This window comes from Geotrypetes seraphini, chromosome 2 (genome assembly GCF_902459505.1).
Source record: "Geotrypetes seraphini chromosome 2, aGeoSer1.1, whole genome shotgun sequence".
Classification (NCBI taxonomy): Eukaryota; Metazoa; Chordata; class Amphibia; order Gymnophiona; family Dermophiidae; genus Geotrypetes; species Geotrypetes seraphini.
In genome coordinates, this window is record NC_047085.1 from 510,021,720 (window position 1) to 510,081,406 (window position 59,687).

General features: G+C 45.2%; 2 protein-coding genes across 5 annotated transcripts; one reads left to right on the plus strand and one right to left on the minus strand.

Moving 5' to 3' along the window:
• Positions 1–4,553: 4,553 nt before the first annotated feature.
• On the minus strand, positions 4,554–25,470 carry LOC117354618 (gastrula zinc finger protein XlCGF57.1-like). 2 transcript variants are annotated; one of them, XM_033932419.1, is made up of 4 exons: positions 25,328–25,470; positions 24,866–24,992; positions 15,090–15,203; positions 4,554–6,306 (listed from the first exon to the last, which is right to left on the minus strand). In XM_033932419.1, the coding sequence occupies exons 1-4, from the start codon at positions 25,349–25,351 to the stop codon at positions 4,730–4,732; spliced, it is 1,842 nt and encodes a 613-aa protein (XP_033788310.1). In that variant the 5' UTR covers positions 25,352–25,470; the 3' UTR covers positions 4,554–4,729. The 2 variants fall into 2 exon arrangements, with proteins under 2 accessions (XP_033788310.1, XP_033788309.1); XM_033932418.1 differs by having other exon boundaries at positions 15,090–15,209.
• Positions 25,471–26,578: 1,108 nt separating this feature from the next.
• On the plus strand, positions 26,579–56,369 carry LOC117354622 (gastrula zinc finger protein XlCGF28.1-like). 3 transcript variants are annotated; one of them, XM_033932429.1, is made up of 4 exons: positions 26,579–27,153; positions 28,670–29,115; positions 30,242–30,368; positions 54,607–56,369. In XM_033932429.1, the coding sequence occupies exons 3-4, from the start codon at positions 30,242–30,244 to the stop codon at positions 55,953–55,955; spliced, it is 1,476 nt and encodes a 491-aa protein (XP_033788320.1). In that variant the 5' UTR covers positions 26,579–27,153; positions 28,670–29,115; the 3' UTR covers positions 55,956–56,369. The 3 variants fall into 3 exon arrangements, with proteins under 3 accessions (XP_033788320.1, XP_033788318.1, XP_033788319.1); XM_033932427.1 differs by lacking the exon at positions 28,670–29,115 and having other exon boundaries at positions 26,580–27,153; XM_033932428.1 differs by lacking the exon at positions 26,579–27,153 and having other exon boundaries at positions 28,092–29,115.
• Positions 56,370–59,687: the final 3,318 nt, after the last annotated feature.

Below are 59,687 nucleotides of genomic sequence, written 5' to 3' on the forward strand. Positions count from 1 at the left end.
GGTGATCGTATTGAAATGGTGGAGACCAGAGTGGATGAGATGGGGGTCGGTGTTCGGCACTTCAGTCGACAGCACAGGGGAATCTTAAAGCTCGTATGGAGAACCTTGATGCCATTGAGGATCTCAAAAACAGATCCCGAAGACACAACTTACGATTTAAGGGGATCCCGGAGTTGGAGCAATATTGGGATTGTGACTTGGTGGTGTGACAATTATGTCAATTTTTGCTTTCTTCGGAGGATACCAGCACTATCGGAGATTCTCTGCCTACTATCCAATTTGATAAGTACATCGGAGTTTGGGTCCCCGTGTGGATTCTAACCCAAGGGACAATATTGCCTGCTTTTCAGACTTTTGGCTCAAAGAAGCAGTCTTGCAAAAGGCTTGGGCCGTGCATGATTTTGCCTGGGAAAACTGTAAAATTTCTATTTCCCTTTTCTTTTAATGGTTAATCGCCGCATGAGTTTTGTACCGCATGAGTTTTGTGGTAGAAAACTGGAACGCTCTTCTGGAGTCTGTTGAAACCCTCAGCTCATTGTGCGGCAGCTGCTTCAGGAAGTAGGTGAAAGCTTGGTTCTTCAACCAGGCTTAGAATGGAATAAGTAACTAACTTGCTAGTCACACAAACAAGGAGTGACACTTGGCTCCACTTACTTAGGCAGGACATGTTTATCCACTCCTACCCTAGATGAAATCATTTTCAAGCACCAGTCTGAGCTCCTGTGCAACTTAATTCAAATTAGTCTCTTACTCTGTCTTTTCTATCTGTATACTCCTTTGCTTACACCCTATGCTGTCTATTGAAATGTTTTATCGCGCATTATATTGATATTGTAATGTAACGTATGCCATACTTTGTATTGTAATCAGAATGGATTTTTTTTTTTTACTGTTGTAATTGTCTATTCCTTTTGTTTGACTTACTGTTTTCTTGAACTCTGTCAAAAAGGCAATAAATAAATCCTAGACCTATATGAAAAATGAGTTGATCTTACATTTTTGATCTGTGCAGAGCCTTCTTTACACTGAAGCTGGGCCAGAGGTGGTGATGAAAAAAAAACAGACTTCTGTGACTCTATCTTGATAGAGAGATAAAGTGATCATGATTTTTAAAAGAGTTGCTGAACTTTGGAAAAATTCCTCAGCGCTGTAGCACTGTCCAAATAAGGTCTGACCTGGAGCAGATTTTGGTTCCTCCTCAGTTTACCCCTGATTCATCCGATTGCTAGTGATCAGGGCTGACATCAATCTTCAATGGGCAGACGATCTGGACAGAAGGAGAAAGGCATGGAGATGAAGGAGAGCCACTGAGCACACATTCAGCCACTGACAATGTGTTCTGCTGGAAGAGAGATGAAGACAAGGCGGCAGACTGTACAGATGATGAAACATAGTCCTGGCTGGCTCGTGCTATAGCTCTGGAGGCAAAGCTGGTCAGGCTGTTCCAGTTCCTGTGCTGGATGGTCGTGGGAGGCTCTTCTGTCTCTGATACAGCCCAGCTGCCTTGGACTCAGGTGCTGAACTTGACCAGGGATCATTTCCAGCTCCTGCCTGTACATCAGCGATTTCAGAAAAGTTTCGAGACCTCTATCACTTTTGGGAGTTCCCCTTGCTCCTTTCTCTAACCAAATGAAGGTCAGACATGAGAGAGACACTTTCTTCTGCTCTCATAAAGTCCCATTATGACATCAGCACCTCCCCTTCTCCTATTGGTTACCTGGGGATTCTCTGCAGGTTGAGGATAAAATGTAGCCAGAGAGAATTCTGCCCATGAGCTCTGGAGATCACTGCAAACCTCCTTCAGATTCCACTTCCACAGAAGGAAAACTTCCTTAAACTCATCGGACACTGTCACCTGTATTAACTAATCTAAATCTAGGTTCAAACAATTTTTATTGATGCAAACACCAACAAATACAACACCAGGGCACCCCTAAGGTGCACAATATAAACAATGATGCATCATATACAATAACACAACAAGCATGGACAAAGAAGTATAACATCAACCAAACTCCCCCCCCATCCTACTCCACTCAGGGCGTGCGAGATCAATGAGGGCGGAAAGGCTCTCCAAGGCCCTGGACTCATGAGCCCCGAAGATGCTGCACCACCCCCTCCCCCCACCCAAGTCCACTTACCCTATCCATGATTGAGTGTCAGAACCTTCCAATACCCCCACCTCCCCTCCCCCCATGGTACTCTCCATCCCGCCCCACCAGTACTCCTCATTATTCTCCCAGCCCGACTAACTGAGCGCCCAGATTAGGACACCCATCTTAAGACCGCTCCCTGCAAGTAGCACCTGCAGCGCCTCGACACACCTCTAATTCTATAAAAATCCCTAAAAACTGCGCAGAAAACCAGCCCTCTGCCCAAGATCTTGCCAAATATTTCATTCATAAAATAAATAAAATTAGATCACAGCTGCCCTCTCACGTATCTTCCAATATCAGTCCTACTTACAATGAGCAGAATTATATACCATTTTCCAAATTTGTTATACTGCTTATCGTACTTCTAAGTGGTGTATGAGATAAAAATAGAGAAAGGGGGGAAAAAAAAGGAATTACAAACTAATAATATCTAAATTATGCATGCAATTTAACTGAATAATAAACTAATTAGCACCGGTAATTGGCATTTTAACAATTATTGGTGTTAATTAGAATCAATTAAGGGTTAGGCATGCATATTTACATGCAAGTCACAAAAGGGGTGTAGAAATAGGCAGGTCATGGGCAGTGTTCCCGCTAAGCTGCGTTGACGTGCGCACGCGCACAAAATATTACCTCGCAGCGCACAAGTTTCTCGTCGCAGCGCACACAGTGTAGAGCACAGTTCTTCAACCGCCGGTCCGCAAACAAAATCTTGCCGGTCCACGAAGGATTCGGTCCCCGCCGCAACGAAAGGCCGGCGTCAGCTGACATGCAACTTCCTGTTGCAGTCGCTGTGCCGGGACTCCTGCCTTCGCCGGGACTCCTGCCTTCCACCGCGTTTGCCTCCTGCCTTGTCTCCGCACCTCCAGACCAGCAGCGGCAGCTGTGTATGCTTTTAACTTCGGCACAGAGCTGCCCCTAATCAATAGTTTAGCGCGGTTTCATAAGGCAGCCTCGGGGCCTTTGCTAGGCCGGCCCACATCGCATCATCGAAGCGGGCCGGCTATCAAAGGCCCCGAGGCTGCCTCATGAAACCGCGCTAAACTATTGATTAGGGGCAGCTCTGTGCCGAAGTTAAAAGCATACAGAGCTGCCGCTGCTGGTCTGAACTCTTGGGCCGCTGAAGGAGGGCAAAAAGCAGCTGTCCTGGAGGTTTCCCTTCCTCTCGCCTTTACAGGTTCCTTTTTTCCACCTTTTTTTTTTCCTTCAAACGGCAACGGGCCCCAGCATCGACATCAATCAAGTAAGTTCCACTGTCAATCAAGCGGTTCTGCTCGGCCAAAGCTTCCCCTGTGACATGAGCCACCCTCAGGGGAAAGAAAGTGACCCACAAAGGTGAGGGGAAGGGGGGCAGATGATGGAAGTTGGGGGGGGGGAGAGAGAGAGAGAAGGGGCAGATGATGGAATGGAGGAGATGAGAGAGAGAGAGAAGGGGACAGATGATGGAAGTGAGAAGAAGGGAGAGAGAGCAGAAGGCAGATGGATGTCAGTTGAGAAGGGAGAGCAGATGCTGAATGGAAGTGGGGAAAGAACACATACTGGATGGAAGGAGGAGATAAATAAAGGGGGAAGAAAATAGTAAGATAATGGAGGGGTGAGGGAAAGGGGTGACAAGCTGTGTGTAGACACAGTGAAAAGAGGGAAACGGGACTAAATAGTAAGAAAGAATCTAATTTAGATGGAGGCAGAAAATAGAGAAGGAAGACCAGAGAAGAAAAGGGAAGAGAGAGCAGAGAATGATCAGATCTGAGTGGAGGAAATGAGAAGAGAGATATGCTAAAAACCACAGGGGGGAGGGAAGGATAGAGATGCCAGACCATGAGGGGAACAGAAGGAAGATGATGGATGCTAGACCAAATTGGGGGGTGGGGGGGGGCAGGAGGAGAGATGGCAGGGAAAGACAGACAGTGAATGGAAGGGGCAGATGCTGGACTGAAGAGACAGAGAAGGTTATCATGCTGCTGTACCGGGCCATGGTACGCCCTCACCTGGAGTACTGCGTCCAGCACTGGTACTTTAAGAAGGACACGGTACTACTCGAAAGGATCCAGAGAAGAGCAACTAAAATGGTTAAGGGGCTGGAGGAGTTGCCGTACAGCGAAAGATTAGAGAAACTGGGCTTCTTCTCCCTTGAGCAGAGGAGATTGAGAGGGGACATGATAGAAACATTCAAGGTACTGAAGGGAATAGACTTAGTAGCTAAGGCAGGGAGAACGAGAGGGCACTCTCTAAAGTTGAAAGGGGATAGATTCCATACAAACGTAAGGAAGTTCTGTGGTAGAAAGCAACATATTTATTTGGCTCATAACTTGCTGGCGCCCGATATTTTTAGCTCACAGTGAAAAAAGTTTGCTCACAACACCCGCCCGCTTAGAGGGAACACTGGTCATGGGTAACATCCACCCATAATTACAGAATTAGGGCCTCTACGCCTACATTTGGGCATTTGCTCCATGTTTTTGTCATGCTCCCAGATGCGAATGCGATTTTATAAACCATGCCTGACTTTAAGCTCTTTCCAATTTTGAGGGTGCTGTATATAGAATTTAGCCCACAGCGAATGTATATGGTTAATCTCTCATGTGGATCCTCTGATGACATTTTAGATTTGAAAGTCGAGCAAATCTTTTATTACACTCAGTACATGAAAATGGTTTGTACCCTGTGTGGATCACTTGGTGGCTTTTCAGATGTGAAACACGAGTGAAGCTTTTATTACACTCAGTACATGAAAATGGTTTGTACCCTGTGTGGATCACTTGGTGGCTTTTCAGATGTGAAACACGAGTGAAGCTTTTATTACACTCAGTACATGAAAATGGTTTGTACCCCGTGTGGTTCATTTGGTGGCTTTTTAGATATGAAAGCCGAGTGAAACTTTTATTACACTCAGCACATATAAATGGTTTATCTCCTGTGTGGATCCTCTGGTGAATTTTTAGATGTGAAAGCTGAGTGAAGCTTTTATTACACTCAGCACATGTAAATGGCTTGTGTCCTGTGTGTATCCTTTGGTGAACGTTTAGATGTGAAAGCACAGTGAAGTTTTTCTTACACTCGGTGCATGTAAATGGTTTGTCTCCCGTGTGGATCCTCTGGTGAATTTTTAGATCTGAAATCCGAGCGAAGCTTTGATTACACTCAGTACATGTAAATGGTTTGTCTCCCGTATGGATCCTTTGGTGAATTTTTAGATGTGAAAATTGAGTGAACTTTTTATTACACTCAGTACATGTAAACGGTTTGTCTCCTGTATGGATCCTTTGGTGAATTTTTAGATTTGAAACCTGAGTGAAGCTTTTATTACATTCAGTACATGTATATGGTTTGTCTCCAGTATGGATCCTCTGGTGAATTTTTAGATACGACACCTGAGTGAAGTTTTTATTACACTCAGTACATGCAAATGGTTTGTCTCCTGTATGGATCCTCTGATGAATTTTTAGATCGGAAATCCGAGCATAGCTTTGATTACACTCAGCACATGTAAATGGTTTGTCTCCCGTATGGATCCTTTGGTGAATTTTTAGATGTGAATGCTGAGTGAAGCTTTTATTACACTCAGTACATGTATATGGTTTGTCTCCTGTGTGGATCCTCTGGTGAATTTTTAGATAGGACATCTGAGTGAAGCTTTTCTTACACTCAGGACATGTAAATGGTTTGACTGCTGTGTGAGCCTGTTGATGAATTTTTAGAGTAGGAAGTTGAGTGTAACTTTTATTACACTCAGTGGATGTAACTGGTTTCTCACTTTTATGATTGCTTTTATGCATTTGGAGTTCTGAAAACAAGGAGAACCTCGTATTACGTTTAGGGCAAGTAAAGTTGAAGTTTCTCTTATATACAATACAAGTAAATTCTTTTTGGGATGTTTTTCCTTTTCTCTTACCATAGTGGCCTTCAGAAGTCACTGTATCACTATTATTAATTTGGAAGGGTCTCCCTGTTAGGTCTCCATCCCTTGAGTCTCCTGTAGGGTCTTCATGCTCCTTTGATTCCTGCTTACAATTCTTTGTGTTAATCCTCTCAATTCCCTGGGAAATATTCTCACAGACGTTTCCTGATTGTCTTTGGACTTGTTTTATTTCTACAGGATCTTCTCCTTGCTTCTTTTCTCTCTTCCTTTCTTGTGTGATCTGATGATCTGTTGGATAAGAACAGAAGGTATTAATCATGTGGCAAAAGACAGCGGTGGGTTCTAAGATATTCCCTATGTATAATAAGAACGACTGTTTATCTTACACTGGGATTTTCTACGTGTGGCTTAAGAAGTAGTCTGTTTCTTATTTGCAAACCATTTGTTGAAGTTTTTTTTCCTACACACACTGCAGATTTTCCTTGGGTTAGAGCAGCTACCTTGACACCCTGAGGTTGGCAAGTTCATTCCCACAGCATCTCCTTCTGACTCTCGGCAAGTCACTTTAACACTTCATCGCCCCGGGTACAAAATATGCTTTGATCAAGTTTCAAGTTTACTTGGTACTTGATATATGGCTTTTAAATGCAAAGCAGTTTACAATTATACAGAGAATGAAAAAAATAATACTAAAAAAGTGGGATACAGATTTACATAAACAATACGGACGAAACATGCTACATGAGGGTAAATGGGAAGGATACATTATATGAAACTAATATTGTGTTTCCCCGAAAATAAGACAATGTTTTATATTAATTTGGAGTCCAAAAAAACGCACTAGGGCTTATTTTCAGGTATGTATTATTTTTTTCATGTACAACAATCATCTCTCCCTTCCTCTCCTCTACCCCAATTCTTTCTCTTTCCTTTCTCCCCACCCTCCATATGCACCATCATTCCTCCCCTCTCACTCACCCCCTGGTGCAGCAGAACCCAACCGACCCTCCCACCGTGAGACTGACATACCTCCGCTCCGAGGCCTCCTAAAGCAGCAGGGGTGGGGGTTGTTGAACTGACGAGTCTGATATTTTCAGCTAATTGGGCAGCACTAGTGTCAGGGAGTGTCGGGGACATTTGGGAGGGGGAGGGCTTATATTAGGAGCATCTTTAAAAATCATGCTAGGGCTTATTTTCGAGATAGGTCTTATTTTCGGGGAAACAGGGTAGAAAGGGGAAGGAAAGAATGGAAAGGGTAAAGGAAGTCTTTAATGTTAAGCCAATAGTCTGAGTTTCGTAGGTGGTAAGTCCTAGGAATGGATCTCATAAGCATCTTTGAAAAGAAATGTTTTAAGACCAGATTTGAAGTTATTGAGTTTAGTTTCTTGTCTAAGGGTCAGGGGTAGGGCATTTCACAATGTAGGGGCGGTTACTGAAAAGATTGTTTTATGTATTGTATCGTAAAACAACTGACGGACGGAAGGAAATGCAAGAAGATTTTGTTGAGAAAAGTATAATGACCGATGGGATTCATAGGGGATCAGCAATCTGTCTATGAATGCGGGAATATGATTGGATTGAACTTTGAAAGCAAGAAGGGTTTTGAAGGTAATCCTGTGGGAAATAGGTAACGAGAAAAAGTGGTCCCATCCCCTTTACCTTCCTTGAAAATTGCATGAGTAGAAGCTGACCATTGCCCCTGGTACCTTAGATAGATTGTGAGCCCACTGGACAGACAGGGAAAATTGTTTGAGTACCTAAATAATTTCATGTAAACCGTTCTGAGCTCCCCTGGGAGAACGGTATAGAAAATTCAATAAAGTACAAAGTTTCAGCCTCTGATAACCAGAGCTGGTATTGTGATGTCATAATGCCTTATTCCACCAATAAGAGTCAACCTCATCAGTGATGTCACAATGACTTGTCCCATACTTGGCTCACTTTTACTTCATTTTGATTTCTGCAGTGGTTAAAGTTACAGACTCAGCACCCTGAGGTTGTGGGTTCAAACCCATGCTGCTCCTTGTGACCCTGGGCAAGTCACTTAGTAACATAGTAACATAGTAGATGACGGCAGATAAAGACCCGAATGGTCCATCCAGTCTGCCCAACCTGATTCAATTTAAATTTTTTTTTTTTTTTTTTTTTTCCTTCTTAGCTATTTCTGGGCGAGATTCCAAAGCTTTACCCGGTACTGTGCTTGGGTTCCAACTGCCGAAATCTCTGTTAAGACTTACTCCAGCCCATCTACACCCTCCCAGCCATTGAAGCCCTCCCCTGCCCATCCTCCTCCAAACGGCCATGCACAGACACAGACCGTACAAGTCTGCCCAGTAACTGGCCTAGTTCAATCTTTAATATTATTTTCTGATTCTAAATCTTCTGTGTTCATCCCACGCTTCTTTGAACTCAGTCACAGTTTTACTCTCCACCACCTCTCTCGGGAGCGCATTCCAGGCATCCACCACCCTCACCACCCACCACTTAATCCCCCCATTGCCCCAGCTACATTAGACAGATTGTGAACCCACTGGGACAGACAGGGGAAAATGCTTGAGTACCTGAATAAATTCATGTAAACTGTTCCGAGCTCTCCTGGGAAAACGGTATAGAAAAATGAATAAATGACCAAATTTTCTGTCCAATTTTGGTCTCAGCCAAAATGCTTTGGCCATTGTTTCAGTTTTGTCCAAGACTGACCATGCTTCTCCCCCACTCAGCTGTAGATGTCCCCTCCGGGCCTAATCTTACAATCCCCGATGGCCTAGGGGTGTAGGTGAGGCAGGAGAGATCCCTAGTCACTGCTCTCAAAATGGCTGCCATGACCTCTTGTAGCAAGTTCATGAAACTGCCGCAAAGGGGGTGTGTGTTTGTTTCCAAGCAATGTATTCTCCAAGTAAATGCTTTTGATACAAAGAGTGATGTTTTCGATAGTGTGTGACATTTCCCAAAAGACGTTCAAAAGTTGGGAAACATCCTTTTTCAAAAACGCTAGACATCCAAGTTTCTTTTTGAAAATTACCTATTTTGATGTCTTAGTCACATACAAAAACTTTCATGTTCAAAACGTCCAAATCAAGCCCATTTGGATGTGGGAGGGACATCTTAATGGACCAGTCACGCAAACCCTTAGGGTGCACTGCTGTGAACTTTACTTAAAGACTGCCAGGTACATATTTCCCCAGAACCCCCTTTTAGGTTATGGGGAGCCCTCCAAAATTCCCCCCTAAACCTACAGTATCTACCTGTCTACCACCCCAATAGCCTTATGGCTGCAGGTGGTACCTGTAAGGCAGTACAGTAGGTTTTGGATGAGTTTTGGCGGGCTCACACTTTCCACCGTAAATGTAGCGGTTAGAGTGGCTTATGGAACTTGCTACTTCTCTCTATGGTTCACTAGCCCACCCACCAGGCTACTTAAGACACCTGTGTGCAGCTCTACTAGGCTGCTGTTCTGAAGACAGGTATATACATCTGTATTCTGATCTTTATGGGATGTAAGGGGGTTAGTGAGCACTGAAGAAGCGTAAGGGGAGGGTCTTTACTTTAATCTCTGCAGTAGTTATCTGGTCACCTTTTTAAAACACCCTTCTGAAACAGGTTTAACACAAAACGTATAAGTTCCATCCAGGACATCTGCCAAAACATTCAGTTATCCCGGAAGAACATCTAAGTCCAAGCCTGCTGTGAACGGGCTGAGCAGTCACCTCCCATCACTTCATCATTCCCAGGCTGCCTACTTGACAAATCAAATTGGGAGGGAATAAATTTATGTATTTACTAGTCTTTAAGCCCGTTACATTAACGGGTACTAGAATAGATGTGTCTGTCTGTCTGTGTTTCTTTATCTCTCTCTCCTTGGCCGCTGTCTATATCCCTCCCCACGAGCAAAGCTGTCTGCCCCCAGCATCCACGTCCCCCCTAAATGTCTCTCCATGGCCCTCTTCTGTCTTCCCCCCAGAGCAAAGCTGTCTGTCCCCAGCACACCTCCCCCCAAAGCAGCCCCCTTTCCCTCTCCCTGTCTCTCCATGGCCCCTTCTGTCTTCCCCCCCCAGAGCAAAGCTGTTTGCCCCAAGCACACACCTCCCCCCAAAGCAGCCCCCTTTCCCTCTCCCGCTGACTCTCTCTCTGGCCCCCTTTCTCTGTCTGTCTTTCTGTCCCTCTCCCTGCCCTTGTGTCTTTCTTTCTTTCTGTCTCCCTCCCTCCCGCTCTGTCATTTTTCCCCATTTCCCTGTGCAGCAGCATTTCCATCCCACTTCCCTATGCAGCAGCAACAGCATTTCCATTCTATCCCCCCCTTTCCTGTGCAGAAGCAGTAGCAGCATTTTCCCCCACTCCCCTTTCCCTTCTCTTCCCTGCTCCGGCCCCTCCCCCTTCTTTTACTGCCGTTGTCCTGCTCGATCTGGCCTGCTCCTGACCCTCCCACCGCCGACAAACCTCGGGGCTCCAGCCGCGTAGGCAGCACTTTAAACACGCTGCTTCGCGGCCTTCTACTGCCGATTTCCTCTGCTGCGTCTGTCTCCGATGATGTCATCAGAGACGCGGCAGAGGAAATTGGCAGTAGAAGAGCGCGAAGCAGCGTGTTTATAGTGCTGCCTACACCGCTGGAGCCGGGAGGTTTGTGGAGGGTCAACGGCCGGAGCGGGGCTGCTGTCCACCACTCAGTTGCTGCCACTGGTGCTGCCTACGCCGCTGGAGCCGGAAGGTTTGGAGAGAGCATAGTCGCGCGCACGCGCCTCCAGCCCCTGCAAGTGCCGTGAGGTGTCAATTAGAATGTTGTCACAGAAGCACACCTCACGGTGCCAGGACTCACGAATTTTTGAGAGCGCATATGCGCTCCAGCGTTTTATTATTATTGATGATGACAATAGAAAGAATTTCAAGTGATGTGTTAAAGTTTTAAATGATGTAGTATTGTGTACTTAATGTAAGATGAAAAATGAATAAAGAATTTGAAAAAAAAAAAACTGCATCAAGCAAAGTAAAAAAAACAAAACAAAAACAGCAGGGCTGTAGAGCTAAGAATTCACTGAATCCCCTGAAAGCCCTCACCGCACGCCACTGACTTCATTACAAATCTTGGTATCATCAGCAAAAAGACAAACCGACCTCAGCACCAATCCTTTAGGCACTCCACTACTCACCCTTCCTTCCCCCAAGTGAATTCCGTGAATCACCACTTTCCGATGTCTGCTTGTCAATTAGTTTCTAATCCAGTTCACCACTTTGGGTCCTAGCTTCAGCCTATCAAGTTTACTGAAGAGATTCCTATGAGAAACCTTGTCAAATGCTTTGCTGAAATCTAAGTGAATTACATCCAGTGCACATCCTCGCTCCAATTCTCTGGTCGCCAGTCAAAGAATTCAATCAGATTTGTTCAGCACAATTTACCTTTGGTAAAACCATGTTGCCTTGAGTCTTGTAACCCACTGGATTGCAGGACATTCATGCTTCCCATTACTTTTCCAATAACCAAAGTAGTTTCCAGTTTCTTCTCCATCATCACTTTTATGAAGAGGGACCACATCTGTTCTACTCCAATTCCGCAGAACCTCTCCTGTCTCCAGGGATTTATTAAACAAACCTTTAAGAGAATCCACCAGAACCTGCCTGAGCTGACACATATGTTTTGGTCCTGTGTACAGATAAAAGACTTTTGGAAGAGATTATTGACCTATTTCTAGGCAGTTTTGAGGAAGAGCAAACTTTGTATCTCTAAGCACCAGAAAAGGAACTAATGCCCTTCTGTATAAAGGTAAATGTGTTGGACCAGAAGTTTATATTAAGGTATTGGAGAGAGCCACAGTCACCCTCACATACACTTTGGAGAAATGAGGTTTATCAGCTGATGAAATGGGAACATCTGGATCCAAAAAAGGGATCTCCAAGGGCATGTAGGACATTCCAACAAATATGGATGCCGATATGGGACAAACTTCCACATAGAGCCAGCAGCTATTGTTCAATTTGTGACTGAGCAGTGATAGGAGTTGGGGTTATGACCGTCTTCTGTCAGCATTCTGTACTAGAAGTAGGAGTCACGGAGTTGAGAGAAATCAAGATGGCGGCAGGAGGCTGAAAGGGAGGCTCTGTATGATCGACTTTACCATCATTGCTTAACAACCTTCCCCCTTACGGCGGTGGTTGTGGCACCACAACGATTAGTTTGGACGATTATAACGGGAGCCTTCACCCGCTCAGGCGAATCTGCATTACCTACTTCGGGGGAGAGCCCGATTTCCTCAGGTGAACCCGGCTTGCGGTTTGACCAGGCGTCATTGAACCTGGAGCAACGGCTGGTCCCACCCCAACCTGGAAGCTTACCGGTAGAAAGAGAGACTGAGATATTGTTGCCCTGAGTAGAAGCTTCGGACCTCAGCAATGGAAGGACTTCTGCACCAACTTTGTTAGAAGGAGTGGACGGAGAATTACAGCAGTTACCCTACACCAGGGTAGAGGTGAGAGGTGCTTCTGGAGGGACTGCCATCAAATTTGGGGAGTTAGAAAAGCCAGCAAAGATTGATATGGAAGCATTATGGCAAGCCATATCAGTTATGGATACTAATCTCAAGTTGTCTTTTTCTATGTTAAGTACTGACTATAAGACTGTCCAAAGTGGAGCAGTAGGGTTTGGCCCTTACTAAAGCAAATGAAAAGCTGGAGAAGCAGGAAGGAAAGCTCTGTGAAATAAAAGTGTTAGAATTTGAATTGGTGACAGAAAGATCCTTTATAGTAAGAAAAATGGAGAGTTTTGAAAACCAATTAAGGAAAAATAACTTGAGACTCTTGAATTTCCCTAAGTGCCCATTGATTTCACCTATGGAGATGGCAAGGAAATATTTTAGAGAAATACTAGTTATTCCAACAGAAAATTTACCCCTTATTGTAAGAGCAAATTACCTTCAAATAAAGAAACCTGTCGGGGCGTCTACTCCTAATGAGATCCAAGGAGAGTAAAGTGGTGGATATGAATTTATCAACTTTTTGGGAGAATTCACTGGAGAAAAACCTTGGTGATAACTCTCGCTTTGGAAAGTGATAGGGAATATATATTACGTCTTTATTTCCATCATATAAATGATCAGTTTTTGGGCTCAAATGTTCATATATTTCCAGATATATCTCAGAAATCTCAGAGGCGGAGGGAGGAATTTTTGGCATTAAGATCAAGAATCCTCGCCTAGGGAGGGATATTTTTGTTAAAGTTGCCTGTAAAATGCTTTATTACATACCAGAATAAGAATTTTATGGGTTTTTGAGCCTAAACAGCTGCTAGAATTTATTGAAACCAGAGAAGGAGTAGCCGCAACTAATGATGTGTAACTTGCCATAAACCGGCTCTAGGATATGCAGAATATAGCTGGTTTTCGTTTGATTATATAAATCCAAATTGATTTTAATTTCCTGTGATTTCTCTCAATATTGTGAACTAAATATTGGAGTGGTTATTTTCTTTGTATTTCCATCTGGAATTATGGATCTGATTCAAGTTGTAATCATTATACACTTCTCCCTTGTTATTCACGGGGGATACGGGCAGAGTCGGACCGTGAATGGCAAAAAACCGCGATTATCCGGCTCTGACCCACCCCCACCTCCCTGCCGCCTTCCTGGCCTTACCTGGTGGTCTAGAGGGCTTTCGGGGCAGGAGCGATCTTCCTACGCTCCTGCCCCGTGCAGATCGCCATGAGGAAATGGCTGCTGTGAGTTCCCGTCGTCTCTCGAGACGACGGGAACTCCCTACAGCCATTTCCTCATGGTGATTTGCACGGGGCAGGAGCGTAGGAAGATCGCTCCTGCCCCGAAAGCCCGCTAGACCACCAGGTAAGGCCGGGAAGGCGTCAGGGAGGTAAAAAATGTTTTTTTTTTATTTTTCCCTTCCCAGAAAAAAATTGCAATTATGTGAAATCGCGAGTGCAGAAACCGCAAATGGGGAGGGAGAAGTGTACTTGATTGTAATAAGAAATAAGTTATAAATAAAGAATTTTTAAAAAATAAGTAGGAATCACTGTGAAGGCCACCCTGGTTTTGTTGGTTGGCTGGTAAAGGGAAAATAGCATCAGTTTGTAGCCTTTAATGTGGGTATTGTTGGGTGGGTTTGTAGCATGATATATAATACTAGTTTTTTAGCCCGTTACATTAACGGGTGCTAGAATAGATGTGTAGACTTAGAGGTCCTTTTATCAAGGCGCAGTAGGGGTTTAACGCGCTGAATACCGCACATTAAACCGCCTGCCGCACTAGTCGCTAACGCCTCCATTGACCAGGCATTATTTTTTTTGCTTGCTGCAGGGGTTATCGCGTGATGAAATGTCCAACGCGCTAACCCCGCTAGCGCGGCTTGATAAAAGGACCCCTTAGGCATTTCTTTTTCTTTATCTTTCTTTCTTTCTGTATGTCTGTCTGTCTTTCTCTCTCCCTGCCCCCTTTCTTTCTTTCTTTTTATCTCTCCCCCCTGTCCAGCAGCACCCCTTCCCTGCTCCCCCTGTCCAGCAGTAGCCCTTCTCCCTTCCTTTTATCTCCCCTCTGTCCAGCAGCACCCCTCACAACGCCGAAGAGCCGTGGTCGTTATCATACGCTGTCTGTACGCCCCCAATAGAGAAACTGCCATTTTTTACTTTTCGTCGCCTCATCTTCCATGTCAGTGCGAGTAAGAAGGGGGACACCACACCCACTATAACACGGCAGCCAGACCGGAAGAGCAGAAACGCCCTCTCCCCTCCCCCCACCATGCTCCGCATACACGCCCCCTACAGCACGTAGCACATCAACCCCAGCGGCCAACTGCCGGCGCTCAGCATTGTCCTGCACGGCACGGCGCCCACAGAGTTTGAAGTTCGCATGTGCGCTAAGGATTTTATTATAGCGTATGTGATGTGATTTATGGTTTGAATAAATATAAATTTTTAAAAAAATATATTTTCACATAAAACATACCTTTTTCATTCATGTAAGGGCCCAAGTATCTCTCACACGCTCAGATAAAGATGAGCCAGGTTTGGAAATTAAAGTTACAACTCTCCCCTTCATCTCAGCAGTTTTACCCCTGTCCTTCTTATTACTGCACTCACCTGAGCAGCTACTTCTCCCAGGTTCTCTTTCCTCTGATCCTGGCTCTTCCCTGATGTATGGCTCTTCCCCCCGTTCAATGTGGAATATAATATCAGGAGTGACGGGAGGAGAGCCTGTTCCTGGGGAAATAAAAATTTGAATTATGTCTCCCAAATATTATTTACTGTCAGATTCCCTCAAATTCAAGACTTACCCCCTCTTTTATGAAACTGCGATAGCATTCTAGCGCAGAGAGCTGCGCTGAATGGCTTGCGCTGCTCCCGATGCTCATAGGAACTCTATGAGCGTCAGGAGCAGTGCGAGTCATTTAGCGTGGCTCCCCGCGCTAGAAACTGCTATCGTAGTTTCGTAGAAGAGTGGGTTAATTTCCAGCATAAAGAATTTGACCAACTTTGGTAAACAAAAATACTCAAACCCTCAGTTACAAACTGTTTTAGACTCTGTAAATCTCAGTAAAATAACTCTCTTTACTCATCTTGATAGTCTAATTCCCACTCTAAATAGTACAAAACATTATCAGCCTCATTTCAATATGTGTGAACTTCCTTATCCCTTTAAAACATAGAAACATAGAGTATGACAGCAGAAAAGTGCCTTCGGCACAACACGTCTGCCCACTCAAAAGAACCTTCCCCTTAAAAGAACACTCCCTCTAATCCAGAACATCTGGAATAATGCTCAAACCAATATGAATAAAAACAAAAGGGCAGGAAGTTAAAATTCATTTCATATGTCCCAGAGAACTCTTTCCTGCAGATGATTTAAACCAAAGCAGTAAGGATTTATTTTCAATTCCATAAGTATTTCTTGGTATTTTTAGCAACCTGCATCCTACCCTAATATCGCAGATGACACATTCACAGGGCACCAAATAAATCTCATCACCACCTCTACTTGTCTCTGTGATCCGCAGATATTTCAGGATAGATTGGCTCCATCCACTTTTCTGATGTCATCGGTCTATAATATTTCCAGGACAACCCCAAGGCAGCCTCATGAAAGGAGCACACTCCTTAGCATGGGAAGATTAGGTTCTTACCTCAATAATCTTCTTTCTAGTTGAAAGGCATACGAGTCTTGACCAGTAGGTTATTCACTTCTAATCGTACGTTGTATAGAAGGTGTCATCTACCTTTTTCAGCTCCGCCTCCTCTATCCCTACTCTGTGATCTGATCTTCTCAGCTCATACCAAAGCAGTTGACAATAAAGAATTGCACAGGGACAGAAATCACACCCGTCCCCACCGGATACAAACCCATCCTTGCCCATCCCCATAAACTTCAGAAGTAGTTATTTCATTTATTATGCTACTGAATTAAAGGCTCTGGTAGAGACCCATTTACAAATAAGCAAAGAAACTTTATTAATTTGGAAATATTAATTGGGAAGCATACATACTTTGTAAATGGGTCTGTACCACAGCCTCTAATGCAAATATAAAATATAAACAGAGAGAGAGATCCAGGGTACATTTCTCCCCCCTCTCTACTGCCATGTCCACCATTTCTCCCTCTCTCATCACCTGGACCCTGTGTATCATCTTTTGCCCCTGCCCACCAGCCCCATGTCCAACATTTCTCCTATCACCTCTCTCCTGCACCATGATGCATCTCTCCCTCCATTCCTTCCAACACCATGTTTAACATTCCTCCCTCTTGCAATATTTCTCCCTCCCTCCTCTCCATCACCATGTCCAACAATTCTCCCTCTTCCTTAACCCATGTGCACCATCTCTCTTTCCCTCCTGCTCCACGCATCCATATTCAGCCATTTTCCCTTTTTTTTCCCTCCCCCATCAACATCTCTCCCTCCCTTCCCAACCCTCCTCCAGCATCTCTTTCCCTCCCTTTCCACCCCCACCCCCCAGCCTGTGCATCTCTTTCCCTCCCTTCCCACCTTTCCAGCCCATGCAGCATGTCCGTCTGTCTGCTGCAGACAGTGATTCCTCTTAAACACTATTGGTGGCTGATCTGGAAAGCCTCCCTCTGACGTAATTTGTGTCAGAGAGAAGCCTTCTGGGTCAGCCACTGGCAGCATATAGGAGGAACAGCTGCCAGTGGCCTGTTGAAGCACTGGAGAGCTCAGGACTCAGAACATAGGCAGGTAGGCTCCTGCGGGAGCCCCGGGGGAATTTCTTTTGTTCCTGTGGGAACCCCGCAAGTCTAGAGGGGATTCCCGTGGATTCTGTGAAATTCCTGACAGCTCCGTTTCCGTGCAGATCTTTATTTGACCACTACAAGAGCTGAGGTATGAGGAACTCCCTGATCAAGCCATGACTGCTCTGCTATTACCAAAAACACAATTAAAGAACATCATGGCTAGTAGGATCAGAAAATAAGGCAGAACCCCCAACAAGTCACCTACCTGAGTGCAACCAGCACTAACACCTATGTAATTCACACACTCTCCCATTTGCTAAAATCCTAGGTGGTGGTTTGTTTTTTAAGGAGAGTGCTATTTACAAAATCTCTCCTCTAGAGGAGGATACCTCTGGATGCTGTGGAAACCTTCTGGGTATTCATCACTCTTCAGACCAGTTTGACAGGAGAAGGTCAAATATCTAGAAAATACATACATGTCCAAGACAGTAAGCAGGCCAAATGGAAATCTGAAAGGGCGGGCCCTCAAGACTCATATGCCCTTCTACTATGAAAAAATTATTGTAATAATAACCTAATATTCTGTTCTAGTGCAAAAGGCATATGGGTCTTGACCAGTGGGACGTACCAAAGTCTTAAGGCGGGGCAAATGAGCCTTCTGCTAGCACCAAGGAACCAAAAGTGGCATTCATTTGTGCCGCCATGTTCTTCCTGTAAAAACTTCGTAAAGGTACGGAGGGTAAACCAAGTGGCTGCCCTACAAATCTCCTCAGACGGCACTGCCCTGGACTCCGCGCATGAAGAAACCACACTCTGCGTAGAGTGCGCCCTCGGAGAAATCTGTTATTGTTTACCATATCTGATGTATGCTGATGAACTAGCCTTATGAATTCATCTTCAAACGGAAGCCGACTCTCCCAAACAGCTAGGATTTGTTAGTACAAAAAGACGATCTGAGAGATGAAAATTATTCGTGACCTCGGCAACACCAAAGCTTTGTCGTCATTCAAACCCATTGAATGGAAGCGGGTAGTTGAATTTCCTGATTTACATGGAAGCTACCCCTCCTCCACTCTGAGCAGCCCATCAGAAATTAACTGATTTTCATCCTCCTCCTTCTTGGCCTTTGTGCTTAAACTTAAGTGATCTCATCACTGCCTTAACTTTGTCCTTTTTCTTCTGTCCTGTACTAATATTAACTGTATGGGAACATCACTCGAGAGTGTTTCCATTGCTACACTGCTGCACACATCCTTTATCTGTTGGTGAATTCAGCACATTATATATCTGTGAAGACAAGTTCTACCACAAAACAACCGTGTGGAGGAAGAATAGGCAGGAAAAACCAGCCAGGGACAAAAACCATGTAGAGGGGAGAAAAGAAAATGGCGATCCATAAGGCCCCACAAGGCCAAACCGACAACGGTAAAGAAAAAAACAAGTTTAATGGGGTTGTTGGGTTTTTTTATTAGTAGGAACTTATAAAAGAAGAAACCGACAAAAAGTCAGTAAACTGCGAGAGCGGGAAGGCAGCGAAATGAAAAATTTTTCAACAGCCGTTGAAACGCAACTTATTAGCTCTGTGGAAACTAAGAAACTGAGGGACCGCGCGCCTACGTTGGGCGTGAAGGCACTCGCGCATGCGCGGTGCGGATGTCAAGAACTTTTTTAAAGTTCTTGAAGTGTCCGTACCGGGGCTCCGTCAGTGAAAATATGCTGCCTGCTTGTCCTGGGATAACCATTGCTACACACTTCCCCTATCTGTTGGTGGATTCAGCACATTATATATCAACAAGCCAGGCCTCAGCAGCAAGATTTCTGCTGGGAAAGAACTATACTGGCATCTGACTGAAAGCAGGGTGAAACTCTAAATCCTACTGCTGACACACAAAATCGTTCATCTCTCAGAACCATAATATCTAGCAGCCAGACTACATCAGCACACAATACCACGCGCACTACACTCGAACCAAAGACATCAAATACAAAAGCATCAGGAAACGAATGTTCTCGGCGATGGCTCCAAGGCGGTGAAACTCCCTCCCGAAGGAACTAAAACTAGAAGAGGATACCGGAAAGTTCAAGAACGGGATAAAGACCTACTTTGGCCAATAAAACAACATAGAGGAGACAATTGGCTAGTCCCCCTCCCCCCTCATCAGGAACACAATAGGATGAACACAATAGGGATATAAATAGAGAAAGCCCAGAAAAGTAGACTCTGAGGAAGATAATATTTCAAAGATAAACATAAAACACAATACAGATACGTATATCTATAATAATAAAACCCTAGAGCGCGCATGCGCTGTTGAAAGTTCGTGATTCCTGGTGCCGTGAGGTGTGCTTCTGTGCCAGTCCTCACGGCGCCTGCGCTAGCTGGGGGCACGAGCGGTGGCTGGAGGTGCGTGAGCGTGCAGCTCTGTCAATGGCGGTCGGCTTAGAGGACCGGCAGGAGAGTGGCGGTTGCGGTGGCAGAAGAGTGTCCGACAGAGGGCTCCGTTTTGAAGCTGTGGCTCTCATTGAACTGCCAGTTGGCCAGCTCCCTTGCCGGAGTTATTTTTCAGTTTACAGGCTCCTCTCACGAGCCACACCTGCATCAGAGAACACTTCCGATGCAGAGGATCGTTAGAGGAGCTGCTGCGGCACCTTTAAATTTAAAAATAACTCTGGCAAGGGAGCCGGCCAGACCGTGGGAAGTGTAGGGGGGGATGAAGAAATCCTGCTGCTGCACAGGGAAATGGAGGGAGAGGGAGTGTTGCTTTGGCTTTTGCACAGGGAAGTGGGGGAGGGAAAAAATGCTGCTGCACAAGGACATGGAGGGGGAGGGAATGCTGCTTTGGCTTCTGCATAGGGAAGTGGAGGGGAGAGAATTCTGCTTTGGCTTCTGCACAGGGAAGTGGAGGGGAGAGAATTCTGCTTTGGCTTCTGCACAGGGAAGTAGGGAGGGAGACAGAAAATAAGAAAGACACAGGGGCAGGAAGAGAGACAGAAAGACAGACAGACAAAGGGGGCCAGGGAGTGAGACAGACAGAAAGAAAGTGGGAGGGAGAGAGACAGAAAGAAACAGATAGGGGTAGGGAGAGAGACAGAAAGAAAGGCAGACATATATTCTAGCACCCGTTAATGTAACGGGCTTAAAGACTAGTATAGATTATATATATATATAGTTGAATTGGACAACCTCTTTAGGTGGTGTGTAAATATTGTGTACTTAGCTGCAATAGTAAACCTAATATTAGATGTCAATATACATAGGACGATTGATTTGGTATAAACATATGCATATAAGTAGGATGATTGATGTGCCCGTAACATAAGAAGGATGATTGATTATGGCATAACTATGCCAGTATTAATAACTCTGTATTATAACACCTCGCAGAAGCTCTTTGTAACTCTGTATTGTAACTGCTATAGAAGTTCACGCAAACCGCTCTGAATTGACTCCCCAGTCATAAGTAGCAGTATAGAAGCTCACAATAAACAGTTTTCAATAGGAGGGGCCAGACTGCGGACTTTATAGTTCAACAATTTTTATTGACGACTCCACAACAGTACAGCAATAAAGAATATTTAACAATGCAATACGGGTCATCCAGTTATGTAGATCCCCATCTGCCACGCTCCCCCCTCCCGTAATCCACTTGGTGTATACAAGAAATAACAGGGAGTCAATACTAATATACCCCGTAAACAGTGGCAGAAATGGGAATAAAGACTAATTCCAGGTTCGTCTCTCAAAGGGATTTTTTTAGCAGCTCTGACCTCCCAGGCATAAGTACAAGAGACTGTCTTATTTCTGTCCACAGAGAACTCTTATGTGACTGACCCCTTCCTTTACTAACGTGTAGCGCGGGTTTTAGCGCCGGCAACTGATCAGACGCTCATAGAATTCCTATGAGCGTCAGAGCAGTTACCGCCGCTGCCTGTGCTAAAACTCGTGTTACGTGTTAGTAAACGAAGGGGTATGTTCGGAATACTAAACCAGTGTTCTCCCCAGAAATTTTTTCCAGACGGGTGGCATGTAAAAGTAGCCGGGTGGGGCGGGATGGGGAAATTTGGTGGTGGGGAAAATTAACCCCCTCTTTTACTAAGGTGCGCTAGCATTTTTAGCGCGCGTAAACCCCTGTGCTATGTGGGAAAACTAACGCCAGCTCAATGCTGGCGTTAGCATCTAGAGCATGTGACAATTCTCAGCGCAATAAGCGCACGCTAAAACCACTATTGTAACTTAGTAAAAGGAGCCCTAAATGTGTACTATTTTTATTAGTTAATTATTATTATTATTTTCCGATGCTCAATATAACTTCCTTTTTTAAGGTTTGACACTTGTGCCAGAATATTTTTACTAAATTTAAGAAGTTTTTGCCCTCTTTCAAATGGTATAGAGGTTTAAAAAAGGGAAAGGCATTAATGAAGTCATTAGGTTCAATCTAGCCATTTATTTCTGCATGAATTTAAACAACTAAAAAAAAAGATAAATATAACTCATCCAGTCATACAAGAAATGGCTCTACAGCAGGGGTGCCCACACTTTTTGGGCTTGCGAGCTACTTTTAAAATGACCAAGTCAAAATGATCTACCAACAATAACATTTTTACAAAAACACAAAGCACACTATACGCAGAGAAAATGTTAATTATCATTTATATTCCGCAGGTTTTCAAAGAGGTCAAGGCAGACGATTCTATGCAATGTCACCTCAGGAACAACTATACAAAAATAGACAAATATACCGCCTCCCTTTTTACTAAATTGCAATAGTGGTTTTTAGAGCAGGGAGATGCGCTGAATGCCCTGCGCTGCTCTCGATGCTCATAGGCTTCCTGCGCTAAAAACCACTATTGCGGTTTAGTAAAAGGGGGCCATAGTGCAAAATATAGATAGCAGATATAAATTCTCAAAACAGACACATTTTGATCACTAAACTGAAAATAAATCATTTTTCCTACCTTTTTGTCTAGTGATTTCATGAGTCTCTGTTTGCACTTCCTTCTTCTGACTATAAATCCAATATTTTTTTCTTTCTGCCCCTCCCCTTTTCTTTCTGTCTCTCTTCCCCTGCCTCCCCAAGCCATCGCTCCAATTTCTCCACTTCCCCGATTCTTTCCCTACCCCCTAAGCCACCATGCCGATTTCTCCCTGCTTCCACGAGCCAGGCCAGGAATGTACAAGTGCCGGACTCACAAGACTTCACCTCTGATGTCAATTCTAACGTCGGAGAGGAAGTTCCAGACCAGCCAGGCAGCAATTGGCTGGCCCAGAACTTCCTCTCTGATGTCAGAATTGACATCAGAGGTGAAGTCTTGTGAGTCCGGTGCTTGTACGCGCCTGGCCTGGCTCAGGGAGGCAGGAAGAAAAAGATTGCCATGGCAACGCGATCGATTCACATTGCCTTTGCGATCTACTGGTCGATCGCGCTCGACCATTTGGGCACCCCTACTGTTATGGTATCCTGTTCTGACCTGAGGAAAGGGGTTTAGTCCCCAAAAAACTGCCTTATTTCCATTTCCTATTTATAAACTTTAATCAATAGATACAATACTACTTGATTCTACGAAAAGCAAAAAAATTTTTTTTGTACCTTTTGTCGTTTCTGCTTTAATCATCTTGTCTTCACTCTTCTTTCTAGCCAGCATCTGTCCACTCTGTCTTCCTTGCAGCATCAGCCCCTTCCATCCACTGTCTGCCCTCTCCCCGTTCCATATGGCATCTTCCCTCTTTTTATGCTCCTTCAATAAACTGTCTATCCTGTGCCCCTTCTCTTCTCCTTTGTACATGATTGATTTCAGCTCTGCCACCTCTCCATTCTTCTCTCTCTGTCACCACCCTGTCCCCTATGCTCTGGCATCTCTTTCTTCTTCTTTCTTTCCTTCGCACCCCACAGTCTGGTATCTTCCCTGATTCTCTGGCATCTCACTCCTTTCCTTTTCTTCCATCTCTCCCTCCCCCTCCATGCTCTGACATCTCCTCCTTCCTTTTCCCTTGGTCTGGCATACTTTCCTCCTTCCCTCCATGCCCTGGCATCTTTTCCTCCCTCCCTTACCTCCAATCCCTGGCATCTCATTTCATTCCCTCCCTTATCTTCTTTCTCCCTCCAGTTGGGTGCAGCAAGTCTCTCACACTCTGCTCCCTTTCCTCCTTCTGTCACCCAAGGCCTGGCGTCATGAACTTCTTCAGGCAGCAGCATTCACAATTCACTGCTATTGCCAGCTTCGGGCCTTCTTCTCTGTTGGGTCCTGCCTTCATGGAAACAGGAGTAGGCAGGACCCGGCAGAGAGGAAGGCCTGAAGCTGGCAACAGCAGTGAATTGAAAATGCTGTTGCTAGCCGAAGAAGTTCATAACGCCAGGCCGAGCACCCAGGGAAGACTGCTACTCCCCCCCCCACGACCCTCCTATCTCTCCCTCCCTCCCATCACGAGACTCTAAACAGCACTGCTCTACTCTAAGGAGGCTGCTTCAGGGCTTTCTCCTGCCGTGATTCCCTCTGGCACGTCACTGATGAGGGAAGGAGGGAGAGATAGAAGGGTCGGATCGGATTGGGGGGGCGCCCGGGATGATGATGAGGCTGCTGCTGCCAGTGAATCCAGCAAGGGTAAGGCCCCAAAGCACAGCACTGGCGGCCCCCCCCTGACCATTTTGGGCCCTAGGCTTGTGCCTACTGGGCCTATCCTTTAATCCGGCCCTGCTTCCCCCCCCCATATGCCCTGACTCTCTCTTCCACTCCATGGTATGGTAATCTCCTTTCCCTCCCTCCCATGGTCTTTGCATTTCTTTCCTCCTTTTCCTGATCTTCCTTCTCCCTCCTTCCCTCTCTCTCCCCAATTGGGTGCAGCAGCATTTCTCTTCCCCCTCCCCCTATTGGGTACAGCAGTATCATCAGCATTTCTCTCCCCCCTCCCAATTGGGTACAGCAGAAGCAGCATTTCTCTTCACCCTCCCCCCCTAATTGGGTGCAGCAGCATGACTCTTCCCCCTCCCCCTATTGGGTACAGCAGCAGCAGTATCAGCATTTCTCTTAACTCCCCCCCCACAATTGGGTACAGCAGAAGCACCAGCATTTCTCTTCTCCCTCCCCCTCTAATTGGGTACAGCAGCTTTTCTTCTCCCATTCAACACCCCCCCTCCGTCTCACACACCCGGCAGATTCGCTACAGACAAAGGCAAGTTGCAAGTTTCCCTTCATCGCTGACCTATCTCCTAAAGGTCAGCGACAGAGGGAAGCTTACAACTTGCTGTTCTTGCTTACTTCGGGCCTTTCTTGTTACCGGATCCTGCCTTCGCGGAAACAGAAAGTAGGCAGGACCCGGCAGCGAGAAAGGCCTGAAGTAAGTAAGAGCAATTAAGCTTCCCTCCATGGCTGGCCTATCTCCCGCATGCTCCGGGGCTCTAATGGCGGCTTCTAAATGGACTGCATACATAGTAAACACTATCATGAAAAGGTTCTCTTTCTTAATATACTTTACTGCTTAACAGGAGATATACTGGAGTGTTTTTACCTGTGATTAATAGGTGCCAGTTTGTGATGGAGACGGCTATTTTTTCACTGATATGATCAATTTGAGGGTGACATTAATATATTTCATTTTCTGTGTGATTTTTGCTTTATCTTCATTTGTTCTTTGACTTTATAACGATGCTCAGACACTGCTAATAAAATTCTCCCTTACCCAGTGAGATCAGAGTCTGATAATTCTCCTTCATCACCTCCTTGTAAAGCTCCTTCTGCTCTTCATCTAAATACTCCCACTCCTCCTGAGAGAAAGAGAAAGCGATGTCTTCAAATGTGATCTGCATCTGAAATATAAACAACACATTCAAAATATTTTGCATTGCACAGATCAAGAAAATCGCCCCATATCGGTTCCCATTGGGATAGGGAAATGTTTGCTGGATGCACATAATTTAGAATTGCCCGAGACACAGTTTTAGTTCAGACCACCCAGTACTGGGGCTCAGCAGAGGAACAGATTTTAGTGTGTATATCATTTGCACTGTCACCAGATGGGATTCTAGCAACTGGAAACCACGTGTTACAGAAAATCTCCCTTTGAGGGACTCTGATTTCTCCCCACAGTGCCATCCCCTAGGTCCAGTTAGAAAGCGGTGGCAGTTGGGGAAAAACCTCCTACCTGAGCACAAACTCCTGCAGGCATTTTCCTCTCTGCTTTTGCTGCCAATCTTTCTCTGAAGATCTGTCTCTTGTAACCCTCGGAGAAGAGCCCAAAGGCACGTTAACGGAGGAAAGACTTCACTTCCTGCTCGGCACAGACTGATGACATCACAAAGGAGGAGGTGGAGCTCAGCCGGTTGCGGCTTCTCCTAGCTCTACCCCTTTGAGTGCCGATTGGTCAGAATGGTCTGTGGGGCGGGAAGAGAAAGAGTGGCAGCTCCCTCCGAAGCTCATTGGTCAGAATGTTCCTGGGGGCGGGAAGAGGAGGAGTTTGAGCTTTGGCCCGGGGGCGCGTGAGGAAAGAGGGCGGGAGGGAGCAGGGGCTGACGCTGGGTTTGCTGAAGGGAAAGTTCTGTTGCCCCTTTCCGGCTCTGAGGCGCAGCTTTAGGTCCCAGCGTTCAGGGTTGCCGGAGGGGGGAACTGGGTTCTTTCGTTTCTCTGTCCCGAGCAGCCATTCGGCTAAGTTGGTTTTCTGATTTTCTTTTACGTTTTAAGCGCTTTATTAGCACTAAGGCGGTGGGGATCGGTGGCATGGGTCTGGGCCAGGTACTAGGGACTTGGGCTACTGGGCTCGATGAACCATTGGTCTGACCCACCTCACGGACCTAAACCCGTACGGCCTTAAAAGTCTGAGGTCGGTGTCCCTGCCGCTGACAGACCTTGATTGAGACTTTACCACTGACGGATCCGTCTCAGCATAGGGAGGGAAAAGTGGTAGGATCCGTCAGCGCTAAAAATCTCTTCCAGGTCTGTCAGAGCGGCAGAGCAGAAGCCAAGAGAGCGGGGAAAAGAAGTCTCCAAACTCCAGCACCAGTCTCTGGCTCTGACAGAGCTGGAAGAGATTTGAGCGCTGACGGATCCTACCACTTGAGACGGATCCGTCAGCGCTCAAATCTCATCAAGGTCTGTCAGCAACAGAAGCTACAAGCGCCACTGACACAGACCGACACGGACCTCAGACTTTTATGGCCGTACGGGTTTAGGTCCGTCAGGTCCGCGTTTTACCCCTTTCCCCCCCCCCCCCCCAGGCAGCTCTGGTTCCGTTTGATCCTAAATCACAGGATTGTGGGTTTGAGCAGTCAAATAATTTTGAAAAAATTTTGTTTGAATTTATTTGAGATTTCATATAGTTAAAAAAAAATTCCTGCCCCAAACTAGCTAAACAATACTGCCTTTAGTTTTCTTTTGGGCTGGGGGGGGGGGGGGACATGAGTCCAGTCGGCTTTGGCGGCTATCTCTACTTGTAACAGTGTTTTTATTGTGCGTCACATTGCCCTTGTGATTTTTCTTCTTAATAAAAACAGATTTCAAAATAAATAACCTCCCCCCCCCCATGGTAAATAGTGATAATAAATCAGCTTCTATATTGTGCTGCTTTCAGGGAAACATGGCGAGGACTGGCCTACAGGGGATCCAAGGGTCAGACTGTATATTCTTCGCATATAGGCAACAAGATGCCCCAGGAACCTTCTGCCCAATAAGCCGAAGCTCCCGCCCAAATCAGGGCGAGAGGGCGGACCCTTCTACTACTCTCCCCGCCCCAGGGACCATTTTGACCAATTAGCACGGAAAGGCGTTGAATCGGCTTGAAGCTCCGCCTCCCTTTGTGACGTCATTAGGAGGGAGTTTCGATCTTCCTTTGTTCTTTTCGTTTGCAGATAAACCGGAAATCTCCAGCTCTAAATCACCGTCTCTGCCCTTCTCTCCCTCCCTCCCTCCAGCGCTGCAAGAGGCCAGAAAAAGAGCCTCCAGGTCAGGCAAATGCCTGCAAGAGCTTCTGCGCAGGTAGGAGACTGGCCCTAACATCCTGCCCCTGCTGCACTTTTCTCATCTGGGATCCTAAGCTGGACACTGGCACTTTGGGACCTTCGGAGAGATCAGAGGTTCCCCCCAAAGGGAGATTTTGTGTCCCGGGTTCTTTGTGTAGTTGCTGTTTAGCTGATGTGCTCTGTGAATTTTAACAAGAGCACCCAACAGTTCCACAGGAAAGGAACAAAACAACACTGTGGACTCGATGTTGAAGTTTATTAATGCGTAAAGGAAACCCTTACAAAGGGCTAAAGTGCAATGAAAGCAACTGACTCAAACCAAACCATGCAAATAAACAATAATGACATGGGGAAAAATTTTGTCCCTGTCTCCGCAAGCTCTGGCCCTATCCCTGCAAACCATCTGATCCCATCCACAGAAGCCTCGAATAGTTTTATGCTGACCTTATTTTATTAAAGTATAAAAAGAAACAATATTCTGTACAATTGTCATTTTATAAATCAAAGTTCTGGCTCCTGAACTAGAGAAAGAGATGTTCAGCTGGCAGGGCTTAGTTTATAAATGTTTATCAACTAATATACTACTTTATCCTAAAGCAAAAAAAAAAAGAAAATATAATTTTTTTTCTACCTTTATTGTCTGGTTTCTGCTTTCCTCATCTTCTCATTCAATTCCTTCCATCCACTGTCTGCCTTCTCTGCCTCTTCCATATGCTCTGTTACTGTGCCTCTCCCATCTCTCCCTCCACCCCTCACCCTCATTGGTCTGGTACCCATTTTCTTTCCTCCGCTCCCCCTATAGTCTGGCATCTGTCTTCTTCTCTTCCATCATTCCTTCCCTCCCCCAGGTGGATTTTAGCATCTCTATCCTCCTTTCCTCTCCTCTGATGTGGTATCTGTCTCCCCAATCCAACATGTGCCTTTTTTTTTCTTTATCCCCTCCTTCCATCCAGTTCCCTTCAGTGTCTTCTCCCCTCTCTCTCTTCCCCATTTCCCTTCAGTGTTTTCTCCCCACTCTCTCTTCCCCATTAACATCTTCTCTCCACTCTCTCTTCCCCATTTCCCCTCAGCATCTGTTCTTTACCCCCACCTCCACTTAAGCACCCTTCGCACAGTCCAGCAGCCCCCTCCCTCTCACTTGCTGTGGTCTGAGCATCTCCTTCCCTTCCTTTCCCTTGCTGGCAATTTTTATTTTTCTCTCAACAAGCAGTTGGAGCCTTGAAGTCGCGTGCGGCTGCCAGAAATTTCTCCTCTGATACAACTTCCTGTTTCTGGTTGCGTCAGTGGAGAACATTCTGGTAGCCACACATGACTTAAAGGCGCTGGCTGCTTATTGAAAATAAAAAATCGCCACGAAGGTGAGGGGGAGGGAGATGCCCAGATGGCGGTGATCATCAGGTGACTGAGAGAAGAGGGGTGGTCAAAATGGCGGCGGTGTGAGTAGCTGTTAGAGAGACAGAGGAAAATCACGGGTGCTGGTGTCTACCGTTTGAGAATAATTTTATCTTACCGCTTTTGCTCGATTCTTCCAGCGGGAATGCCTCATTCAAAGCGGAAGGGGGTGATTAGGGCTGATCCCTTGCAGGCCCTTGTCTCTACACCTGCCCAGCAAACCGTAGACCGCTTTTTTTCAGCTCTGCAGTCGGTTGCTAAAGAACCCGGAGGAAGTGACCCGGCACTGGGGAGAGATATTGGAGAGTCTCTCTACCTTTCGGGATTGGAGACATCATTGTCCCCTCCAGCTCCTTGTAACCCTTCGTGTCCAGCTATGACCGGGGCTTTGTTGCAGTAGACTCCCAACCCCGGAAGTGGATCTGTGGGGTCTCCTGGCAAGGGCACAGAGCCAGCACAGGTAGTGCAGCTGAAGGATCAACTCGAGAGAAAGGGATTTTCTCCCTTTCCCACGGAGGCCTCCTTAGGAGACATTTGGACACTCCTTCAACGTCTGGAGACTAAATTGTCTCAATCTACTGAGCAGGTAATAACTATTACTGCTAAACTTTACAATTTAACATTAACTGTTGACTCAGTGAAAAAAGATCTTACAGACCAAACTAGACAAACACAGGATGATATACAGCAGTTGCAACAGTTTAAAGTAGCTATGATTAAAGACAATTCCTCAATTCATCGTAAACTAGAACAATTTGAAAATTATAATCGAAGATTGAATCTTCGTATCCTGAATTTTCCACTACTATCTGGAACTCCGCCTATAGATTTTTTAAAAAGATATTTAACTGAGAATTTAAAAATTCCCCCTAACAATATTCCTCCATTGAATAAAATGTATTACCTACCAAATAAAAAGATTCCTCAAAGAGATGGGGGAAAAGAAGATGGAAAAGAGGAGGGAGAAGAAAAACAGATTGACTTCGGGAATATTTCAGCTCTTTTGGAACAAACTTTGTCTATAGATACTGAAAGAGCTACTCTCTTAGTATCTTTCATTTTTGAGCAAGATTTAAATATGATTTTAAAATTATACTTTAAAAATTCTCAAAAATTATTTGGAGATCAAAGACTTTGGATATATCCGGACGTCTCAAAAGTTATGCAAGAGAGAAGAAAAGATTTCCTTTCTTTATTACAAGAGACTCTTAAACTTGGGGCTACGTTTCTTTTAGCATATCCCTGTAAATGCCTGGTTAGGTATTTAGGAATAAAATATACTTTTTACTCTCCAGACCACCTGAGGGAGTTTCTAAAAGTTAAGAAGATCATTAAGGATTGATTAAGGAATGGACTTTAAGTTAAATTTGCATCTGATAGCCCATTAAGCCTTTTTCTTTTGAATCTGTTATACCTTGGTTTGTCTCCACTAGATTTTGATTACCACTCCTCTATATTGTGGTCTAAGAAAGAGGAAAAAATTTATATCATTTATGTAGAAATATTTTATTTGGAATTGTTTCATTCTCTTTATTATATGGAACAAGTTTTATGCTTGTGAATATTATGAAATTTAATAAAGAAATAATAACAAAAGGCGATCATTAGGAAGGAGGAAGGGGGCAGTGAATGGCCTTGTCCCCATATGCAGTGACCACCGTTTCAATGGGTTACCTGATAGATGCTGAGTGTGTTTCTGTTTTGTGTTTCAGATGCGGGTGACATTTGAGGACATCTTTATCTCTTTCTCCCAGGAGGAGTGGAAGTATTTAAAAGAAGGGCAGAAACAGCTTTACAGGGAGGTGATGGAAGAGAATTATGAGACCCTGATCTCACTGGGTAAGAGATAATTTTACATTTCTTTTTAGCAGTATTGAAACATCATTATAAAGCCGAAAAGCAAACGGAGAAAAAGGAAAAACAAATCACACAGCAAAACAAGAATATATTGTTTAAAAATAATATTATGTAGACACACCGTCACACTCAGTTGATCACATCAGTGAAAACATAGACAGTAATTGACAGTTTCCCATCATGAATTTGCACCTATCAATCACAGGTAAAACAACACACCTTTTGTTAATACTGTTAACTTTGTTATATACATTATATTAAAGGAAAATATCTTCTCATTATGGTGTTTAAACTACATAAATAATGCAAATACTTTCAAATCCAACTGTATCCTGAGGACTAGAGGCTCGTGGCCAGTAGGGGGCGATGTCTATGGGACGGTAATGGAATGGACGTCAGGACATGATAGTGCAGTATTTTGTGGAGTTTTTCTACAAAAATGCCTGTTTTTCATATGATTCTGGGTAACTCTAGTTAGATACAAGCATATGTGTTAGTTAAGGCTATGCCCAATAGAAGCGTACGAAAAGTTGGTGAATAAAAATCTGAATATGGATGTAGCCAAGGCCAGAAAAACATACTACAGATTAATATTAAGGAAAAGCATAATAATATTCTTTTTATGTATTTTGCTATTAAGCCAGATCATAGAAGAAATCAGGTATAGATATGCATAATGCATATATAGAGATATTGATGACTCCATTTTGGGTTCTCTGTCTTTCTGTATCTTCTGCTTGGCTTTACTCCATTTTGTGTTCGGCCTGTGTCCCTGTTGTTTAGTTTCCCGCTTTTAGCCTCGTGGTTCTAATTGATACCAGATGTGACTTAGGCTGGTTAAGAAAAGTATATTAGATTCCATATTCTAAATTGAGATATAACATGCAGTACATATGAATGAAATATAATGTGTGAAACTATGGATGATGGGGCCCCAAGTGTGGATGGATGTATGAAAAATATATATGAAAGAAGATGTACTAAAAATGAAATGGTTTATAGAAAGAACACTAAGGAAAAATCCTGAACACAGCATCTGGAAATGGTTAAGTTAGAATCAGAGACCTGTAGCAGTCTCTAGCATAGAAAGGGGGGCATATGAAGCCCACTCTTAGAAAGGCTTCTGTGTGAGTATCAGTGTAATTTGAAACTGTCAGTTGTTCAAAGCAGGAGGAGGGAGTACCCCTCCTCCAGGATAAGGCTGAGAACATTTCAGCAGCTTGCCTGATACATAGACAAACTGTCTGAAATGGGGAGCTTCGAAGTATCGGGTTGAGACCTTGTCAGAAAGCCAGCGTTTGGCACTGTACAGGTTTCCCAGATAACGCAACTCAATCTTTTGAGGTCCATGATGAAAATAATAAAAACAATACTTAATTTTTTATATAAAGCTTGTGTTATGTGTGATTTCCATATATTTATTATTTTTTCACACCTTGAGTGAAAGCTAGCAGCTTAATTGGCAATTGCAGCTTAATGAGTGCGCTGGCGTCCAATTAATCATGCTCAATCCTTATTCCTCAATAATCAAAATTTAGGTTAGGATGGGAAAAAGTGTCCTGGATGGGACTATAGGACTGATTTTCTTATATGGGCAAAATGCTCTACAGTAAAATGCCATACTGGGACAGACCAAGGGTCCATCAAGCCCAGAATCCTGTTTCCAACAGTGGCCAACCCAGGTCCCAAGTACCTAGCTAGATCCCAAGTAGCAAAACAGATTCTAAGCTGTTGATTCTAGAAATAAGCAGTGGATTTCCCCAAGCCATCTCAATAATGGCCTATGGACTTCCCTTTTAGGAAATTATCTAAATCTTTTTTTTAAACCCCTCTAAGCTAAATTACATGTATTAACTTCTATTTTGCCTTAACCTTTCAGTTCTAGGCGAATTACGATAAGAGTATTTGGACATTTCCAGGGAATTACATTTCAAAGCTTATTATTAGACAAGCATTGGATTAGCATTGCAGGACATATTTCCTAAATAACAATCATTTTGATTTCTTTCCGGAAGATTCTGATGACAACTTTATCTTGTTTTGCTGCTTGGAATGACAGTAGGTCTTCTAACGTTTTTATCCTTTGTTATTTTTTGGGATTTTTTTTATTGAGGGGTAAGAAAAGGGATTCATGTTTCTCTGAGGCCTTTTTGCTTCTTTCAGTGCAAATCTATTGTTCAGGTGACACTGAACCAGTTGGTGCTGCTGAAATGTTTTCCACTTAAGTGGTTAGTACTGACCTGCAAACTGGCTATTTGGGGGGCATTCTGGGGGTGGAGTTGGCACTTAGCTGGTTAAGTGCCAATATTCAGCACTTAGCTGGCCAAAGTCACTGCATAAATAGGACCGTTTAAAAGTCGGACTTATCTTTTATGCAGTAATCCAGAGTTTATTTATGGTTCCTGGCCTAGTCAGAGTTTGGTTCATAGGCCTCGGTTAGGTAATGCAGGCCTTATGCTTACAAACAGGTATGGCAGTACTTTTTATCCTATTAGAGAGGCATTCTGTGATTCCTCTTGCCATTTCTGTCAGCCGGTGTTTCTACATCTAATTATGCTGTCTGACTGTATCGTTGGACCTTTATAATAATAATGAAACTCCCTAAAAGGGGGGGTGGTTTAATTGAGAAATTGGGGAGAATGGTGATTTTGGTCATAGTGAGTTTTTTAAAAGCAGATTTACTATCTGTCTCTACTGTATGTGAAACGTGACTCCACCTGGCTGTACAGTATGTCCCCATCTCTGTATGTGGAGGTTGGCTCTGCTTGACCATGTTGCTGGCCTCCAACTTTAGATGAAGAGCTCTTCTTCTGGAAGTGCTGCTTAGTAAATGACAGCAGATAAAGACCTGAACGGTCCATCCAGTCTGCCCTATAATTATATGCTTTACAATTTCATGATTACATTAAAATGTCTCTTTTCTTTATTTTTTCTGGGCCATAGACCTTAGAAGTCCACCTGGTACAGTCCTTATGATTCAGACCGTGAACGTCTGCACATTCATATTCTAATGAGATCTCCTCTGTTCATCCCATGCTTTTCAGAATTCTGTCACTATTTTCCTCTCCAGTCTCCACCTCCTCGCTCATGCGGGCATTCCAGGCATCCACCACCCCCTTCGTAAAAATAATTTCTTCACATTACTCCTGTCTACCACCCCGCAACTTCAGTTTAGGTCCTCTAGTTTTACCAATTTCCCTTTTCTGGAAAAGATTTGGTTCTGCATTAATACCTTTAAATTTTTAAATATCTGTATATCACCCCTGCCTCTCCTCTCCTGCACAGTAGATATATATATTGACATCTTCAAGTCTCTTCTCATACTTCTTTTGGTGCAAACCCCCCACCATTTTTGTCACTTTCCTCTAGTTCGCTTCAAAATTTTTTATATCCTTGGTCAGATACAGCCTCCAAAACTGAACACAATAAGTGGGGCCTCACCAATGACCTGTACTTTTTGTCTGCTGGTTATGTCTCTCTATATACAGCCTAGCATCATTTCTGGCTACTTTGTCGCACTGTTTCATTTGCCTTTACATCCTCAGACATTATCACCCATCGGTGCATATCAGTCCCAGCACATACTGTTGCAGAACGGGACATAGGAGTAATCATCAGTGAAGATATGAAGACTGCCAATCAAGTAGAGAAAGCATCATCCAAGACTAGACAAATGCTGGGTTGCATCCGTAGAAGTTTTGTCAGCCGGAAGCCCAAAGTTATAATGCCATTGTACAGGTCCATGGTGAGACCTCATCTGGAATATTGTGTTCAGTTTTGGAAGCCACATTATCAAAAGGATGTGCTGAGAATGGCCACTAGGATGGTCTCAGGCCTCAAGGATCTCCCATATGAAGAACGTCTAGGTAAGTTGCAGCTATACTCTCTCGAGGAACGCAGAGAGAGGGGAGACATGATAGAGACGTTCAAATATGTTACTGGTCGTATTGAGGTGAAAGAAGCCATCTTTTTCCTTACAGGACCTACGGCAACAAGGGGGCATCCGTTAAAAATCAAGGGTGGGAGATTTCATGGTGACACTAAGAAGTACTTCTTCACCAAAAGGGTGGTTGATCGTTGGAATAATCTTCCACTTCAGGTAATTGAGGCCAGCAACGTGCTCGATTTTAAGAAAAAATGGGATCAGCATGTGGGTTCACTTTGAGGAAGTGCTTAGGGGGGAGGGTTCTTAGAGTGGGCAGACTTGTTGGGCCGATGGCCCTTTTCTGCCATCATATTCTATGTTTCTATACATCTCCCTTGGATTTCTCCTCCCCAAATGCATCACTCTATTTCTTTGCATTGAATTTTAGTTGCCAGCCATTAGACAAACTTTTGCAGATCTTTTTTCATGTTTTCCACTCTGTTACAAATCTTGGTATCATCCGGGAAAAGGCAAGCCTTACCTTCTAACCCTTTGGCAATATCGCTCATAAACATAATGAATAGAATTGGCCCCAGCACCAATCCTTGAGGCACTCCACTTCACCATTCCTTCCTTTGAGCAAACTTCATTAACCACTACCTTCTGATGTCTGTCTGTCAACCTGTTTCTAATCCAGTTTGCCACTTTAGAAACATAGAAAGATGACGGCAGATAAGGGCTACAGCCCATCAAGTCTGCCCACACTATTGTCCCACCCTTTTAAGTCTACTGACCCCCTTAAGTATAAAGCAATGTTACTTACCGTAACAGTTGTTATCCAGGGACAGCAGGCAGCTATTCTCACTAATGGGTGATGTCATCAGACAGAGCCCCGGTACGGACGTCTCACAAGCACGTGTTGCTTGTAGAAACTTAAAGTTTCTAGATGCCCGCACCGCGCATGCGCCGGTGCCTTCCTACCCGGAGATCCGGGCGTGTCTCCTCAGTTCAGGTAGCTAGCCTGAGAAGCCAACCCAGGGGAGGTGGGTGGGACGTGAGAATAGCTGCCTGCTGTCCCTGGATAACAACTGTTACGGTAAGTAACATTGCTTTATCCCAGGACAAGCAGGCAGGTATTCTCACTAATGGGTGACCTCCAAGCTAACCTCAGTGGGATGGAGGGGGAGTTGGCGACTTAAGAGAATAAATTTTTCAATACTGTTTGGCCAAACTGTCCATCCCGTCTGGAGAGGGTATCCAGACAATAATGTGAGGTGAATGTGTGAACCGAGGACCAGGTGGCGGCCTTGCAAATTTCCTCGATTGGTGTTGATCTGAGGAATGCTACTGAGGCTGCCATTGCTCTGACCTTTTGGGCTGTGACCTTACAAGGGAGTGATAATCCAGCCTGGGCATAGCAGAAAGAGATACAAGCCGCCATCCAATTGGAGATGGTGCGCTTCGATACGGGTCTTCCCAACTTGTTAGGATCAAAGGAGACAAAAAGTTGAGGAGTGGTTCTATGTGGCTTGGTGCGATCCAGGTAGAAAGCCAAGGCACGTTTACAGTCTAGAGTGTGAAGGGCCGATTCTCCGTGGTGAGAATGAGGCTTAGGGAAGAATACTGGAAGTACAATGGATTGGTTGAGATGAAATTCGGAGACCACCTTAGGCAGGAATTTCGGGTGAGTGCGGAGGACCACCTTGTCATGGTGGAATACTGTGAATGGTGGGTCCGCCATCAATGCCTGTAGTTCGCTGACTCTGCGAGCGGACGTAAGGGCTACAAGGAAAAGCACTTTCCAGGTGAGATACTTCAGAGGGGCCCTGTTGAGTGGTTCAAACGGGGGCTTCATGAGAAGGGAAAGGACTACATTGAGGTCCCAAACTACTGGAGGTGGTTTGAGAGGCGGGTTAACATGGAAGAGTCCTTTCATAAATCTGGCGACCACCGGGTGGGCCGAGAGGGGTTTCCCTTGTAGGGGCTGGTGGAACGCCGCGATAGCGCTCAGGTGTACTCGTATGGATGTGGACTTGAGCCCAGATTGAGATAGGTGTAGGAGATAGTCCAGCACGGAGGATAAGGAAGCTCGCTGGGGTTCCTTTGACTTGGAAACACACCATGAGGAGAATCTGGTCCATTTTTGGGAGTAGCATTGCCGAGTGGCGGGCTTCCTGGAAGCTTCCAAGACCTCCCTCACTTCTTGTGAGAATTGGTGAGGGGTTACGTTGAGAGGAACCAAGCTGTCAGGTGGAGAGACTGCAGGTTGGGATGAAGTAGTGATCCTTGATGTTGAGTAAGTAGTGAAGGAAACACTGGAAGTGGTACTGGTTCCCTGCTGCTGAGTTGAAGTAGGAGGGAGAACCAAGGTTGTCTGGGCCACCGAGGAGCTATTAGAATCATGGTGGCCCGTTCGAGTTTCAGCTTGACCAGAGTCCTCTGGATCAGCGGGAATGGTGGGAACGCATATAGAAATCGTTTCCCCCAGTTCAGTAGAAAAGCATCTGCCTCGAGGCGATGAGGAGTGTAGATCCTGGAGCAAAACTGAGGCAGTTTGGCGTTGTGGGGAGCCGCAAAGAGGTCTATCTGAGGCGTCCCCCATTGCGTGAAGATTTGGTGAAGGGGGCTGGAATGGAGAGTCCATTCGTGCGGTTGTAGCAGACGGCTTAGTTTGTCTGCTAAGACATTGTTCTCCCCCTGGATGTATACTGCTCTGAGTAGGGTGTTGTGGCGCACCGCCCAGTCCCAGACTCGTAGAGCTTCCTGGCAAAGGAGGGCCGAGCCCGTGCCTCCTTGCTTGTTGATATAATACATGGCGGCCTGATTGTCTGTGCGAATGAGGATTACCATGTCGTGGAGTAGGTGTTGGAAAGCTTGGAGCGCATTGAAGATGGCTCTGAGTTCCAGTAGATTGATTTGGTGTAGTCTCTCCGCATTGGTCCAGAATCCTTGGGTGCGGAGACCCTCCAGATGGGCCCCCCATGCGTAATTCGACGAATCGGTCGTGAGAACTTTCTGATGGGGGGGAGAGTGCATCAGCAAACCTCTGGATAGATTCGAAGAGGTCATCCACCAAAGTAGAGACTGCCGAAGAGCAGGTGTGACTAAGATGCGTTTGGATAGTGGATCGGACGTCTGATTCCACTGTGATGCCAGGGTCCACTGGGGGATCCTGAGGTGGAGTCTGGCAAAGGGTGTCACATGTACTGTGGAGGCCATATGGCCCAGGAGCACCATCAGTTGTCTCGCCGGTAGGGTTTGGCGAGTAGACACCGACTGGCAGAGATGGAGAAGAGACTCCATGCGTTGCCGAGGTAGGAATGCTCGGAGTCGGGTGGTGTCCAGGACCGCTCCGATGAAGGGGAGGGACTGGGTGGGTTGTAGATGAGACTTGGAGAAGTTGATCTCGAAGCCCAAATTCTGGAGGAAGTAGGTTGTAGCCAAGGCCGCCGAAGTGACCTCTGGGGCTGACGGGGCCTTGATGAGCCAGTCGTCGAGGTATGGGAATACTTGTAGACCCCTGTCCCGGAGTGCTGCGGCCACTACCACCAGGCACTTTGTGAAGACTCTGGGGACGAAGATAGGCCGAATGGTAGCACTCGATACTGTAGGTGCAGATTTCCCACCCGAAATCTGAGGAACTTTCGGGAGGCCGGGTGAATGGGGATGTGAGTGTAGGCCTCCTTGAGATCCAGGGAGCATAACCAGTCGTTCTGCTCGAGGAGGGGGTATAGAGAAGCCAAAGTCAACATGCGAAACTTCTCTTTGACCAGGAACTTGTTGAGGGCCCGAAGGTCTAAAATGGGTCGCAGGTCGCCCGTTTTCTTCGGGACGAGGAAGTACCGGGAGTAAAACCCTCGGTTCAATTGGTCTGACGGGACCGGCTCGACAGCCCGAAGCTGGAGTAAGGTTTGGACTTCCTGAAGAAGAAGGGCGGTCTGCGTCGAGCTTGAAGGATACTCTCTTGGGGGACCCGGTGGAATTGAAGAGAGTATCCTTCTCTTATGATGGTGAGGACCCATAGGTCCGTAGTTATGGCCTCCCATCGATGGTAAAAAAGATGGAGGCGGCCCCCTATGGGAGAGGCCGAGGTTATGCTCCCGGGGGGGGCGTCAAAAGGGCTGGGGGGCCTTAGGTACGGCCGGTGGCTGAGGTTTTTGCTGAGACTTCTGGGGAGGTTGTCTCTTCGCAGGCTGCCTCGCAGCAGGCGTTTGTCTGGGCATGTAACGCCGCTGGTAAATCAGGGGTGGCCTGGAAGGTCGAGACTGTTGAGGTTTGGGTTTGGGCCGCAGGATGGATTGAAAGGATTTTTCATGATCCGACAGCTTCTTGGTAACAGTTTCGATAGACTCATCGAACAGGTCAGCTCCAGCACATGGTACGTTGGCGAGTCTGTCCTGAAGGTTGGGATCCATATCGATGGTACGGAGCCATGCCAGGCGACGCATAGCTACCGCGCTTGCGGCGGCGCGTGCCGAGAGTTCGAATGCATCGAAGGAGGATTGCATCAGCTGGAGGCGTAATTGGGAGAGGGAGGCTACCACTTCCTCGAACTCGAATCGAGCTTGGTTGTCTATGAACGGAGTGAACTTGCGGAGCACCGGCAAGAAGAACTCCAGATAGGAAGAGAAAAAGAAGTTGTAGTTTAGCACTCGTGACGCCATCATGGAGTTTTGGTAGAATTTTCTACCAAATTTGTCCATCGTTCTCCCCTCTCGGCCCGGCGGTACAGAGGCGTAGACCTGGGAGGGATGAGAGCGTTTTAGGGAGGACTCGACCAGCAGGGATTGGTGGGAGAGTTGAGGGCCCTCGAACCCTTTATGGTGCACGATGCGGTATCGAGCATCGAGTTTGCTGGGGATCGCCGGTATGGAATACGGCGTTTCGAAGCACTGCATGAAGGTCTGGTCCAGTAATTTATGCAGGGGGAGCCGGAGCGACTCCGTTGGGGGGTTAGGTAAATGCATGGTGTCCAGATACTCTTTGGAGTATCGGGAGCCCGTGTCAAGGGTCACATCCAGATCATCCGCCATTTGTCGGAGGAATGATGAGAAGGACAATTGTTCCGCCAGCGTCGGTCTGTGGGACGGGCTGGCGGAGGAGGAGGCCTCCAGGTCCGTGGACATCGGGGAGTGACAAGGGGAATCGGGCACCGGTGTCTCCTCGTACTCCGGGCCCCTCGGAGGGGACGCCTCTGATGAGGAGTATCCCCTACGTTGCAGTTTTTTCTGCGGTGACACCTCCGAATGGCGTGAGGAGTGCCAGGATGAGTGTCTCGATCGGTGCCCGTCTCGGTGGCGGGACGGGGATCGGGATCGTCTGTGCATCGCATGGTCTCCCGAGGTCCCCAAGTGGATAGGGCTGGAAGCAGTGGATCGCCACTGGGTTTGCGATGCGGGTTCCTGCGATGCTACCCAAGTCTGGTAAGGAGTACGGAGGAACTCTTCCTGACTATGCCCAGGGCTTCGAGTATCGATCGGAGGTCTGGTCCCATGTTGGCGCGGAGGCGTAATGGGTTCTAATGGCGGCATGTCGGTAAGCGAGGCTTGCCGCGTGGGTATCGCCGCCCTCCCTCGTTCGTCCTCGTCGGTTGCCGAGGTCGAACGGTGTGGGGGAGGGGGCGGACCGCCCCTTTGGACCGGTACCGGGAGGTCACCCTGTATGGCAGCGATGAGCCCGGGTCCGATGGTCTGCATGAGCTCAACGAATTGGGCTTCCAGCACGGACCGCAGCGAAGCCGATAGGGAGGGATCCGCACCGAAAGGGGGTCCTCCTGCACGGGCATCGCGCTCCTTCGAGGTCGAGTGCTTCTGCTTAGTAGCTTTCGGCACTTTGATGACCATTGGTGGCACTGTGGAAGGAAGAGGTACCTGAACCGAGGAGACCGGGGCAGGCACCGACGTCGAGCTCGTGGATGGTGTCGGGGCGATCGATGCCGGTTTCACCGCACTCGATGCAGGAGGAGTCGATGCCGGTTTCGCCCGAACCGGGGAGGTATCAGATGAAGTGGAGGCTGAGGGATCCTTAGCTGCGTCCATCTTGAACATCGATTTCCACAATAGGCAACGCCGCTTTAATGAGCGTGCCGTAAGGGTAGAGCAAGGCCCGCACGATTTCGGGATGTGGTCAGGGCCCAAACACTGCAAACAGCGCCAGTGAGGGTCCGTGAGTGAAATCGCGCGTTGGCACTTGCTGCACTTTTTAAAACCGGTGATTGGCCGGGACATAGGCCGGAAAATCTCTGCCGCGAGGTCGAAGCCCGTGGGCCCGAGCCACGTGGCCGGCCCGTTCGACCCGCCGGAGGAAATAATCTTCTCCTTTTTTTTTTTTTTTGAAAAAGAAAAGAACTGTTAACTGTAATTAAAAGAAACGAAAACGCGGACAAGGAAGGCAAATTTAACTGAATTCAGCTAGCGCATGAAGAAGTTGAACTTCTCAGCTCCGCGGAAAAGAAAGAACTGAGGAGACACGCCCGGATCTCCGGGTAGGAAGGCACCGGCGCATGTGCGGTGCGGGCATCTAGAAACTTTAAGTTTCTACAAGCAACACGTGCTTGTGAGACGTCCGTACCGGGGCTCTGTCTGATGACATCACCCATTAGTGAGAATACCTGCCTGCTTGTCCTGGGATAATTATAATTATACTGCCACTCTACTGACCCGCTCTTTTAAGTCTATACCCTAGTGACCCTATTTCTTGGCATGACCCTCATAGGGATCCCACATAGGTATCCCATTTATTCTTGAAGTCTGGGATGCTGTGGGCCTTGATCACCTGCACTGGAAGCTTGTTCCAATGCTCAATCACTTTGGGTCCTAACTTCAGCTGGTCGAGCTTCCTATGAAGAACCATGCTAAAGGCTTTGTTAAAATCTAATTAAATTACTAGTGCACTGCCTTAGTCTAATTCTCTGGTTATCTACTCAAAGAATCTGATTTGTTTGACACGATTTACCTTTAGTAAAGACATGTTGGCTCGGATCTTGTAACCCATTCTAAGAAATTTACTATCCTTTCCAATAGCCAAAGTGAGGCTTACTGGCCTATAGTTTCCTGCTTCATCTCTGTGACCACTTTTGTGAAGAGGAATCACATCTGCTCTTCTCCAATCCCATAGAACAGCGATGGCGAACCTATGGCACGCGTGCCAGCTGTGGCACGCGAAGGCCTTGCAGCTGGCACGCGGGAAGGTCCACAATAGAGAGCTGCACGGGTCACGGGGATCACGTGGGGACGCCCCCTAGGGTCGCGGGGATCCCGTGGAGAAGCCTCCGAGGGTCGCGGGGTTCCTGCGGGGCTGGATGTACTAAGTCGCGCGGCTTGTCTCCCTACCTGCTCTGCTTGCAGCACAGAGCCGAACGGAAGTCTTCCCGACGTCAGCGCTGACGTCGTGAAGACTTCTGTTCGGCTCTGTGCTGCAGGCAGGGTAGGTAAGGAGGAGTAGCCTCGCGGCTCGAGTGGCTATCAAGGGAGGGGGGCGGTCCGCCCCACCCCGGGTGCAGCACAGCCGGCCAGGTCCCCTTACTTTTGTGGCGTTTCCCCGACCGACCGACAACAGCCCTGGTCCGACAAACCTCCCTGCCCTTAACCGCGAATCTAAATTACCTTCTTACAGCAGCTGTAAGAAGGAAATTTAGATTCGCGGTTAAGGGCAGGGAGGTTTGTCAGACCGGGGCTGTTGTCGGTCGGTCGGGGAAACGCCACAAAAGTAAGGGGACCTGGCCGGCTGTGCTGCACCCGGGGCGGGAGAGAAGGAGGGGGGAGAAGGACGCTGAAAGCACTGGGGAAGACAAAGGGGTGGAGAAGGACGCTGAAAGGCCATGGGGAAGACGGGGTGGGGGGGAAGGACACTGAAAGCATTTGTGGAAGACAGAAGGGGGAGAAGGACGCTGACAGGACATGGGGAAGACGGGGGAGGGAGAGAAGGACGCTGAAAGCACATGGGGAAGACAAAGGGGTGGAGAAGGACGCTGAAAGGACATGGGGGGGTGGAGAAGGACGCTGAAAGGACATGGGGAAGACAGGGGGTGGAGAAGGACGCTGACAGGACATGGGGAAGATGGGGGGGGAGAAGGACGCTGAAAGGAAATGGGGAAGAGAGAGTGGGGAGAAGACGCTGGCAGGGAAGAAGACAGATGCTAGACTATGGGTGGAGCGGAGGGAAGAAGATGGGTGCCAGACCAATTTGGAAGGGGGGAGAAAGGGAGAGGCACAGTAACAGAGCAAATGGAAGACGCAGAAGGAAGAGAGACAGTGGATGGAAGGAACTGAATGAGAACATGAGGAAAGCAGAAACCAGGCAACAAAGGTAGGAAAAGAATTCTATTTCTTTTTTTCTTGCTTCAGGATAAAGTAGTATATTAGTTGTGTTGATAAAAATTTATAAACAAAAGAGGCTCTGGTAGAAACCCGTTTACAAAGTGTGTATTCTTCCCAATTAATATTTCCAAATTAATAAAGTCTTTTTGCTTATTTGTAAATGGGTTTCTACCAGAGCCTTTAATTCAGTAGCATAATTAAATGAAATAACTATTTCTGAAGTTTATAGGGATGGGCGGGGACGGGTGGGATTCCTCACGGGGACGGGTGAGACTTTGGCGGGGACGGGTGGGATTTCTGTCCCCGTGCAACTCTCTAGTCCGCAATTAAGATATGCGGCGCGGCGGGAGGCGAGTGTGCCGGTGTCTGCTTTGCAGCTCACCTGGCAACAGGGCCAGACTGGCCATTGGGAGGACCGGGCATTGTCCCGGTGGGCCGCGGCCCATCCTCCTGTGCTGGCTGCAGTCCTATGAGTGGATGTTTAGCCTGCCTGTCTTCCCCTTAGTATCCTATGAGCCAGGCAGTGTGTGAGGGGGAAGTGGGGGGGAGGAAGAGAAGCTTCACACTGAGTCTGTCACAGGAACTCAGTGAGGCTGTAGTGTGACTCCACATGTGACATCTGTAATCAGGAACATTTCCTAGTGCTCCCATGCTAAAGAGGTGAGGATATGGGGGGATGTTAATGTGTCTAATAATGTGCTCCTCTGTAAAAACCTCTGTATCTTCCATGGGGGACATGCTAAATTCGAGGAAATAAAAAAGCTGTTTATGATGATTGCATAGAGAAGTTCAGTAAGCTGAGAGGAGGGCTGGGCTCTCTGTGAACAACCAACACACTAACCCTCTGTGCTGTACCTTATGGAAAACTCAATATAGCAAAAAACAGTAAAGTGTATATGTGGCCCTTCACAGTGCTTTTGTAAACATCATAATAAAATAACAAAGGCTCCAATAATGAAAAATAAAAGTCCTTTTCCCATACACTCAGGTTGCACAAGTCCGGTTTTCACCCGGACAGTATATTTTTTGACCAAAACGGATGTCTACAATTAGTAAAATTCCCCAATCACATATTTTTTTATGGGGACGGATTTGTATACAGCACTTCATTAGATTTTTTTTTATTATACAAATTTTATCTTTTTGTAGACTTGAAGTCTTGAACAAAGAAAATGAGTACAGCAAAAAAAGCAAAAACATAGTGGAAGACCATTCCAAGAGGCCTGGACAGAGACATATGGAGTGATTGAACGCAGTGGGAAAGCATTGTGTATTATGTGTAATGAAAGTGTTGTGTCTCGCACATCAAGTGTCAAACGTCACTTTGAGACCAACCATAACAGTGTTGCTGAACTTGGTTTAGCTCAAAGAAAAGAGTTCCTTGTAGGAAAATTAAAGAAATATCACTCCCAGTCTCTTAGTTTTAGCAACTATCTTTCAAAAACTAATCATCTTACAGTTGCCAGCTTTCAAATTTCACTGTGCATGGCAAAACATGGTAAGCCCCTCTCTGATGGAGATTTTATCAAAAAGGCAATTTTGGCTGGGAGTAATTCACTCTTCCATGATTTCCAAAACAAGGATAAAATTGTGCAGCGCATCTCCGAGATGCCGCTAAGCAGAAATACTGCAAAAGATAGGGTTCTGCGAATGGCTGCTGATGTTAGTCAACAGCTTACTTGCGACTTACAAAAAGCACCCTTCTGCTCCATGTGCTTGGATGAAAGTACAGATATTACTAACCATGCAAGACTAGCGCTCATTTTGCGTTATGCTACTGGTGACATCATGAGAGAAGAGCTGGTAAAACTGCTGTCTTTGCCTGGAAGAACACAAGGGATAGATATCCACAATGCTGTGATGGAGGCTTTTTCATCACTAGACATAAGTCCAGAAAAAGTGGTTTCAGTTACTAGCGATGGAGCACCTAGCATGGTGGGGACAACATCAGGATTCATTCATTTCTTTGCTAAGGAAACAAAACATCCACTGATTCAATTTCACTGCATAATACATCAAGAGGCTCTCTGCGCCAAAGAAAGCAGCAAAAAACTTGACGATGTCCTCAAAGATGTAACAAAAATGGTGAACTTCATCATGGCGCGTGCTCTTAATTTTCGACAATTTCAAGCCCTTCTTGATGAGGTTCAGGCACAATATAACACTTTACTGATGCACAATAATGTCCGGTGGCTGAGCAGAGGACAAGTGTTAGAGAGATTTGTGGCCTGCTTGGAAGAAGTTAGGCTATTTATGAACGAAAAGGGGGAAGACTATCCTCAACTCACCAACATGGCCTGGCTTACCAACCTCATTTTCTTTACAGATTTTACTAACCACTTTAATGTACTAAACAAAAAATTACAAGGCATGGGAAAAACAGCAGAAAGCATGTTTAGTGACATCAAAGCTTTTGAGAGAAAATTGCATGTTTTTGAAAAAGACCTTGAGAGTGGACAGCTAAAATATTTTCCCAACCTAAAAATACATTTGGATAATTCTACAACATTTGTGGACAGTCATAAAAAACACCAGGAAATCCACAAAGCATATTCCACCATTGTAGCCGAAGCAAAGGAGAATTTTAGTAAAAGATTTTCTCAGTTCCGTAAGATGGAGACAACCCTTTCATTTATAACTTCCCCAGAAAAGTCCACATTTGAAGATCTTGATCTTTCCTGCTTACAGTGGTTGGATATTCAAAATTTGGAAATGGAGCTACTGGAATTTCAAGAAAGCTCTATCTGGAAAAGTAAATTCAATGACCTGTGTGCGGCTCTTGAACGTATTGAGTGTGAAAGGGTGACAAATGAAATCACTGCTAGCAGTTCTGAAAATGAAATCCTAAAAGCGTGGAATTCTCTGCCAGACAATTTTAAGTCCATGAAAGCACTTGGGATTGCTCTTCTTACTTTGTTTGGGTCATCCTATGCTTGTGAGCAGCTGTTTTCGGCTTTGAATCATATAAAATCTGATGCTAGAAACAGATTAACGGATGACATGAGTGCTGCATGTGTTGCTCTGAAATTAACGCACTATGAGCCAAGGATTGACAAGTTATCAGCATGCATGCAACAACAAAAATCACATTAATTTTTTTCAGAGCATGCCCAATGCATATGTTTACATGAAGCAGTGTTTTCAGTTTGCAGTTAAGACACTTTCTAAGTTATTTAAATATTATTTAAAGATGTTATTTTAAAAAGGGACTTTACATGGCCCTGTTGTATTCCAATCTGGAATTTCCAATAAAAACGGTTGGTTTAATTGAAAGCTCTTTTGTTTTCTTTACATCATATTATTAGAAATGTAATGATTTAACTATTTTCTAATTTGATTGTAAATTTTACAAAAAAACATGTATAGACTCTTTGAGAATGCACACCGAGTCTTGACACAGTTAACAGTTTTAAGAAGTTTATCTTTTTTTTTACTCAGGATACATTTGACATGTTATGTGAATAATACATTTAAAATATGTTGTGTAACTGAATCAAATTCTTCCTAAATTCATTAAATTGAATGAAATCATTAAAACATTATAAATTGCCAATAAATTGAAATGAAAACCAAAGGATTGTGAATCAAATTGATTCTCTGACAATACAAAGATTCCAACCTTTAAAAATGATGTTACATAGTTCAGGCAACTTTATAAAGAGTTTTTAGATACTAAAATCTTGTTATTAAGGTTTAATTGACGTGCTGGCACTTTGAGGAAATTCTTTGGTTTTGTGCGGCAGTTTGGGCACTCGGGCTCAAAAAGGTTAGCCATCACTGCCATAGAACCTCTCCCATTTCCATGGATTTAAGTGAACAAGCTAGAACCTCTCTGATCTCCCTCAACATCCTGGAATTGATCCCGTTTAGTCCCTAACACTTTCTTCTGTGAATGGTGCAGTATCTATTCCATTCTCACGTGTACCTTTGCCAGCTAATCGCGGTCCTGCTCCAATATTTTCTTCTTAAGTATTTGTTTAGAACATTTGCTTTTTCCTTATCACTCTCCTAATAATGGTTCATAGCTTCTTTCAGTCTTGCAATTCCATTTTTCATCTTCTTTCACTAATATACCTGAAAAAATTTTTGTCTCCCTTTTTTATATTTCTAGCCATTTGTTCTTTCACTTGCACTTTCGCCAGACGTATCTCTCTCTTGGCTTCTTTCATTTTCATCCTGTATTCCTTTCTGTGCTCCTTCTCTTGAGTATTTTTATATTTCACGAGCGCCAACTCTTTTTTTGCCTTTTTTTTCTCCACCACTAGTTTGGAGAACCATATCACCTCAGTAAACTAAACTAAACTTTAAGTTTATATACCGCATCATCTCCACAGGAGTGGAGCTCGACACGGTTTACAAAGCTTAAAAATATAGGAAGAGAGAGGAGAAAGATTTACAAGGGCATATATAAAGAGGGGATGTAACAGGAGAAGAGATGTTATATGTTAGAGAAAAGCCAGGTTTTCAGTTGTTTCCGGAATAGTTGGAGGGAGCCCAGGTTCCGCAGCGGGATAGTGAGATCGTTCCAAAGGCCCGTGATTTTGGAGAGGAGGGATCTTCCCAGTTTTCCTGCGTGGAGGATGCTGTGTAGAGAGGGGAAGGATAGTTTATGTCTGTGGGCTGATCTGGTGGTAGCAGGCGTCAGGGCGAGGAAGGATAGAGGGATTAGGAGCGGAAGGATGCCGTGAATGATCTTGAACGCCAGGCAGGAGCATTTGAAATGAATTCTGGAAAGTACTGGGAGCCAGTGAAGATTGGTAAGTAGTGGGGAGATGTGATCAAATTTGCGTTTAGCAGAAATCAGTTTGGCTGCAATATTCTGGATAAGCTGGAGTCTGCAAAGTCTTTTTTTTGTTAGGCATAAATAAATGGCATTACAGTAATCGAGTTTGGATAGGATAATGGATTGTACAAGGACGGTGAAATGTTTTTGGTGAAAATAGGATCTAACTCTCCTCAGCATGTGGAGGCTGAAAAAGCATGATTTTGCCAGGAAATTCAGGTGATCGCTGAAGGAGAGGGAGGAATCGATAGTGATGCCGAGGACCTTGCTTGAGAACTCAAGGTGCAGAGCAGGGCCTGTGGGTAGTGTGAAGAGGGTGGGCAGGTGAACTAATTTTGGGCCGAGCCAGAGTAATTTTGTTTTTGATTCATTTAATTTCATATGTACAGAGAGGGATCAGGCGTGAAGTCTCATTATGAATGAAGTGATGTTCTCTTGGAGGTTTGTAAGGTTCTGATCTGTTTCGAGGAGGATAAAGATATCGTCTGCATATGTCTATAGTGTTTCAAGGGGGGATAGTTTGAGGAGCTTCAGGGAGGTCATATACATGTTGAAGAGAATAGGGGATAGGGGAGAACCCTGTGGGACACCACAGGAAGGTGTCCACGAAGCAGATTTGGAGCCATTTGCGTTGACAATGTAGGAGCGAGCGCGAAGGAAGTTTGAGAACCACTTTAGGACAAAGGAGTCTATTCCTATCTCAGAAAGTTGGTAGATTAGTATGTCATGGTGCACTACGTCGAAAGCCGTGGAGAGATCAAACTGTAGAAGAACGGCAAATTTGTTTTGAGCGTGTAGTTGTTGCACCTTTGAAATTAAGGAAACTAGGAGGGACTCGGTGCTGAAATTGGGCCTAAATCCGTATTGGTAGTGTTGGAGAATGGAGAATCTCTCTAGGTAAGAGGAGAGCTGAGTAGCGACTATGGTCTCTAGAAGTTTTGTTAAAAGAGGGATGTTAGCTATGGGGCGGTAGTTCGATGGTAAGGAGGGGTCTAGATCGGCTTTTTTCAGAAGAGGGGATAAGGCAATGTGTCCCTTTTCTGTGGAGAACAGGCCCGATAGTAAAGCTTTATTTATAAGGTTAGTAAGGGAAGAGATGGCCTGCGCAGGGATGTTTTCGTAGAGGTAGGATGGGAAAGGATCTAGGATGCACTTGCAGGATTTGAGTTTGAGGCAAAGATTAGAGATCTGGGGCTCGGATACGAGTTCGAAAGTAGTCCATGATCTGTCAGCAGGGATAGAAACATAGAAAGATGACGGCAGATAAGGGCCATAGCCCATCAAGTCTGCCCACACTATTTACCCACCCTCTTAAGTCTACTGACCCCCTAAAGAATAATTGTAATTATACTGTCACTCTACTGACCCGCTCATTCAGTCCTAGTGACCCTATCCCTTGGCATGACCTCGTAGGGATCCCACATAGGTATCCCATTTATTCTTGAAGTCTGAGATGCTGCGTGCCTCGACCACCTGCACTGGAAGCTCGTTCCAATGCTCAATCACTCTCTCCGTGAAGAAGTATTTCCTGGTGTCTCCACGAAACTTCCCTCCCCTGAGCTTGAGCGGATGTCCTCTTGTGGTCGAGGGTCCCCTGAGAAGAAAGATATCATCTTCCACCTCTACCCGTCCCGTGATGTACTTAAATGTCTCAATCATGTCTCCCCTCTCCCTACGCTCCTCGAGAGTGTAGAGCTGCAATTTGCTCAGTCTTTCTTCGTACGGGAGACCCTTTAGCCCCGAGACCATCCTGGTGGCCATCCGCTGAACCGATTCAACTCTGAGCACATCCTTACGGTAATGTGGCCTCCAGAATTGAACACAGTATTCCAGATGCGGTCTCACCATGGCTCTGTACAGTGGCATCATGACTTCAGGTTTCCTGTTGACGAAGCTTCTCTTGATACAACCTATCATTTGCCGTGCTTTAGATGAAGCCTTCTCCACTTGAGTGGCTGCTTTCATGTCAGCACTGATGATTACTCCTAAGTCTCGTTCTGCCGTAGTCCTGGCTAAAGTTTCTCCATTCAGGGTGTAAGTTCTGCAAGGATTTCCGTTGCCGAGATGCATGACCTTACATTTCTTGGCGTTGAAGCCCAGCTGCCAGATCAAGGACCAACTTTCTAAAGTACGCAGGTCTTGCTCCATAGCATCCTGAAGATTACAGCTGTTTACTACATTGCATAGTTTGGCGTCATCAGCGAATAAGGTTACCTTACCTTGGAGCCCTTGAGTCAGATCCCTAATGAATATGTTGAAGAGGAGTGGGCCCAGGACCGAACCCTGTGGCACTCCGCTGGTCGGAGCTGATAGGATCGGAGTCCTTCGGAGGAAGAGAGTTGTAAGAGATAGCTGGGGGGAACGAGCTCTTATCGTTGAAGAATTTGGCTAGGTCATTTGGAGAAGGGGGGAGGGGGAGGAGTCATTTTTAGAAGTTAGGTTTCGCCAGATGTGGAACAGTGTACTGATTTGATTTTTTGACCTGGAGATTTTGTCTCCATAGAAATTCTTCCTAGCTTTTTTTAGTACGGAGTTGTAGAATTTGATGTTTTCTCTCCAGGATAGCCTGTCTGAGGGAGATTTCTATTTTTTCCATTTTCGCTCCAGGGCCCGACATTTCTGTTTTAATTCCCTGTGGTATGGGAGATACCAGGGAGCCTTATGAGAGTAGGAGATGGGTTTAGTGGCTAGAGGGGCAAGAGCACGGTATGTGGTTTTGGAAAGAGTCACCCAGTTGTGCCAGATTGAGTCTGGGTCCGTGTGATTGGGAAGAGGAGGGAGTTTGTTAAGAAACTGGGACCAGAATAATTCACTTGTGATTTTTTTACGGTAGGTGATGGAGTGTGTGGCTTGGGTTGGGGTACCAAGGTCTGACATGAAGACAGGGAGGCAGAAAGAGCCTAGGAGGTGATCGGACCAGGGGACATGTTCCCAACGGGTCCCATCAATGGAAGTTTTGTGTTCAGTCAGGTCAAGAAAGCTGATGATGTCAATGGAGTGTCCCTTTTCGTGGATAGGGGTGGGCGGTGGGGCGGTGGAGCAGTGAAGCCTAAGGAAACGAGGAAGTCTTTGAAATCAGTTGTGTCCTTGTTGGTGTTGTCATCTAGATGAAGGTTTATGTCACCAATGATCAGTAGTCTTTGGAATTTTAGATAGGCCCTTGTTATGGTCTCAAGAACAAGATCAGAGGATTTGTTCCAGGGGGTGGGTGGGCGGTAGAGTAGCAGGATGCCTAGTGGGTGGGGATGAAGTTCGTCATTAATTGAAGCTAGCATGAATTCTAAGGAAGGATGACTGCCCTTTTCGAGGAGCTCAACATTAAAGAATGATTTGTAGAGAAAGGCTAGACCTCCTCCTTTCCGGTTTATTCTGGGAGAGAAAAGACCATGGTAGCCCGGGGGACAGAGTTCATTTTGAGTGAGTAGGTCATCTTTTTCGATCCATGATTCAGTGATACACAAAAAACCCGGATCTTTTACTATTTGGGTCTTATTTCTGACGGATCTGGTGTTACAATAGAGAGTAGGGACTGGGGTGAGAGAGTCTGAGGTAAGGTTGGGTAGGTTTGCTAGGGGAACAGGCTTTAAAGAGGTGAGGTTTACTCCTCGGTGCTTTTTGAAATGATGGAGTCTGGTGGGTACTAGCGTAGGGATTCTGAGGCCAGGGCAGATGTTGTTGGTGAATGTAGCATCGGGAGAGTTTGGGGGGAGAGGTTTTTGGGAATGGGAAGTGTTGTGAGGGAGCAGAGAAGGAGAATAAGGGGCCAGAGTGATGGCTTCATGGTTGGAGTCAGGTGGGCCAAAAGAGAGGGGGTTGGTCAGAGAATTTGCCAGGAGGGAGGGGAGGGGAAGAGAGGGTTCAGGAGAGCTGATAGCGAATGGGGAGGAACAGAGACTGAAACCTCAGTACCGGCAAGAAAATCCTGCTGATACAACTAGACCTTTCTGCAGCCTTCGACTTGGTAGACCACGACATGCTTCTACAAACTCTCGACTCAATAGGAATCTCAGGCAAAGTACTTACAAGGTTCAAAGGATTCCTACAATCAAGAACTTACAGAGTCAAAACAATGCAAGAAAAATCAGAACCATGGTCCAACCCCTGCGGAGTTCCCCAAGGATCACCCCTATTTCCTACACTGTTTAATATATACATAGCTTCCCTCAGCTACTACCTGGATAATCTTGGCATAATTTCATACAGCTACGCAAATGACATCACTATTCTCCTACCCTTTGACCAACCAGAATCCATCATGACAAGCACAATACACAAAACCCTCGAATCAGTTGCAATTTGGATGACAGAGCACAAATTAAAACTTAACCCTGACAAAACAAATTTCATCCTATTAGAAAAAAACAAAACTCCAACATTAACTAATTTTGTTATAAATTCGTTCTCGTACCCAATACAACCTACACTAAAATTGCTTGGAATCACAATTGACAGAGACTGCACCATGCAACCCCAAATTAACAAAATAATAAAGGCATCGTTCATGACCATGAGAAATCTAAGAAAAATCTGAACATTCTTCGAAAAGAAGCAATTCCTACTATTGGTACAATCTCTTATTCTTGGGATGATAGACTACTGCAACATACTATACCTACCATGTCCCGCGACCATGATGAAGCAATTGCAGACAGTACAGAATACAGCCCTAAGACTTGTCTATTCACTAAAAAAATATGACCATATCACAGAGGCATACCATGACTCGCACTGGCTTCCAATAGAAGCGAGAGTGCACTTCAAATTCTACTGCTTACTTTACAAGGCTATCAACGGAGAAAGCCCAACCTACTGGAATAACCGACTAAATCAATCCTCCTCAACCAGACACAGAAGAACCCACTCACTATTCTCCCACCCATCATCCAAAAATGTCAAACGAAAAAAACTTTATGACAACCTAATAGCCTCCAAAGCAGCTAAACTGGACAGACAAATCACCACTGTTATCTTCGACTACAGACTACAAAACCTTCAAGAGAGATACTAAAACCTTACTCTTCAAAAAATACATAAAACCTATCCAGCACGACCAATCCCAACCCAACATCCAACACGCTCTATACCCTTAATACTCTCTAATATTCTTCTATTTACCAAACGTTATCTAAAACCCCATAATTCACCCTATTCCTATCTCCTAAAGACTTCTACTTCCCGTTGGTAACTCTTTTACCCGACATTTTTTTATTACCTTAAAAAAAAAAATTTATGTCATCGCTTATTCTATTCATTCACATTTTGAATGTAATTCTTGTTTTAGTTTGGATGTAATCCGCCTTGAATGTAATGTAATATCAGTTTCCTTTTTCTCTTGTTATTTATTTATTTTCCTTACATAAAGGTCGGTAGCCATTTTTATTGCTCCTTTCGGCTTGGACCTCTGTTTTTCCACTTCTCTTATGTCCTCCCATCCTATTAACTCTTTCTTTAGATAACACCTTCATTTTACTAAAGTCTACATGTTTGAAACCCAGGACTTTGAGTTTTGTGTGGCTACCTTCCACTTTAGTTGTTCCACATCTAAATGTGTTGCACGGCTCCATCTGGCTGTACAGCAGGACACCATCTTAGGATGTTGGGCGCAGCTCCACTTGGCAGTCCAGCTCAATCCCTATCTCTATCTCTGGTTGTGGAACGTAGTTGCACCTGGCAATATGGTTTGGCCCCTACCTCTGGATATAGAGTATGGTGCCAGCAGTATTGCATGGCCCTGTCTCTAGATGTAGAGTGACCCTGCCTGGCTGTTTAGTATAGCTCCAGCTCTAGATGTCATACCCAGATCCATCACTAGAGGCCACACACAGCTCAGTGTAGAGCACAGCACTGTTTCGGGCTACTGCGCACAGCTCCATTTCTGGCAATAAGCGCAGTCCTTTGGCTGTTGGGCACAGCCCTATCTCTCTGGTGCACATTCTTGGCTGGCTGCAGAACAAGATGCCTTCCTTGGCTGTTGAGTACGTGTACTTGGTGCAGCTCCATCCGTAGGGGTGCACGGCATCTTCACTGATGTCCGTCTAGGCTTTGGATGCTGCTTGTCCTTTGATTCATGGAAAGTGCTCCCTTGTCTCCTGTGGGTGGACTGGCAGTTCAAGTTCAATTTGTTCAACACTGAACTTTGGCAGACTTGTTTTAGTGGAATAGGTCTCGCTGTTTGGAGGTCTGGCACATAGTTTCCGGTCATTCCTTCAGTGGGGCAGATAGTTCTATCTGGGATAGAGTTCTTTTGGTTGAGGGGTATTTCTTGGAGATGGCGGTTCCACCTTGGCTCACCCTTCAGTTCTTTGGGAGACAGCGAACCACTTGGCTTGGTGTCTCATTCTTTCTATGTTCTGTTTACTGTCCTGCCCTACTGTGGACTGCTGATACACTGGTCAAAATCTGTTGCAATAAATTGCGACAAATTTCTGGGCACACTTTGAGCAAATAAACTGCGACAAATTTCTGAGCAAAATTTTCAGATGGACTTTTGTATCCATGATGCCCATATTAGCATCATTGGAACTTGCACAAAATGTTATGCTGGGCTACCAAAAATTAACACTCTTGACTAATTATTCTCAATTTTACAAACAGCTAAAAATTACACTTTATTCATCATTGTGCATAATGCTGCCAACATCCAGCCAGACAACTGGGTGTAGCTCAGTGACTATTGCAGTTAGGAATTTAAAATCTTAGGAGAATTCTTAGTACCCTGACTATTCTATGTGCAAATTTTGAACAAAATCAGAAACATAATGGTGGGGACCATTAAACCCCCTTGGTATGGAATGACCCGACAGGGTTGCCCTCTTTCTCCCTTATTGTTTGTTCTCTCTTTAGATCTTCTGATTCGTGAGAAGACTACTTGGCCAGGAGAGTTTCCATTGCGATGGGTGGCTCACCATTTTACTTATCTAGGGGATTAATGATAGGAACAATAGCTTTACCCACAGTTTAAAACGAACCGACTGTCAAATTTGTTCTCCAATTCTGTCCTTTTGGCTATTTTATAATAATTACTTCTTGAATTTCCCTTCTTGGGTCTCAAAAGTTGTGGACTAAATAATTAATATTATTTCTTATATGGTAACCACTTATTTATGAGGGGGTTCTAATTTCCAAATCTGTATTCAAGTAATGTTTGCTTGTCTTTATTTTGAAAATTGGTAAATAAAAATATATATATAAATATCTTAGAACTCAGCACTGTCTTTTAGCACATGATTAATACCTTCTGTTTTTATCCAACAGATCATCAAATCACACAAGAAAGAAAGAGAGAAAAGAAGCAAGGAGAAGATCCTGGAGAAATAGAACAAGTCCAAAGACAATCAGGAAACATCTGTGAGAATATTTCCCAGGGAATTGAGAGGATTAACACACAGAATTGTAAACAGGCATCAAAGGAACTTGAAGATCCTACAGAAGACTTAAGGGATGGACACCTAACAGGGAGACCCTTCCAAATTAATAATAGTGATAAAATGACTGCTGAAGTCCACCATGGGAAGAGAAAAGGAAAAACATTCCACAAAGAATTTACACGTATTAAATATAAGAGGAGCTTCAACTTTATTTTCCCTAAACGTAATAAGAGCTTCCCCTTGTTTCCAGAACTCCAAATACACAAAAGCAATCATACAAATGAGAAACCAGTTACATCCACTGAGTGTAATAAAAGCTTCACTCAACCTTTAACTCTAAAAATTCATCAGCAGACCCACCCAGCAGTCAAACCATTTACCCGTACTGAATGTAAGCAACGCATTACTTGGTTTTCACCTCTAAAAATTCACAAACAGACCCACACAGGAGACAAACCATTTACTTGTACCGAGTGTAATAAAAGCTTCTCTCGGCTTTCACATCTTAAGATTCACTTTAGGATTCACACGGGAGGCAAATCATATGCATGCACTGAGTGTAATAAAAGCTTCACCTGGCTTTCAGATCTTAAAATTCATCAGAGGATCCACACAGGAGGCAAACAATTTACATGTACTGAATGTAATAAAAGCTTTACTCGGCTTTCAGAGCTAAAAATTCACCAGAGGATCCACACGGGAGAAAAACCATATATATGCAGCAAGTGTAATAAAAGCTTCACCCAGCTTTCACATCTAAAAATTCACCAGAGGATCCACACGGGAGACAAACCATTTACATGTAGTGAGTGTAATAAAAGCTTCACTCGGCTTTCTGATCAAAAAAGACACCAGAATATCCACATGGGAGATAAACCATTTACATGTCCTGAGTGTAATAAAAGCTTCACTCAGCTTTCTGATCTAAAAAGACACCAGAATATCCACACGGGAGACAAACCATTTACATGTAGTGAGTGTAATAAAAGCTTCACTCGGGTTTCAGGCCTAAAAAATCACCTGAGGATCCACATGGGAGCCAAACCATTTACATGCGTTGAATGTAATAAAAGCTTCACTCATGTTTCAAATCTAAAAAGACACAAAATGATCCACACAGGGTACAAAACATTTACACGTACCGAGTGTAATAAAAGCTTCACTCAGCTTTCACATCTAAAAATTCACCAGAGGACCCACACAGGAGACAAACCATTTACACTTGCTGAAGACTAAATTTTATATATAGCCTCCAGAAAATTGGTGCTGAAAAACGAGCTATTCTCTAAGCTTAAAGTTTGGCATCAATAATAATAAAATGCTAGAGGCGCATGCGCTCTTGAAAATTCGTGAGTGGTGGCGCCATGAGGTGTGCTTCTGTGCCAGTCCTCACGGCGCCTGCGCGTGACTGTGCAGAAGACACCAGCTCCGTCCCGCTCCTCCTCAAAGCGGCCTGCTGAGGTTCGCCAGCCGCTGTAGCGAACCTCGCAAGCCGCTCTCCACCTCCGTGCAGAAGAAGGAATCGCTGTGTCACCTCCCACCCTCACTTGCTGCCGCCGCTGATCCTTCTCTTCAGAGCAGCCTGCGATCGTGGCCGGCTTTAAAGAACCTCGCAGGCCGCTCTCCAGCTTCAGCAGCACGCTCCCTCTGACGCACGGGATCGCGTCAGAGGGAATGTGCTACCGAGTTGGAGAGCAGCCTGCGAGGTTCGCTAAAGCCGGCCACCACAATCACAGGCTGCTTTGGTGAAGAGGAGCAGGCCAGAAGACGCCTGGATGTTGGGAGGGTAAGAAGGGAATCAATACCGGGAGCCAGGGGGAAAGGGAAAGGGGGCTGCTTTGGGGGGAGGGGTGTGCTGGGGGGAGACATAAGGGGCCATGGAGAGATAGGGAGAGGGAAAGGGGGCTGCTTTGGGGGGAGGTGTGCTGGGGACAGACAGCTTTGCTCGGGGGGGGGGGGGGAGACAGAAGAGGGCCATGGAGAGACAGTTAGGGAGAGGGAAAGGGGCCTGCTTTGGGGGGGAGGTGTGTCCTGGGGGCAGACAGCTTTGCTCAGGGGGGGGGGAGACAGAAGGATACAGACAGCGGCCAAGGAGAGAGAGAGAGAGAAAGAAACACAGACAGATCTATTCTAGCACCCGTTAATGTAACGGGCTTAAAGACTAGTGGTTTATAAAATAGCATTTACACCTGGGAACTGCGTCACAAAAATATGGTGCAAGTGCCTGCATCTAAATTTGCAAAGCTGAAGTAGAGAGTGACAAGGGGACGAGTACCTGTAGTTAACTGAAGGGATGCAGTTCTGTTAACTGTGGGGTGGGGCAGGTACAGAACCCGTGGCCACGCGGACAAACTGTGTCCCGATGTCATTTTCTAGTAGTCTTAAACAGGCTGTTCCAAATAGATGGAACAGCATCTATAAAATGCTAGTATCAATATGTTAAAACTTAACACATCTTGGACAACTGGTAACTGAATTCAGTGATTAATAAAATCTGCAGAAACTGCTTTTGGATTTAAATGGCATCATTTGTGTCTTGTCTGATTTTGATGTGCCAACGAGAGTCTTGTGCGCTGATCAGATTCATACCACCTGCAATGTCTTTCCATCATGTGCCCAGTTGCTCAGGCATCTTACTGTTACCGCAACAGATTCATCCATTATTGCTGGCATCAAGTTGCATTTCCAACATTTAATAGACACTTATTTTTCTCTTCATCCACTACAATGTTGGTTCTCTTCTATATCCCTGTTGAAAGACAGTCCAATTATCTTCCCAGATGATGTAAAAACACAGGTAACCAAATTGCTAGGAAAGTTGTACCAAAACCAGACCAAAATGGAAGGCTCTATGACTTACAAACAGTTGAACAGAATATCATCCCTTTTATATGTTAATAAATTGATTTAAATATAAAATGAGTGTTAGAGGCTTGTGCAGATGAGGACAGACTCTGTAGGGAATGGGCTCTGTAGGGAATGGGCGACGATAGAGACAAGAGCCTGAGGGGACAGGGAAGGTATGGGGACAAACTTTATCCCTATATCATTCTCTCCTGAAGAAAAACTAAGGAACCATGAAGAACAGCTAAGAGTTATGATTGACTATGACCCTCTGCCAGGATCAGTTCTTGTAAGGATGCACGCCATCACCAACAGCTGTCTGTCCTTTGATAACCAGAGGTGAATTTACACTCTGGCAGGGTAATCTCAGATTTGGGTCCCTCTCTCTGGAAGGGAGGCACAAGGAGACTGATCTCTGTAACCTGATTCAGGAAGGCACATGAGTCTCACATAGACTCTTATCCTGGCTGTCTTAGTCTCTTCTCTGCAATCACCAGCACCTCCCGAATTCTGTATGGACACTGATTAAGTCCTTTGTTCTTCTTTTCCTCTCCTTCCCGCTACTGAGGTCTCTATCCAATTGGTGTCTCCGTTGGCAGGGCATTTTTTTTGGTCACATTAAATGTCCAGCAATATCTGTCAAGCATCACTAGGTCCAAAGCCTAAAAATGGTAAAACAGGCATAGCCCTACAGGACCAATCAGGTCTTTATCTGCTGTCATTTACTATGGTACTGTATTACTAATTCCACATCGCTCGTTTTAATGTTTTTTAAGATTGTGTGTCACATTTAAAAATAAAAAGTCTCTCTCTTTGCAAATCTATGCTTTTTTTCCATTGAAGAACACTACATCTAAATGTCTAGGGCAGTGTCTTGCAAACTTTTTAGCCATGATACACTAAACTTGGGTAGAAAGAAAAAACTGCAGACAAGAGTACAAGATGCAGGCTGGGTTTTATTTGCACAATTCTTAGCATCCATTTGGTACATTTTTTATATACTTCTTTCATTGTGGGACACCAGTATCACTTTCTCTTTTGTAGCATCCATATTTCTCATTACGGAGTCTTTTCTATTGTGTAGGATTGCCTTTTTATCGGGAGTCCTCTACGATTATAGCGTTTTTGTAGACAGGTTTGAGTATATTTCGATTGACTCTGCCATGTTTTACTATATTCATTTTTGTATTTCTTTCTCCGATTTGAGATGCCAGCCTTTTTAATCAATAGTTCTCTGTTAGACCGTTTATTGCTAGTTATACAGATGGGGCTGTACACACAGTTTACAGTCTTTTCAATTTAGACTCTTTAAAATTCAGGTCACTGTTCTAGTTTTTTATTCATTTCAGATGGACTTTTTAAGTCCATGTCATCTTTTAATAAGTAATGATTTATTGGGTGTTGTTTTATTAAATAACTAGTCTTTAAGCCCGTTATATTAACGGGTGCTAGAGTAGATGTCTCTCTGTCTGTTTTTTTTTTTCTTTGTCTCTCTCTCCTTGGATGCTTGCTGTCTGTCTGTCATTTTTTCTGTCTGTGTCTCTCCCTATGTCCTTAGTGCCCTCAGACTTACGTTTTTCAAAGATCAACTTGGCTGCAGTATTCTGGATTAGCTGGAGTCTGAAGACTTTTTTTTTTATAGGCTTAAGTAGATGGCATTGCACTAGTCTAGTTTGGAGAGGATGATGGATTGGACAAGGACGGCGAAATGTTGTTGATGAAAATAGGATCTTACTTTCCTCAGCATGTGGAGGCTGAAAAAGCATGATTTAGCCAAGGAGGAGGTGGTCATTGAGGGAGAGAGAAGAATCGATAATGATGCCCAAGGACCTTGCTTGAGAAATCAAGCTGCAGTGCAGCTTCTGAGGGTAGTGCAAAGAGGGTGGGCAGGTGTTCTAATTTTGGGCCGAGCCAGAGTAATTTTGTTTTTGATTCATTCAATTTCATCTGTATCGAGAAGGACCAGGAATGGAGTCTCATTATGCAAGCTGTAATGTTCTTGTGGAGGTTGATGAGGTTCTGGTCTGTCTCAAGGAGGACAAGGATGTCATCAACGTATGTGTAGATTGTATCAAGGGGGGATAATTGGAGGAGTTTCAGGGAGGACATATAGAAGTTAAAGAG

Bases quoted from the DNA above. Each gene is read 5' to 3' on its own strand.
- LOC117354618 (XM_033932418.1), bottom strand. From the start codon at position 25,351: ATGCCTGCAGGAGTTTGTGCTCAG. The intron at 24,993-25,327 runs GTAGGAGGTTTT...TTTATATTTCAG, and splicing joins CTGCAGGAGTTTGTGCTCAG to ATGCAGATCACATTTGAAGA. The intron at 15,210-24,865 runs GTAAGGGAGAAT...TTATTTCCCCAG, and splicing joins TCAGACTCTGATCTCACTGG to GAACAGGCTCTCCTCCCGTC.
- LOC117354622 (XM_033932427.1), top strand. From the start codon at position 27,130: ATGCCTGCAAGAGCTTCTGCGCAG. The intron at 27,154-30,241 runs GTAGGAGACTGG...TTTGTGTTTCAG, and splicing joins CTGCAAGAGCTTCTGCGCAG to ATGCGGGTGACATTTGAGGA. The intron at 30,369-54,606 runs GTAAGAGATAAT...TTTATCCAACAG, and splicing joins TGAGACCCTGATCTCACTGG to ATCATCAAATCACACAAGAA.